This window comes from Carya illinoinensis, chromosome 7, assembly GCF_018687715.1.
Source record: "Carya illinoinensis cultivar Pawnee chromosome 7, C.illinoinensisPawnee_v1, whole genome shotgun sequence".
In the NCBI taxonomy this organism is placed as follows: Eukaryota; Viridiplantae; Streptophyta; class Magnoliopsida; order Fagales; family Juglandaceae; genus Carya; species Carya illinoinensis.
The window spans coordinates 30,571,311-30,643,399 of NC_056758.1; the positions used below are offsets into that span (position 1 = coordinate 30,571,311).

Sequence of the window (72,089 nt, forward strand, 5' to 3'; positions counted from 1 at the left end):
TCTCAAAATAGAAACTGTTTTTCTTCTTCCAGTTTCTAAGTTTCTAAATTTAAGAAAATCTTTCATCAAAACCTTTAATCATGCAAAAATCCTCAACCAGTAGTCACATATACATGTTAACAATACTCCATAAAAATTTCGGACCAATATCTATCCATTAGCTTGGTCAAAAACTTCAAACTATAACATATTCTCCAGTTTATCTCCCAGAATGACCTTTTTATAGTTTACACAATATTTGACTAACCAAATGATTTTCAAATGGGGAAAATAAGATATCCATGTAAACTACACTAAAAAAGGAACAACTTATATGAAAGAGACTTTATGATAAAACACTTACAAAAATTTCGAAATGGGTGTGCAAAAGACCTCCTAAAAGCTGTCCGAGAGAGAGTGTTTGATATTCTTTCAATGGAAAGTGTAAATGAAGATAATTTCGTTGGGAGAGGTGGCTGAAGATACTTATGGATGAGATATGGAAGAGATGAGGCTGGAGTTGAGAGTTGAGTGTAGTTTTCTCCTACCCAAAATATCTATAAAAGATTATCTCATAATATTCTATCCAATAGTATCTACAAAAAATCAACTTAAGATATTTTTATCTAATAATGTCTATAAAAATCAACTCAAAATATTTTTACCCAATAATATTCATGAAAATTATATCAAAATATTTCTTTTTATCCAATAATATCTACAGTTTTGAACAGACGTTTTGTCCGAAAATATAAAAAAATGTTATTGCGCCATAAGACTTTAAATAACCCTCCGAGTCTAATGGCACAAACCATAATACATCTTGACACTTCTAACTATCTCTAATAATCAAAAACACACTTCTGATACCATAGTAAATAATAACACTAACTATGTAGTTAGACAAAAACCTATACGATTAATGGATTCGTGAAAACTTATGGGGTTTTCACGAGGTTCCTAAAGTTAATAGAAATTTCACACTTGAATTTCTAGCGGGCTGTTACACACATCATTGCGTACATCAGACTACCCACAGCATTAGCATAAGGAACACGGGCCATCTTTTCCTTTTCTATTTGAGTCTTAGGACATAACTCTTTAGATAAGTTCTCGCTTTTTGCCACAGGGGTGTCAATGAGTTTACATTCATTCATTAGGAAACGCTCGAGGACTTTCTTTATGTAAGTCTGTTGGGACAAACACAAAAGTCTTTGAGCGATCTCTGTAGATCTTAACTCCCAGAATGTATTCTGCTTCACCCATATCCTTCATCTCAAAATTGAAGGATAACCACTCTTTTGTGGCGACTATCAACCCTTTATCATTTCCAGCTAGTAGTATGTCGTCAACATATATGACAACATAATGAAACTCTTCTTGGACCTTTTGACATAGACACAATGGTCCTCTGTGATCATCGTAAACCCATTTGAAAGAACGGCTCGATGGAATCTGAGGTACCATTGCCTAGATGATTGTTTTAGGCCATATATTGATCGTTTGAGCTTGCACACTTTGCGCTCTTGACCTTTGACCACAAAACTCGTTGGTTGATCCATATAGATCTCCTCATCTAATTCTCTATTGAGAAATACTGTCTTAACATCCATTTGGTAGAGTTCAAAATCCATATTTGCTACTATAGCTAGAATTAGGTGAATTGAAGCAAACCTCACCACTGGTGAAAAAGTTTCCTCGTAGTCTATACCCTCCTGCTGGGTATATCCTTTCGCCACTAAGCGAGCTTTGTACTTATCTATTGGTCCACCCGACTTGCGTTTGACTTTAAGAATCCATTTGTTCCCAATAGTCTTACGCCCTGTCAGTAGATCAACCAGATCCCAGACCTGGTTTGTCTTCATAGACTCAATTTCATCATTAAGAGCTTTCATCCACTCATCTTTAGTAGAAGATGAGAGAGCCTCATGAATTGTCATAGGCTCATCATCATCATACGGAGCTACCATAAAAACTTCCCCTTCAATCTCAAAATGACGACGAGGAATACTTTCACGTGTGCTTCTACGCGGCTGAGATTGTTGTGATTGATTGACAAGCGATGTGCTCCCACTCGAATTTAAGTCCCTTTTATCATTTGTAGGAGCTTGAAGAATTTCTTCCTCATTCTCAACTAAATTCCTTGGAACACTTTCCTCTTGTTCCACAATCTCATGAAATTCTAAACTCTTACCAACCTCACCTCTACTTGGAAATTCATTTTCAATGAAGTCCACATCTCGTGATTGAATCTCAGTTACACTTCCATCAGTTTGTTCACCTATTAACACATACCCTTTAGAGTGTTCTGAGTACCTTATAAAGATACACTTCTTCCCTCTAGGGCCTAATTTCTCATGCTTATGAGAAAGATCATGAACAAAACCCGTTGAACCCCATGGCCGCAAGTTACTCAAATTAGGTTTCTCGCCGGTCCATAGTTCATATGGTGTGGAAGTTACTGATTTGGAGGGCACTTGGTTAAGAATGTAGGCAGCAGTCAAAAGTGCATCCCCCCAAAAAGAAATTGGTAGGTTTGCTTGCGCCATCATTGACCTAACTATCTCAAGCAGTGTTCGATTTCTCCTTTCTGCCACGCCATTTTGCTGTGACGTACTCGGCATCGTTAACTGTCTTTTGATTCCTTTTTCATCACAGAGCCTTTTAAATTGCTCAGAGAGATATTCTCGTCCTCGGTTAGTTCTTAAAGTTTTTAAACTCTTATCTAATTGATTCTCAACCATTCTTAGATATCGCCTAAAACATTCCAATGCTTCAGACTTATGGGAGATTAAGTAGACATGACCGTAACGTGAAAAATCATCTATAAAAGTGATAAAGTAGACACCTCCGTGTCTTGCCCTCACACTCATTGGACCACAGATGTCTGAGTGGACTAATTGCAGTGGAAAAGATGCCCTAGTGGCTTTTCCAAACGGTTTTCTCTTAGTTTTTCCCATTAGACAATGTTCACACGTGGGCAAGATGACCTTAGCGAGATTGCCTATTAGGCTTTCTCTAACTAATCGAGTTATTCTATCTTGCCCTATATGGCCAAGCCTAACATGCCATGTGTATGAATCCAAATTATCAATTGATGAAGAAAGAAAAGCAATAGATTCATTTATATTAGAATAAACCAAATCCAATATCATAAAACCGTCTTAAAGAAAAGGATTGCCATAAAACACATGGCCCAAATGAAAGGAAACATAATTGTTTTCAAAAATAATCCGAAAACCAAGTTTTAATAGAGTAACAACTGAAAGTAAGTTTCGTCGGATCTTGGGAGCGTATAACACATTGTGGAGGAAAAGAGTGCGGCCACCCCGCAAGTCCAGCTTGTAGATACCAAGTCCCAGTACCTCCACGCTGGCTCCATTCTCCACTTTGATATCACGGCTCACAGTTGGAATCTGGCGATACTCGATAAATCCGACTCTATCTCGCGCTATGTGCTCGGTCACTCCTGAATCAACAGTCCACAAAGGATAGGAGTCAGCAACCATCACATGACTAGTTACATAAGCAATGCGAGAAAAGTCAGAGTGTACCTTCTTCGGCTCAGTGCAGTCACGAGCGAAGTGGCCAATCTTTCCGCAATTGAAGCACTCTAATTTTGACTTGTTTTTCCCACGCTTGCCCCTCTTGGTGCGCTGAGAAGTTCCTGACACTTTTTTAATATGTCCAGCAGCTACTTCATTCTTGGACTTCTTGCGCTTAGGCCTTGATGCCTTGCGCGGACCAGCATTAGCCACATAAGCCGTATGATTGGGCTTAGCAGCCTCTAGGCGCTCAGCCTCCAATTCCAAGTGACGCGAGACATCATCAAAGTCTTTGATATTCTCGTTATGCGTTAGGTTCTGGCTCATATTCTCCCAAGAATTTGGTAGTGATCTTATCACTGCCTGTACTTGCTGTTCATCTGTCAGGTTGTTTCCTGCCGATCTAAGTTTGCGGATCATAGTTGACATAGCCCTAAGATGCTGCTTCATCGTGTGGTCAGAGCGCATCTTATAAGAGTCAAACCTCATGGTTAATCCACGCAACCTAGTGGCTGAAGTTCCACAAAACTTCAACTTCAAAGCCTCTCACATGCTTTGGGCAGTGTCATAGACCTCAAACTCACACATTAGATCATTGTGCATGCTGCTTAACATAATTATGCGCGCGCACCGATTTTTCTTTGCCCATTGGGTATAGGCTTGTTGATCTATTTTGTGTTGTTCTGAGTTCCCTTCCCCGGACATAGTAAGGGTGTGAGATAAGGCCTCCAAGACCTCTTGCTCATCTAAAACATATTGGATCTTGCAATGCCATATGTCATAGTTTTCCTCATCTAATTTCTCCCCTTTGTTTAAGTCGACAACAATATTTTTGGATGCTATTTCACTACAATATGCAAAGAAGGGATATTACTCACACACCTAAGAAATCTTCCGCGTCCTTTCAAATTAGAAAAAGAATAATTTAGACATGTCGCAAGATCGAAAAATCGCTAGGCTTCATAATCATCTCTTGCACCACAACATCCAATTATTAGATTTCTAACTCAATTCCCGCGCAAATTTTTTTTTAAAAAAAGGGAGAATTTATCATCATAAATCTCAACCATACTTCCACTATCTTAAGTAGTCATCTAGGCCTAGTCACATCTAAAGACATAACCTACTAAAACTGCAGTAACCTTTTGGGCCAGTCTACAAGGACAGCTACCCAGACCATGGCAACCTGTTGGGCCAATCTACAAAGACAGCTAGACTACAGCAACCTGTTGGGCCAGTCTACAAAGATGGTTCATATGAGACCATTACAGTCTATTTTTCTTGTTCCATCAGTGCATTTACAGTTCTTACTGGGGCCACTGTAGTCTTTTTGGCTATACAGTGCATTTACAGTTCTTACTGGGGTCACCATGGTCTTTTGGCTATACAGTGCATTTACAGTTCTTACTGGAGTCACTGCAATTCTTTCAGCCTATCATTCACACTGACAATTCTAACTAAGACTACTTAGTGAGATTTTTCTATTTTATCACTAAAAGAAATAAAGACTAATGTCTAAACATTCAAGTTTAACATTCATAGATGATAAAATAATCACATTTCCACATGTTCAATACACACATACATGTTATCACATTTAATTTCAAGATAAAATATCACATGTAATATAACATTATGGAAAAAACAATAGCATGAATATAACCAAATATTCACATGTTATCATATTTAATCTAAAATATTAAACAAAAGATCACATGCAATATATCTAAGCATATATTAATTTATTTATTTTATTTATTTTTTATTATTATAACCAATGGGCCGAATGGCCCAGCCCAACTCCAAATTGGGCTGAAAAAAACCCTTTCAAAACAAATTGGACCGAAAAAGCCCAAGCCCATTGAAAAAAAAAACAAACGAATGCTTCATCTTCTTCCTCCAGCGGTTACTGTTCACATGAACAGTAACTGAAAAACACAGATCGATCCAGCCACCTTTTTGAGGGCTTACCAGCGTTGTTTTTCGTCGGAAACAACCTCCGGAGGAGGCTGGGTGCTGCTGCAGCACCTCACTGGTGCTGGCAGCACCACGGTGGTGCTGGCAGCACCCCTCTAGTGCGCGCAGCACCGAGGTGGTGCTTGCAGCACCACTGGGTGCCTCCACGGTGCACGGTGGGCTCCATGGGTCCTTGCGGCACCGTGGTGCGCGCTGCACCACCATGCTCAGGTGGTGCGCGCTGCACCACCGTGTATGGGTGGTTAGCACTGCACCATTGCAACAGCTCCAGCCAAAAAAAAAAAAAAAAATTTGTTTTGTTAAAAGAAATGCAACACCACATGTACGCAAATCACATAAAAAAAACAATCACAATTTACATGCATATGCCAAAAAGAAACTGGAAGCAATTTAAAAAAGCTCTAATACCAATGTAAGACAGCACAGCGGAAAGTACCTCAGACTTAGCTTGAAGAAATGCTCCACAAGTTTCTCCAGCGCGACAAAAAGACAAGCATTTTCTCTTAATGGTAAAGTGTACTACGTAGTTATAAAACTAGAGTAACACTTAACAAATCTATAGTCTATAAACTATTTCAAAAAAGAACAAATGAGAGAAAGATTTTTACTATTGTGATTGCTGCACCAGAATCAAAAGGAGAGGGGCTATATATAGCCCCCTACACGACTGGCCTTTAAAGGTCAGTCTTCAATACGCTGTAAACGCATGGCTTAAAGCCATGCGTTTACCAGCTATGTAACGCATGGCTTTAACCCATGCGTTATAACGCATGCAATCATAAAGAGGGGTCTGCCCGTGTGGGCGCCCCCTCCATTTAACACTAAGATTCAGATAAAACAAAACTCTACACTTAATAACAGAGAATGGAGAATAAAAACGTAAAGACATTTGTGACATTAAATATCCTAAGGTAATTAAAGTTTTTAAGTAAATGACATAACAAAACATGAAGTTTAGCTTCTGCAAGTAATGCAACGAACAAAAAAGTTCGCTCATGCGAGAAAAAAAAAAAAGAAACCTTTCCACGAAGAAATCTTTCTTCCTAGAATGAAAAGAAACAAAAACCCATTAGCATCAAAATAGGGCCTGAAAAAGAAGTAAAAAAAGGTAATAATAAAGAAATAAATAGCTTTGTTTTCATTCTGATATTTCTCTGATTAAGAAAGGGAATGCTATATTGGTTGGTAGGTTTCCTCGATTGCTTGAATTCTCAGGGTTCACGCATATCTTAGTCTGAACCACGGCATCAATAGGCGATTGGTCCACGGGCAAGTGTCACCACCCAACACCCAAAAATATTTGATGTCACGTACCATGATTGCAGGATCCATTCAACGCCAAGCCAGCCCTGCAGATTTTAAGCAATAGCAAAGAGTCATGACATATGATATCAATGAACTAACAATTAATAATAGCTTATTATAAAAAAATAAAAATTTTATATAGTTATTTTTACATATTTTTTTGTACACTTTATTGATGTGATTGGTTATGTATTAAAAAAATTAATGCAGCCAATCATATCAGTAGAGTGCACAAAGAGTACACAAAAATAATTATATGTAAAATTATTCATAAGAAAAAAATAGATTCAATTCTAAAACTTTGACAGTAGGAGTGAGAACAAACACGATCGATGTTCACCGGATTGCAACCGTCAAAATCCAAACATTGAACCTATGGTAGAAACCAAGCCGAAACTAATCACCGTAAATAAGTTTTGGATTGGCGGTGAGTTGGGCCAGAATTTCGATTTGTGTTCAACCCACTTGGGCTCATTAGGTCAATTATAGCCCAGTTTGGACTATATAGAAAGAACTAAAGGTTTAGCTCTTTGTAGCCTGTGAGCATCTTCATTGACTTGATCAAATAAGAAGAATGGCCAAAATTTGGATAATTTATGCCAAAAAAACCCTACATTTGGTTGGACATATCTAAAATAATTTAAATTTCAACTATAGTATTTGACCAAAGATAAAAAACCATTATTGGTTCATCAAACATTAAAATACTAGTTTTTCACTCGAAACAAAAATACCATTTGGTTAGTAATTACGAAATTTAGATGAGTTTAATCAAATATTTTGTTATTAGCATTAAATGACATTTGAAAATATAATTTCTTTAATATTAATTTAATTAGAATATAATTATTATTAACATTTAATTGGTAGAACTACAAAATGTGATAAAAATAAATTAAAAAAATTATTAAATTAATAATATTTTATTATTATATAAAGAATGAATAGATAATCCAATGTAGTGGATTGAATTTAAATAGAATAGGTAAATGCAAAAAAGTATGATATTGGCTAAATTTTAAAGATGCATTTGGTTAAGCCAATGAGAATGCTCACAAACACCATCTAACCCATATTCCAAAACACAATTTTTGGGAGACCAGGAAAACAAAGGTCTAAATGCACATCTCAATAGTAGTAGCAAAACATCACCAGTCAACCAACGCTTAATCCTCTCCAGCCCTTTTTCTCCGTTTACCAAGCCCTGACCCTAACCCTAACCAATAAACAAAACCAAAGAGATTTAGGACGAGTACCGAGGGTTGTAAATTCGAATTTTTAGGTAATAATGTGTTGGTCTGGTCAGTTTAAACAACTCGAAGCATGGGCCTAATTTAGTGATATGTTCCCCAAATTCCATCTGAATACATTTTCCCTTTTTACCAACAAAAATCCTCCAGCTCAGGAAAATAAAAACACCTGCAAATCATAAGAAACTGACAGATGTAAACCAATTTCCAACCAGATGGTTTTCGGGTATCTTCATCCTATCCAGTAAAACCTACCTAAATGTGCTAATTTCTGACAGAAACTGACTCAAGGTAAGTGACCAACTGCAGCAATCAGCTACACTGTCCTGACTACAACCAGAAATTGTTTCTACTTGTGTTTTACAGCACATTGTAGTAATTAAACTAACATACCGCTTTTGCATTACCCTAGAAAACACAACAACAAGGTCCTCTTCATTAAAATTAGTGGCAATACTAAGTGTTCGACAATCATCTTATCACATGTTACTCATGTCCATATAGTCTATTTTTTAAGGCATCCCATGCTCCAGTTCCAGCAATAGATCGAACAATAATGTACACAAAAGCAATTTGGCCCAACATACAACCAAAACTACGAGTGAAGACCACACATCCGAACCATTAGGTAAGTATCCTATGCGCAAGGGCATGTTAATACAGTCACCTGCTGAATGTGTAGCACAATAGTAGTTAAGATGTTAAGGGTGCATACCTTCAAGAGAAGTTAAATCCGCCAGAAGGAACAGAAAGTTCATTCACTCCAAACCCGAAGCCAGATTGGGCAGCATCACCTGGGGGCAAAGGCTCATCTTCGTCCCCAGTCCAATATGTCTCAAGAATCTTTACTGCCTTCTCATATATTTCATTATTGTCATGAGTCTGCAGGTTTTCAATCTTATCTAACCCATCAGCGTCATCAATCAATTGAGCATAAAAGTTTCCGTCTGTGTTGTTCACATTATTCTCTGCTTCCCCAACCTTTAGAATGTTCTCAAGTGCTTCCAAGCAAACTGTGACAATCCTTGGGTCTGGACAAATCAGGAGATCACACAATGGCTTAATGCACCCCTGGCTCACGAAGTACCTACCAGATATAAATAGAATCAAACGCTCAAATCTCATACAACCATTTAAACGGAACAAAAAAGGATGGCAGGGTAATAAATAATACTTGATTTGATCATGGGTGCCACCAGATGTAGCATTTGAAAGTGCCCAAGCAGCTTCTTTCTTGATCTCAAACTCTGCATTCTGAAGTAGTTGGAGTAGGGGGCCAATGATACCAGCCTCGATTACAGCCTGCAAGTAGTTTAAAACCTTGCCTCAAAACCAAATTTGCAAGTTGCAACAGACTAAAAAGAAAAATTGTCACCGCCGTAATATTAAGATTATTATCAAATCCTTCTTTTGAATCCTTATGCCTATATTCATAATAAAACTATCAATTGATTATCAAACAAAATAAGGATATCAACAATAACAAGACAACACTCTAATTAGTTTATGCATTTGTCACAGATGAATTTACTTGCTCACCTGTATCTGATTTATGTTTCCAGCTGTGATGTTTGAGATGGTCCAGCAAGCTTCCTTCTTGATGCTCTTCTTATAATTTTGCGTCAACAGGTTCAGAAGGCGAGGAAGAGCTTGATGATTTATTATACACTGAAGGAAAAGGTTGATTTATTTAATACCTGCTCAGGATGCAATGAATGGCATTTCCAAAATCCCAAAGACACCATATTTCCTATAATGAATAACGCCCCAACTGATTATTCATGCTGATATAATTACATTCCCAACAAAAACGATGGCTATACAACACCTCTTTCACTAGTCCCAAATAATTGTAGCTGTAACAATCTTTCTCCCAATGGTAAGTCAAAGCAATTGTGAGTTCAAGATCCCTAGGGTGTACATGTAAATTACCACTAAAAAGAAGTGAGAGATCCAATTAACACAAAAGTGATGTGCTGAGTATATGCTCCCACCTTGGGAAAGATAGGGGGGAGAATGTGCCGAGCATATTTCTCTATAGAAGGAAACACAGACAGCTATAAACAACAGTTTTAAAGAACATGTCCAGCAATTCCGATGATATCTTATAACCCAAGATAAAATATACTATTATGTATAAGTTTGACTCGTTTTAATATTTTCACAAAAGACAGTAAAACATCAGAGTGTTTTACAGATCTATTGGCTTGCAACAATACGCAGATTGATATAACGTTAATGCAACTAGTTACCTCATTTACTAGTGATGGATCTCATCCAATTATAAATCAAGAGCACAGAATAATCAAATAAGATTTGAAAGAGAGATGATTAAAGAAAAGGATGGAAAATTTTAGTAGCGCATACCTGAGTTTGCATATCATCTCCAGTGACAATATTTCCAACTGTGCGAAGGGCAGGAATGAGGACCGTTGGAGAGGGATGACTAAAAAAAGAGGATTTTCAAAGCATTACAAATCTATAAAAAAAATAAATAAAAGAGGATTCCAACTCCAAAAAATAAAAATTAATTCAAATAGTCAAATAAAGTCCAACACTCACAGTAGTAGTTCAATGAGTCGGGGGCAGACACCTGCGTCAATAACTGCTTGGATTTTATCATTGGTACCATCTGAAAGATACGACAGTGCCCAGCACGCATCAGTGAGGACTTCTTCATCATTTGAATGTATAAGACGTTCTAGAGCTGGGATAGCAGGCTTTGTCTGCACATTGAGATTCAAAAGCACATCAAGACCAAATATCCTGACAAATAAAAGAAGGAAAAAAAAAAAAAAAAAAAAAAAGATGCATACACACTAATGGCTCAGCTTAAGTGAACAACCTGGTCAAATGAAGGAGGTGGCTTGCCCCGACAGAAGTTTGATAACGTCCACGTCGCATTTCTCAACATAGAAAGTTTTGCAAGATCATTAAACTGTGCCAACAAGGGCATTAAGACGCCATGACTAAGGACAAGATCACGGCATTTAGGTGAGTCACCAGCCACATTTCCTAACGCCCAAACAGCCTACAACCCAAAGGGGAATTATCAGCCACCAAATGATATCTAATTCGGACATAAGGAGTTAGCATAGAAAAGCTTTTTAAAAATCAAAACCAAAATAAAGTAAAACAAATACAAACATAATGCCCATTTGAAATATACACCTGTTCGCGAACATCATCACTCGGGGATCCTAGAAGTTTGATGAATATTGGGATGGCTCCATGATCAATTACAACCCTGGTGTTTTCTGAAGTACCGGAAGCAATGTTTGTGAGGGCCCAAGCTGCCTCAAACTATAGAATACAAAGGACCATCGAAGAAGAAAATTAACAAATTTGAAATGACATATTTATCAGAAATGACCTTACTGCTAAAACAAATAACATGAATGCTACATAATAAACCTGAAGCTGTGAGAACTCATCTCTCCCAAGGAACTCAACAAAGCGGGGAACAACACCAGATTGAATAACTTCGTTAATTGGTGGACTGCGTTCTGATGAAATATTCAAAGTAAGAGACGCAACCAACTAATAAACATCCGAACCACATAACTGGAGGGGCAATTGCAACATAAAATTTTTTACCAATTGACAGCAGCTTTCGAAAATGAGTGGTTGCCTCAAGCTGCAAGTTCTTGTCCTCTGACCAAACGCCAGTAACCATTGCTTGTAGAGTTTCTAACTGCTTTAAATTAACAAACCCAACACATTGGCTCCTTTAGTTTCAACTACTTTAAAAAAATAAAAATTAAAAATTAAATTAAATTAAAAATAAAAATAAAAAAATAAAAAATAAAAAATAAAAACAAGAAGAAGAAGAAGAAGAAGAAGAAGAAGCTAGAGGTGCTGTTATTTAGGTAACAAAATCGTTTCGATTTCAAAGAATCAATTCAGACTTAAGCATCCGTGGCTTCAGTTTCAATTTTATTGAGATGTAGGCGTGAAGAAATCTCCCGCATCGAATAGAAACATCAGACTTAGGTGGTTAATAAAACAATTGAACCAAAACGCGTAAGCCTTAAGGTTTTGGGTTAAGACGGTATCTCCACAATAAACACCTAACATCGGCCGGAGATGCACGCAATTCAACAGAAATTCAACAAACAAACTTGAAACAAGATGATAAAATCGCAAGAAATCGACAAAATGCCTTCACTTATATTCATAACCAAAAAAAAAAGATGGGGAAGAATTGGATACCTCATTTTCGGAGGTGGGAGTGGTGGTGAGAGAGGAAGGAATTTGCTGGGTAGCGAGTCCTTCTCGACGCTTCTTCTGCAAACTCTCTTCTCTTCGGTTCTTTCGAATCTCGACCATGGTGTCCTCCCTCCGACGACGACCTTCCTCAGCGTCCACGGCCACCTTGTACCGGTTCCGGCGGACATCGGTCCTAGCGCTCGGCCTCAGAGACATGGCTCCTTAGCTCTCTGTACTGATAGAATAGGAGATTAGGTTGGACTGAGAAAAACGAAGAGGAGGCGATGAAAGAGTGGAAGGAGAGGGAGGGTGCGAGGGATTTTAATTCAAATGGGATCCAGAGCGGGGGGCAGTAAGCCGTGCGAAACTGGGACTGGATTTGCACGTTATTTACGGAACCGCCACTAATTCGAATTTGAAAGATTGGGGGTGCACCGCACGTGACTGATCTTTTTATTTTTAACGGTATGATTCATGAAGCTTTTTTGTTCTCACAATTGAGTCAATTTTTGGGTCAAAGGCTTGAAAGTTGAGACTTTAAACTTATAACGGAAAACAAAATTTAAAATTGAGATTGGGAATGGCAATAAACCTAAAAAACGCTTAACATTATAGGTCGGAGTGATACAAATACAATGCTAGCACGTAAAAAGTTAAAACCCTAATATATTTTTCTAAATAAGGAACAAATTAGCATAAATTACAAATTCCAAAATACAAAAAATAAAAATGGAAAAAAAATTCTAAAACCAAAGTTACAAAAATCAAAATAAGACAAAAGGGATACTTGAAAAGAAAGATGAGATGAGAATTTTGTAAATAGTAGTAAGATAGTTTTATTACTATTTTTTATTTTTATTCACTACTATTTATATTTTATCATTACTTTTTTACCATTATTTCACTATTATTCACAGATCATCTGAGATTATCCCATTATCCAAATGTAACCTTAATGTTTTATGAGATTTTTGGAAATGAGAATGAAAAAGTTGAATAAAAAATATTATAAAATTAAAATATTGTTAGAATATAATTTTTTAATGAGTAATGCTACAGACAGTCACTTTTACGTACTATCTGCGTACTTTACTGATATGATTAGTTGTATCAATTTTTTTAATACACAACCAATCATCACTTTTCACCTACTTTTCACTACTTTTTACTTCTATTCACTACCATTTAATATTTGATCATTATTTTTTCACCATTGCTTCACTACTATCTACAGACCATCTAAGATCATCTCATTAACCAAATGTAAGTTTAATGTTTTATAAAATTTTAGGAAATGAGAATGAAAAAGTTGAATAAAAAATATTATAAAATTAAAATATTGTTAGAATATAATTTTTTAATGAGTAATGTTACAGACAGTCACTTTTGCATACTATCTGCGTACTCCACTGATGTAATTGGTTGTATCAATTTTTTTAATACACAACCAATCATATCAGTAGAGTGCATAGAAAAATATACAAAAGTGACTGTACATACAATTTTTATTTTTTAATATTATTTATTTTTGGAGATTTGAAAATTTTGAATTTTTTTTGTTTAAAATTTTGAAAAAGTTATAATGATTAGTTTAAAAAAAGTTGCAATGATTAGTTTGAAAGTATTTGTGTTTAAATAATGTTTGGGAATGAAATGAGATGGGATCAAATGAAAACTACTTCTAAACATCTCCTAAGCCTGGCTTGTTTTCACAGACTATCTCATATTATCATTATAATTTTTCTAAATTTCTAAATAAAATACAATAAATAATTCAACATTTTTAAATTTTAAAATAAAAATAATAATAAAAGTAAAATATTCTAACAATATTTTATTTAACTTTTAACTTTCATCTCATCTTATATGTATAACCAAACGAAGCCTAAGGACCAATGTGAGCCTAATTACTCAGCTTCACAAGTGTTGCAACCCCAAGTGCCGTGAGGCTCCACCTAGAGTGTCACATTTCCAAAAGCGTTGTCCTACATAGAATTATCTTATTTGAGAAGCTAAGACCTTTTATTAAGAATAGGGCTATGCAGGCATGGACCCTCGCAACCCAGTCTGCTTAACCAATCTATATGTCCCACAAAGAAAAGGGCTGGCAACTACCCGAGTGTAAATGAGTTCTTAACTTAAAAACACATATATGGGCAGGATATCCCACATACTCAAAATATCACACGCTTGCTCTTATGATTTATACATATAAACCTATATATAAATATACTTTTTTACTCTTATCTCATTTTCTCCTTCAACTCGCCATCCTCTCTTATGTCTCCATTCTCTTCTCTTATATTCTTCTCATTCCTCTCACTATTCACCTGCTATATTTCCTATTCTTTCTTTCATATTCTTATTTCTCTTCTTATTTTCTTCTTCTTTTTCTCCTACTCTCAACCTGCTACTTCTTCTCCACTCATGGCCAAGGCGTTGTCGTGGGTTACGACCAAGCTACGTTATATGAAAATATGATGACGATGGCAGCTATGGATCTGCAAGTTAAAAACCCATGACTATGACTATGGATTTGTGAGCTTTATGACCAACAACCATAGCTGTGGGTCTAAATGTCATGGTCAGCACCTTGGATTTATGTTTATATGCATATATAAGAAAATCTATGCACAAATAAGAGAGTTTATTGTTGGTTATGTGCTATTATTTTGATGAATTTACAATTTTATGTAATTTGTTGTGAAGAATCTCTTGTTGGACAGGGTGATTGGATGGTGGTGATGTCAATTCACTCATTCGATAAGCAAATGCGAAGGGTAAGAGATATGAGCAGGGACAGAGTGTAGGGGTTGATTTAATCATCCTACCCAAGCGAGGACAGGGTGCCAGATGGATAGCTACCTATTTGTATAGGGTGAGTAGAACCCCTAATTAAGATTAATGCTACAAAATATACTTTTGTCTCACATTTATCTCACTATGTACACCGTGACACTTTTACCACATTTTGATCATTTCTTATTTTTTAAAAAAAAAAATCAATAATTGATGGACAATATCATCTCATTATGGTAAGATAATAGTAGGATGATAATATAGCTTAAAGAGTTTTCTTTATATTAATGTTGACATTTATTGTCTACCATCAATATCAACTACAATGTCATAGTTCTATGCGTGTTGACATGCATAATATTAAGCTTTATCATAGATAAAATTGTAAATTTTAATCTAAGCTGGGTTGGCATTGTAACTGGTAGAGAACTAGCTAGTTATTTAGTTATTATTTATACATTTACTTCACTTCACCCATTTTGTATATAAATACTGTACATTTCTATCTGTAAAAGTTCAGTTCAAATACAATAGAATCACATATTCCTTTCTTCAGTTTTCAAGATTTGCCTAAATCGTTTCATGGTATTAGAGTGGATATCTTAGGGTTTCACTTCTATTACCCACTACGAAATGGCTTCCACAACCTTTGTTTCATTGAATGTTGAAGATTCAAGTCCATTTCATTTACAAAATGGAGATTCGCTTGGATTTGTACTGGTATCCAGGGTGCTTATAGTAGACAATTATCACAATTGGTGTATATCAATGGAGATGGCTTTTGAAAGCCCAAAATAAGATGAGGTTCATCAATGGACACGTACCGTTGTAATAGTATGATACTTACATGGATCTTGAATTCGGTGTTTAAGGATATTGGAGAAACTATCATTTACGTGAAAACACCAAGAGAGATGTGGGAAGACTTGTGAAACCAATTTTGTTAAGGAAATAGACCTAGAATCTTCCAATTGTAAAAATAACTTTCTTCTCTAACTCAAGATCAAATCACAATGAGTATTTACTATCAATAATTCAAGTGTTTGTGGGATGAGTTATTAAACTATAATTAAATATCTAATTGCACATGTGGAGCACATAGAAATTGCAGTTGTGGTGTTGCATACATGTTTTTGGAGTATCAACATATCATCATGTTTCTTTGTGGGATTAAATGAGGAATTTTCTCACAGAGATGGCAAATTTTATTAATGGATCCGCTATGATCGATACTAATTTTTTTTTTTTTTTTGTGATTCAAAAAGAGAAACAGAAAGAAATTGGATCTATGATTAGAATTGGGGTAGAATTAGTGACTTTTATGAATAAAAATGTTAAAAATTCAAGATAAAGTCATGAGAAGTTGAGAACTCAAGGTCGAATCTTGGAAGGCATCAATATAGAAAGGAAAAAGTCTTAAGCACTCATTGTGATATGAAAAATCACACAATAGATAAGTGCTATAAACCCTTCAAATTTCAAGCAAAATTTCAACTTAAAGCAAAGGGGAAGAGTTTCATCAGCAAATCAACCATTTGAGATTCATAATTCTATGCTTTTCTCTCAAGAAGAGTATCATCAATTAATTACTTTGATCTGCCCACAACCATCTGATGCACAAAATGCCATTCATCAAACAACCAATGTCTCTAGTCCAAATATGTTACCTACTTTTTCAGGTAAAATTAATTTTTATTACCACGATAATACAATAGAATTCTTTCAAATTTCTCATCCAACAAAATTGAATCTTTATATTCTGTCTCGAGCACTTGGATCATAAATACGGGTGCCATAGACTATATTATACTCAGTCAAATTGTTTACCATAATCACATGAATCCTAAACATATTTGTTAAACTTTCAAATAGAGAAAATGTTACAATCACGCATCTTGGGACTATATAATTATCTAATAGTTTAGTTCTAAATGATGTATTATATATAGGTGTAACAAGTTTCTCGTATAATCTTCTTTCGATTACTAAGCTAACTTCTCATTAGAATTGTTGTTTTATTTTCATACTTAATATTTGTTATATTTAGGGTCTTACCCCATGGAAGATGATTGAGAATGGTAGAAGAACAGTTGGATTATATGTTCTGCAACAACCTTCAGTGAGTGTAGTCAGTAACCCCATTGTATTTCCAAGTGTCAATTATGTACCTGATTTGAATTCTAGACTTTGGCATAATTGGCTAGGTTATCCATCATCATCTAGGTTACATGTTCTTGCTAAATCCATTCCAAATATTGTTCTTCAAAATAAAGTTGTAGATGATAATCATTGTACTGTATGCCCTTTGGAAATACAAAAACGTCTATCCTTTCCAACTCAATCATATAAATCCATTTCTTCCTTTCATTTGGCTCATTGTGATATATGGTTTCAAGTACATCTTAACCATTGTTGATAATCACTCAAGATCAACTTAAGTGTATCTATTGAATTTCAAATCTGAAGTGAAAGCCACCCTTATAGGATTTTATAATCTAATCCTTATATAATTTCCAACAAAAATACAATGTGCAAGGACTTACAATGATTTAGAATTTAATATGAAGGATTTGTTTTCCTATTTTAAGGGCATTATACATCAAACTTCTTGTGTTGAAATCCCTTAACAAAACTCAATTGTTGAGAGAAACATCAATATCTTCTCAATGTGTTAAGATTCCAATCCGATATTCCTTTGAAATTTTGGGATAAGTGTGTTTTAACAACAACTCACATAATCAATCACACTCATTCTCACATTCTAAGTGATAGATCATCACATCAAATTCTTTATGGAAATATTCCTTCATATAGTCATTTAAATATCTTTGGCTGTTTGTGTAATATCTCCACTTTAACACAAAACAAATAAAAAATCTCACAATGAGCAAGAAAATGTGTCTTTGTAGGTTATCCTTTTGGAACCAAGGGATACAAATTATTTGATCTTGATTCTAAAAAAAAATTTGTATGTCGAGATGTTATTATTCATGAAACCATATTTCCATTCAAAATCATATTACTAAATTTTATTCTTCTTTACCATTTGATTTTGTATTGCCTAATCCTATTCCAGATTCCTCTCCTAAGTCTCCTACAGATATTCCTTCTTCCATGTCTCAAAATCCTCTATCAAATTCTTCATTTGCTTCATCAAGTCCAAATGGTCCTTCCCTTCAAGATATCAATCACTTTGCTCCTCTTCAAAAGTCCACAAGATAGCACAAAACTCCTTGTTACTTACAACATTACCATTGCAATCTAGCAGCCTCTACTTCTGCCACATCTTCTACTAGCTCAACATCTTTACAATCAAGTAATAAATACAACATTTTTTATTTTCTGTCTTAGAAAAATTTATCTCCTTCTCTTTGTGCCTTTAGTGTTTCTATCTTATCTAATATAGAACCCAAGTACTACCATCAAGCTGTTATGCACTCTCATTGGAGAAATGCTATATTTACTGAATTACTTGCCTTAGAATCAAATAATACATGGTTTTTTATTGACCTACCGCACAAAATTCCAATTGGATGCAAATAGGTGTATAAAATCAAGTTTAATTCTGATGGATCTATTGAGAAGCATAAAACTAGACTAGTTGCCAATACTTAAAGGGAAGGCCTAGACTATCTAGAAACCTTCTCTCTTGTTGCAAAAATGGCAACAGTTAGTTGATGTTGTTGTTGTTGTTTTTTTTTTTTTTACTACTTTAGCAGCCATTCATAATTGGGATTTGATAGATTTAGATGTTAGCAATACTTTTTTATTTGAAGATTTGGAAGAAACAGTATACATGAAACTTCCTTTTGGGTAACTAAAGAAGGGGGACACAAGAATTTGCAAATTGCAAAAATCTTTGTATGGCTTGAAGCAGACTTCTCAATAGTGGAACTCAAAGTTCATTGCAACTTTTCTGAACTTGGGTTTTAATCAAACCAAATTAGATTATTTTGTTTACAAGAAAGAAAGATGATTCTTTTGTTGAATTATTGGTGTATGTTGATGAAATACTACTAGCCAGCAGTGATTTGGATGTTGCACAGTCCATTAAATCCTCATTGAATGCACATTTCAAGTTAAAGGGCTTAGGTCTTGTCAAGTATTTTCTGTAAATGGATATTGCTCAATCTAAAAAGGGCATTTCCTTATGTCATCGTAAGTATACTTTAGAAATAATTTCAGATGCTGGTTTGTTGGGTTGTAAACCTGTTAATTTTCCAATGGACTCTCACTGCAAGTTATCAAATAATGATGGTAAATTTCTTGAAGGTGTTTTTTGTTACAAAAGACTTATTGTTAAATTACTTTACCTCACTAATTCAAGACCATACATTATATATCCAGTATATTATTCAAGTCAATTGCTTGATTCTCCTAGAGCTCCATGTATGCAAGCAACCCTTAGGATCTTGAAGTATATTAAATTGGCACCAGGGCAGGATCTTTTCTTCTGATTATTGCATATTTCTTGGTGATTCTCTCATATCTTGGAAATTCAAAAAGCAAAAGACAGTGTTAAGGTCTTTTGAAGAAGCTGAATATAGGTCTATGGCATATATTGTTTGTAAATTGACCTGGCTAGAATCCTTAGTTTTGTATATGCATCAACAACATCCTAATGCTTCTTTACTCTTATGTGACAATTAAGCTGTCATCCACATTGCAGCTAACTTTGTGTTAAATGAGATAATAAAACATATTGAGTTGGATTGTCACTTAATTAGAGAGAAAATTCAAGCTGGAGTTCTTCAAACCTTACATGTTTCTTCCTGTCCTCAACTTGTTGATTTGCTTACTAAACTCCTTGAATCTGTTCTTTTTCATTCCCTCTTATCCAAGATTAATGTTAACAATATATACCATTCATCTTGATGGCTATCACAGATAAAATTGTAAATTTTAATATGAGTTGAGTTTGCATTGTAATTGGTAGAGAACTAGTTAAAGGACTAATTAGTTACTTAGTTACCAGTCAGTTACTATTTTTACCTTTATTTCACTTCACTCGTCTGCGTATAAATACCATACATTCCTCTCTGTAAAAGTTCAGATCCAATACAAAAGAATCTCATATTCTTTTCTTCAGTTTTCAAGACTTGTCTAAATTGTTTCACTCTTATGAAATGTAGATGGAAGAAAGAGTCATTTTGACCTTAAAAAAAAAAAATAGTTATTATAGAAATTACATCAATGTCTCATGAATTGAGATTTTAGTGTGGTAGAGATAAATATATGAAGTTAACTTAATATTAAATATTTAATACTATTTGATAAATTCATCGGAACAATTATAAATTAAGTAAAATCTATTTCATGTATATATTTTTCTCAATTTAGAACATAAAATTCGGTTAATATTTATAGGAATCGAATAATCTGGATTCCATTCCACCGTTAATCGACCTTATGAGAACTAACTATATTTACTGCCGGGCCTACAGTTAGTATAAATTTAATTTTTAATATATTTAAATATTTTTAAAAAATAAAAAATACATCAATAAATTAAAAGTCACTTATTTAATTATTAAATAAAAAATTATAAAAATTTAAATATATAAACGGTCAAAATAAAGACAAACTTAAATGACATTCTAACATTTTTCATTATATTATTATTAAATGATTTGCCTTTCTTTAAAAATTTCCTCCATTTTAAGAAGGGAATAATTTCATTCATATCTCTACTGATGAATTACATATTTATTTTTTAAATAATGATAAATATTTTATTTTATTAATATAATTTATTTTTTTAATATAAAATAATTTTTTAAATACATAAAAAATATATAAAAATAACTAAATGTAGATGAGAATATGCTAGAGTCATATATCGTTGACATGAAATAATTTTATTTAAAAAATAATTTAACAGAATTGATGTGTTAATCCTCCGTGGTGCGTATATAAGACAAGACATGAGTCGGCGTTCGTGAACTCAACAAGTAGAAACAGAGCAATGGAGGAGAAACTATCAACTGTGGCGAAGAGTTTTACTTCATCACCCATTCAAGAACTCTCACATCTTGCTCAACGATGCAGCGCCATCAACCTCGCAGAAGGCTTCCCAGATTTCCCTGCACCTGCTCATATAAAAACCGCAGCCGTTTCGGCCATTAATTCCGATTTCAACCAGTACAGGTTGGTGTCCAACGCTGCAACGTCTTCATTATCAACTACCATTAGTTTCTTCAGGAAATTAAGATAATTTTGTTGATACCTCATTTGGGCTTGACATTTAATTCGCATTACCTTGTTTCTCCTGAATTTAATAAGCCGTGCACATTTTTTTGTCATTCACTACAATTGTACCCACCTTACTAAATTTCTAAGTGGTGGTGACAGTATAGAATTTATAGAAATTTTTATAGGATTTTTGAATTTTCGAATGCCGTACGAAGCTGAAAATCAATATGGGATGCCTACTCCCAAATCCAAGGGAACGTATTAGCTCTGCTTATGTTATTAATTACTTTGTTAGGCAAATCTAAGGCAATGTTTGGTTAGTCAGAATTTTTTTAAAAAATTTTCCTTTTAATATTCTCTGCATTTTTTTCTTTTTAAAAAAAATCAAAGTTCTCAAATATTCTCTGCATTTCTTAGAACCAAACATGGCCTTATTTGTTTTTAGAGCATAGAAGGGTTTCAATAATGACAGTAGGCATATGGCTACCAGCACATAAATTACACTTGTTTCTCTTGGTGTTTTGGTATCTTTTGAAATTAATGGAGATTAATGTGGCAACGTAAGGCACGTGCAAGGACTATGTGACCACTTGGCAATAATGGCAAAGAAAATGCATGGTTTAGATGTGAACCCTCTTACTGATATAGCCATTTGCTGTGGCCAAACAGAGGCATTTGCAGCAGCAGTGTTTGCAAGTAAGCTCTTTTTGTCTCTCATTAATTCATACTAATATTTTAATTGCATTTTTAGCTTTTCGTACTCGAGAGTAATTCTGTTTTCTGCTATATATGGACAGTAATTGATCGAGGTGATGAAGTTGTCCTTTTTGACCCTTCATATGAGACATACGAAGGATGTATTACCATGGCTGGAGGAATCCCAGTATGCTTCTTATTGTCGATAATTTCCAGTTCTCAATCAGTAGTTATTTATTGGGGGAAATTGAAATGGCAGGTATTTGTGGCACTTGACCCTCCTCATTGGACCTTAGATCCAAACAAACTCCTGCAGTCTGTCACTAGGAGAACAAAGGCTATAGTATTGAACAGGTTAGTGAATTCCGTTGAGGGAAAAAGAAAATTGAGTTTTGGTAACAAAACGTGCTTGCTCTGGGAAGCCATTTTCCAAAAGTCAGATTATGTTTGTAATCAATGGAAATGCTTATTAAAAAAAATTATAATCAATGGAAATATAGATTAAGTTAGAAATTTAGAATGCATCCTTTTGTTTTATAAATTAAAAAAGAAGAAGAAAAAACTAATATGATGATTTGTTTTTAGGTTAGTCTCTTGGCCATTATTTTTCCATGGGTGTATCCGTTAGACTCACCTAATATCTTCCACCTATGATTTCTGTAGGACAAGCGTTTGAGTTGTTTGAGTGGACACGTATCTGTTAGACTCACCTAATATCTTTCCACCTAGGATTGCTGTAGGAAAAGTGTTTGAGTGGACAACTCCAAACAATTTGGCCCATTTGACACAAGATCTGGAAATTTTTTTGACAAGTACAAGGTCTGCAAATTTTATTTGTTATTACTATATTCTCTCTGTTGATGAGGAAATTAACACTGCAGAGTTGGGTCATGACATGTATATTCTTTCAAAGAAAAATTGTTGTGAAATATTGATGATTTCAAACTACAAAGGAAATGGTCTAAAAGCAATAGAGTTTTTTTTCATAAAAGAAATGTGTCAAGTCGTTCCCTCATCAATCTTTGCAATCTATCCTCATAATCAAAAATGATATTTTGATTATTTATCACAGTATAACCAAAGTACTGGTTTTTCTAGATTATGACATAGATATGTACTAATGCAAAGTTTCACAGTCCTCAGAATCCAACTGGAAAAGTTTTCAGCAAAGATGAACTTGAAACTATTGCTGGAGTATGCCGCACATGGAATTGCCTAGCGATAACAGATGAAGTATGACAATCTTTTGCCTATCAGACTTAACAATGATTGGATAGGTAGATAATTATCACGTGGCATTACATATACTCTCATGGTCTTTTAATGTATAAAATACAGTTCAATTTTTCTAAGCTAATTGTCTCATTTTATAGTTGATTACTGGACTTTTTTGGGGGAGGAGGGGTGAAGAATGTGTCATGCTGTTTCTAACCTTAGTAACAAGATGTAAGGAACAGAATATTCTAAGAGCAGAGACTCCTTACCATAGAACTGGATCGCGCCATAACTTTTGATTTTGTGTTGACTGTTACATTTGGATTGGTGTGATGTGATTGTGGCTGAAAACTGCTGGGATTTATCCCCAATTCTCTTCCCTGCACCATTTGGTTGTGGGTGTGATGTTAAATAGTTGTAAAAGACTTGGCTGTATTTTCCCTAAAGTTATTTGGTTTTTTCTTGGATTGGCAGCTCAGGGTCCAATAGAAACAATAATGAGGTACTATTGCTGAATATTTTAAATTTTTTAACTTAATAGCAAGATGTTTTTCCAGTCATATGAAAGATAGCAGTGAGAGGAAGCAGAACATGAGTAGCTATTAAATGGGAACTTAGAAATGTTAAGATATCACCTCTCATGATGGTGTTGGGAGCTGTTCTGACACAGAGACGATTCTAAATAAAGGAGGGACGAAATTTAACGTGGTTCGGCAATTGCCTACGTCCACAGCTGCTGTAATTTCACTATGAAAGTAATTTTTACAGAAAAAATTCTCTCTGCTCACCCACTCTCTTCCTCTCTTCTTTCTCTTCCACACTCTGTCTGCACACACGCAGCACACACTCTCTGTTTTCTTTCTACACTTCTCTGCTGCACCCTTAAGCTCTCCTATTTATAGGAGAGCAGATCACTACATTGCAGCAATTTGCTGCATGATGCTTGGGGAGGTGCCTAACAATACAAAAGAGCAAACGGTGCAACGGTGCATTCGGTGTCTTTCGGTGCACTGTTCACTGTTTTTGTCTCCACCTGCAACAATCTCCTACTTGGAGACAAATGAGTCTACATATCTTCATAGCAACTATCACAGCAACTTCAAGTCATGCCTTTAAGTACGAAGTCCAACTGAAGCTATACACAGCTTCAGTTTGTCAGCAGTAACTACTTTTGTGAACATGTCTGCTGGGTTCTCTGTTCCTCGAATCTTCTCAAGTATTAGCTGTCCACTATCGAGAAGAGATCGGATAAAATGGTATCGCAACTGTATGTGTTTTGTTCTGGAATGAAAGGCTGGATTCTTTGCAAGAAAAATAGCACTCTGACTATCACTATGCAGAATGCCTTTTTCATTCTTCTTTCCCAATTCCTCCAAGAATGACTGCAACCAAACCATTTTCTTCCCTACTTCAGTTATAGCAACGTATTCCACTTCTGTAGTTGAGAGAGCAACAATCTTCTGTAACTTAGAAGCCCACGATACAGCTGTATCACCCAGCGTATACACAAATCCAGTAGTACTTTTTCTGCTGTCAACGTCACCTGCTAAATCAGCATCTACATATCCCTGTAGTTTTAAACCTGCTTTTGTAAAGCATAGTGACGTATCTGAAGAGCCTTGTAGATATCTTAAAATCCACTTGACTGCTTCCCAATGCTGCTTTCCTGGATTACTCATGTACCTGCTCACAGCTCCCACTGCTTGTGCAATATCTGGCCTTGTACAGACCATGGCGTACATAAGACTACCAATAGCAGATGCATAGGGTATTCTGTTCATGTATTCTTGCTCTTCCTTCGTCTTTGGCGACTGATCCTTAGTTAGTCGAAAGTGACTAGCTAAGGGTGTGCTCACTGGTTTCGCCTTGTCCATGTTAAACCTTCTAAGCACCTTCTTTACATACTCCTCCTGCAAGAGCTTGAGAGTATTATTAGACCTGTCTCTAATAATTCTCATACCAAGGATTTGTTTTGCAGCACCCAAATCCTTCATCTCAAACCGCTTTGACAACTGCTTATTCAGTTCATTGATTTCCTCGATGCTTGACCCTGCAACGAGCATATCATCCACATACAACAGTAGGATAATATAAGAGTTGTCAAAGTTCTTCATATAGCAACAATGGTCAGCCTGCAGTCTTGTAAATCCATTACTGCACATGAAGTTGTCAAACTTCCGGTACTATTGTCGTGGAGCTTGTTTTAGGCCATACAAGCTCTTCTTTAGTTTGCAAACTAGATTCTCTTTTCCCTTCACTGAGAATCCTTGTGGCTGGTGCATATAGATGTCTTCCTCCAAATCACCATGAAGGAATGCAGTTTTCACATCTAACTGCTCAAGATGTAAATTCTCTGCAGCCACAATTGCCAATACTAGCCTGATCGTTGTCAATTTTACAACTAGAGAGAAAATGTTTGTGTAGTCGACACCTTCCTTTTGTTGAAACCCCTTCACGACCATTCTGGCATTGTAGTGCTTGCTACCATTGTGCTCTTCCTTAATTCTGTACACCCATTTATTGTGCAAAGCCTTCTTGTCTTTTGGAAGCTTAGTTAGCTCCCATGTCTGATTTGACATCAGTGACTCCATCTCATCTTGCATGGCTTTCTCCCACTTGATCGAATTTTCAATTCGTAGAGTTTCATCATAACTTTCCGGTTCACCACTATCTGTTAGCAAGATGTAGTATAGAGATGGTGAGAACCGCTGTGGTGGCCTAATTGTTCTTGAAGATCTTCGAATAACAGTGAGTGGTGTACGTTGTTCGATCTGTGTATCATCATTTTCTTGATCCTCGTTCTGATCAGTGTTGACTCGAGTAACATCAAAGTCAACAACCTCAGGTTTCTTTGGTTGTTCCTCAGATTCAGCTTGTGACTTAGCTTTGTACAGAATCTGCTCATTAAATATCACATTTCTACTTCTGATGATTTTGCGATTTTTATCATCCCAAAATCGATAGCCAAATTCTTCATCACCATAACCGATGAAAAAATATTTTCTAGATTTGGCTTCTAACTTGTTACGATCAGTAGAATCTATGTGAACATATGATAAACAGCCAAAAACTTTCAAATGGGAAAGATTTACCTTCTTTCCGCTCCAGACTTCCTCTGGTAGATCGAACTTTAAGGGAACTGAAGGTTCCCGATTAATCAAATAGGCTGCAGTGTTAATTGCATCAGCCCAAAAACATTCAGGCAATCCTGAATTCAGCCTCATGCTTCTGGCACGTTCATTGAGAGTTCTGTTCATGCGTTCAGCTACGCCATTTTGCTGCGGTGTCCCGGGAATAGTCTTCTGAAATCTAATCCCATTTGCAGCACAGAATTCTTTGAACCCTCCGTCGATGTACTCTCCTCCATTGTCTGACCTCAGACATTTTAACTTCAAGCCTGTTTCATTTTCAACCATGGCTCTCCACTTCTTGAAAGTATCAAATGTGTCAGATTTATTTTTCAAAAAATAAACCCATACTTTCCTGCTTGAGTTATCAATAAAGGAAATATAGTACCGCGATCCTCCAAGAGAAGCGACTGGGGATGGCCCCCATAAATCTGTGTGCACCAACTCCAACTTTGTAGATTTTGGAGTTCTATCATTTTTCAGGAAACTAACATTTTTCTGTTTCCCAAAAATGCAACCTTCACACATGTCGAAATCAGTTGATTCCAACTTTGGTAACTTCCCCTTGGATAATAGTACTTTCATTCCTTTTTCACTCATGTGACCAAGCCTTTGATGCCATAGATTGACATTTGCATCAGCAATTGCAATAGTATCTCTAATGCTTGAAGTCATGTATAGAGTACCTGTTTTTGTGCCTCGAGCTACTACCATAGCTCCTTTTGTTATCTTCCACGTGCCACCGGTAAATAGTACCGAATGCCCATCAGCATCAAGTTGTCCTACAGAAATCAGGTTCCTCATGAGCTTGGGAACATGTCGCACCTTCTGTAGCAACCATGCACTTCCATTGGGCAGATTGATTGGTACATCTCCCATGCCTTCGATTTCCAACGCTTCACCATCTGCTAAGTACACCTTCCCGAAATCACCAGTGACATAATTCTGCATGATTTCTCGATGTGCTGTAGTGTGGAACGAGGCTTCTGAATCTAACACCCAAGATTCAATTTGGTTGTCGACTGAAAGGAGTAAGGCATCTTGGAGATCTTCTGTTGTGGCATTAACAGAGTCATGCCCATTCTTCTTCTTAGCTTCCTTACAATTATTTTTGAAGTGGCCAATCTTGCCACAATTCCAGCACTGTACTTGTTTTCCGGACCTTGATTTACTTCTACCTCTTCGGGACTTCGATCTGCCCCGATTTGAACTTCTACTAGCTCCTCTACCTCTCGTCTCGAGGTTTAAGGTAGAACTGGAAGTTGATGCTTCTCCTGTATCTCTTCTGCGAACTTCCTCGCTAAGAATATGGTCCCAGATATCTTGATACTTCATCTTTGTTTTGCCATGAGAATTGCTAACAGCTGTTCTCATGGCCTCCCAGCTCTTTGGCAATTGAGCTAGAGCAATCAGTGCACGTACTTCATCACCAAATTCAATCCCCACTGAAGCTAATTGATTGATGATGGTGTTGAACTCATTCAGATGCTGAATAACTGGAGTTCCTTCTGCCATTCTCAAGTAGAATAGCTTGTACATCAAATGCACTTTATTATTGGCTGATGGCTGCTCGTACATGTCCGATAGAGCTTTCATCAAATCCGCCGTGGTCTTCTCCTTTCCCACATTGTGTGCAACTGATCTTGACAGTGTTAGTCGAATGATTCCCAACACTTGTCTATCAAGGAAACCCCAATCTTCATTGCTCATGTCATCTGGCTTTCTTCCTAGGAGTGGAAGATGTAGTTTCTTCCCATAGAGATAATCCTCTATCTGCATTCTCCAGTAGGCAAAGTCTGTACCGTCAAATTTCTCGATACCAACACCTTTAGCTTCTTCTCCAGCCATAACTTTACAAATGAGTTCAAATTCAAACAAACAAAGATCACCGTTGCGTCCGAAACACTCGAATTAACTGGAAACGAGTCCGGAATGATCCAAATAGTTTGTCAGCACTATTTGATCGTCGCGATGGAACTCCAACTGGCGTGATCTAGCCCAAAATGATCTGCAACACGTGGATGGTTCAGATCCAATGTACTGATGCCGAATCTCAAAATTTCGACCGTATGGATGAGTCCGGAATGATCCAAATAGTTGGAAAGCACTATTTGATCGTCGAAATCGGACTCCGAATGGCTTAGATCTAGCCAAAAACAGATCTGAAAAATGGACGGTTCTGATCTGTCTGGCGCGTGAGATACACGCGCTGCACAGTGCGCTTGGGCAACGCGTGGGCGCGTGTAATACACGCGCTAAAGTACTGTGGCGCGTGGGGGAGAGTGAGGCGCGTGTGACACACGCGCCGAACCTCTCTAGGGCGCGTGACGGCGCGTGGGCGCATGTCCTTCACGCGTCTTCAACTTCTGGAGCGCGTGACGGCGTGTGGGCGCGTGTGGTGCACGCGTCTTCAACCTCCGGAGCGCGTGGGGGAGCGTGGGTTGCAGCAGATGCACGCGCCGATCTTCTAGGGGCGCGTGTAGGCTCGTCCGACCTCCGTTTTCGATTCCGTTTGTGGCAACGGATTCGTCTCGACGTGAGGAACACCGTGGAGTTGTCAAAAAATGATTTTGAACAACTTGAATTTTCGGACAGCTCGAACCAGTGCTCTGATACCAGTTGTTGGGAGCTGTTCTGACACAGAGACGATCCTAAATAAAGGAGGGACGAAATTTAACCTGGTTCGGCAATTGCCTACGTCCACAGCTGCTGTAATTTCACTATGAAAGTAATTTTTACAGAAAAAATTCTCTCTGCTCACCCACTCTCTTCCTCTCTTCTTTCTCTTCCACACTCTGTCTGCACACACGCAGCACACACTCTCTGTTTTCTTTCTACACTTCTCTGCTGCACCCTTAAGCTCTCCTATTTATAGGAGAGCAGATCACTATATTGCAGCAATTTGCTGCATGATGCTTGGGGAGGTGCCTAACAATACAAAAGAGCAAACGGTGCAACGGTGCATTCGGTGTCTTTCGGTGCACTGTTCACTGTTTTTGTCTCCACCTGCAACAGATGGCTTGTCATTGTTGCCTGTCTATGCCAATGTCACACTCAACCAGCCATAATAGTTAATTTGAACTGTAATTTTTCCCTTTTGGGTTAGTTTCTTTTTTTCCAGCAAATTAAAATCTCCATTCATTATTCGCTTTAAATATGTACTAGCATGCTTTTTGGCAGAAATTTCTGAAAAACAGGAAAGATGATGCACTCTATCTAATATCTAAAAAGAATACCTTATTTCTGTTTTGATGACTTTGCAGGTATATGAACACATAACATTTGAAAATGAGAAGCACATATCCCTTGCCTCATTTTCAGGAATGCAAGAGCGGACTATTATTACATCTTCCTTGTCTAAAACTTTTAGCGTCACAGGTTAAAGCTGGCATCCCAAAAGCTTGTAATATAGATTTCCTTGGGCTGGAAAATGCAATCTAAATCTTCTTCATTCTTTTTGTTTTGTTTTTTTTTTTTTTGGTTTTTTTTTTGTTATATTTTTACTCATTGTTCTTGGCTGCTCTTATAGTTGCCAAATGTTCCATTTCTGCTTGGTGCTGAGTTGTTGCACTAGCTGGTTGCTCTTCAGAATCACTTTGTTCCACTGTTGGTATGTTGCTTTCAGGTTGGAGGGTTGGATGGGCAATTGCTCCAGCTTTCATTGCCTCTGCAATCAGAAACATTCATGTTAAAATCACAGATTCTGCTCCAGCACCTTTTCAGGAAGCTGCCTTGACTGCTTTGAGAAGCCCATCCGAATACTTTGAATCATTGAGAAGAGTAGGAGAAGCATTTTTTTTTTTTTTTTTTACTCTAGTATTGTGAAGTTCACAGCCTTTGCTCATTTATACCATGTAACTGAAATGTGACATTGTTTCTGATAATATCTCTGCTGTGCTCAGGATTATGAATCCAAAAGAGATTACATTGTCAAGTTGCTTGCTGGGATTGGCTTTAAGATTGAGTTTAAGCCTCAGGGTTCAATCTTTTTGTTTGCAGAGATTCCTGAAAGTTGCCTGCTCTCGGATGTGAGTTCTTTTTCACTTTGGTTGTGTAATCATCTTCAAAAATTACAACATTGGCTTACTTTCCTTCTTTTTGTTTGCTCAAGGTTCCATTTAGCCCATTATAAGCAGTAAATTAAGTTTCCTTACTTTATTTATTCTTCCCAATTGAATAAGCGACGAATTTATTCCTTTCAGGTAGAATATGTTAAAGAACTGATAAAGCAGGCAGGGGTGGTGGCCGTTCCAGGTCGTGGATTTTTTCATACAAATTTATCCATGAAGAAAATTTCTCAGGAAGATTTTAGCTACCAGGAGAGATACATCAGATTTGCTTTCTGTAAGAGTGACACTACTTTAGCTGCTGCTGCGCAAAAACTTGGTAAGCTTTCAGATGCTACAGGGCGTCTCAAACTACATCATTCTGATACATAGGATGCTTTTGGTGATTTTGATTGAGGCAATATAAACTTGGATAAATTTTAACATCTTGTACTGGATATTGGTTTTCGGCAAAAGCATCACCTATTTGTTTTTCAATAACCTTTAAAAGGTAAAAACCAGAAAGGTTTGCTCACCCTCATAATGAAATGCAAAATAGTACGCAATAGCATCCTTATTCAGAGAGGGTGCTAATCATAAGCCAGACAATCTACTTGAACATCTGGTATCCATATTGATGGATGCCGCAGTTGAAGTGAAGCCAGTAGAGTAATTGTACAGACTCCAGAGCATGCTGTTCTTGTCATGCCAGCAGACCGTTCAGCAGACAAAGCCACAAGGTGCTGAACAAGTCCTGCAAGGCGGGTCGGCTGTGTCATTGTAGCAGGAACAAAGATTATGGAAACCAACAATTCTTGTCCGGCTGCCACCATGACTTCTGGGTTCGGTTTGGCCACTGAAAATTTTGAGATGAGAATTTTGAGTTTAAAATATTATATTTTAATATTATTATTATATTGAGATTTAAAAAAGTTAAATTAAAATTTAAAAAAATTAAATTATTTATTATATTTTGTATGAAAATTTAAAAAAATTATAATAATGAGATGAGAATTCTAACTTGCCAAACCAAACCTTAATATTTGAAGTTATAACTGTCCTCCATTTAAATTCTACTCTACAAGTTACAACCATAAGCAATGCACCAATGCCTACGACAGCTCATATTGAGGTCCGTGACCGAAGAATGTAACCGATCTGAATCTTGCTAATACTATATCCTCCACTTGAATATTAGTATTTTAATTCTGAAAAATAATACACATGTAATTATTTTCATAATTTTTTGCACTTCTTTATTCTAAATGAGAGGTATTTTTATAAAATAATTTATAAAAATAACGAGAATCTCAATTTAAAATATGATTGTATAAACGAATTGTAAAAATGACTGTAATATATGATTGTTACTCTACATAAATTATAAATACATGGAAGGAAAACTATACGTTACGAGAAAAGGGAAAAATAAACGATATTATTTAATAATTATTTATATAAAGTGAATAGATAACAAAATAATAATAATAATAATAATAATAATAATAATAATAATAATAATAATAAAGAAATACTACACTCACGTGCGAGCATCATTACTGGTAAACAATACTCACGAGTTACGACTTCAGAGCTCTGTCGATGGAGCCTGGGAGACTCGGAGAAAATAGGTACGCGCTTATAGACATGGCAGACGAACAACGCGAACCTCTTCTCCACGAAGACGTCATCATCCCGTGCTCGTCGTCCGACGGCCCAGATGCATCTACTCCCAGTCCCGCCAATTCCAATCAACGGCTCGCCTCTCTCGACGTCTTCCGTGGCCTCACCGTCGCGGTAAGTACACGCAGTACTTCTTACTATTTCTGTCAATTTGATATGATTTCGTTCGGATGGAATATTTTTTGAGTTTCTAAGTTCTCTGAAAAATACGCTGCGCGTTTACAGATAGCTTAATTATATAAAATTGATAGATTCAGGTTACTTCAAAAATAGTAAGTGAACTAGTTGGCTAAGGAATATGTCTGATTTCGAATTGGGTTTTTAGCATAAAGTGACCTCGATACTAAGAATTATTTTAGTAGTAAATAGTTTAAATTTTACTTGTAAAACTCATTGTAGTATGATGAATCACGGGAAATTTAATACAGCGGCAGTAAATGTAGCGGTCCAGTTTGTATAATAAGAACTCAAACTGCAAAGTTGTCCTGGAAATATAGAGCATGTTAATACTATTTTTTTTTTTTTAATGTTTAATGCAGTTAATGATTTTAGTTGACGATGCTGGAGGAGCATTCCCTTCCATAAATCACTCTCCATGGTTTGGTGTGACGCTTGCGGATTTCGTGATGCCATTTTTCCTCTTTGGTGTTGGAGTCTCAATCGGTCTAGCATTCAAGGTATAAGAGGATTCCGTATGGTCATGGTTACTTCGACCTGATGATATTTTTCCCCCGCATGGTCTATGTTTTATTTAACTTTTTGAACCTATCATCGCCCTTTGACTACAGGTGTTTTAGTTTGCACGTGTGTTAATCTACCTGATGATATTTTTCCCCCGCATGGTCTATGTTTTATTCAACTTTTTGAACCTATCATCCCCCTTTGACTACAGGTGTTTTAGTTTGCACGTGTGTTAATTTTCATAATTATTTTCTTATATTCTTTTGGGGAAGAGTTGTGTACTTGAAACTATTACTGTTTTGACTATCGATATGCACAATTAACACAAGCTGGCAAGATGTAGCTTAAAAGACAACTTCTGCACTCTAAATTCTTATATCTGACGTCAAGAACCAAATGTTTTGAAAAGATGTGTAATTTGTCTCTCATCATTATCTATGGCGGTACCCTTGCAGAACATTTCTAGCAAAACAACTGCTATGAAGAAAGTCATGCTAAGAACAATTAAACTCTTTCTCTTGGGGCTGTTTTTGCAAGGTACGTTCCTTTCCTACCTTTTGAGGTCTCCAGCTAGGCCTAGATTTAAAATGTTGGAATGTCAACTTAACCCAGAAGCTTAAGCATATGACTTTTGCTCAAGTTATTATATAAGCTACTATGTATGCTGATTAGTACTTGATGTAAGACTAAACCATTCACGATCACATTTGTATACTCTGGCACTAAGTAGGTACTGTGAGATTAGACTCGACAAAACTCATAATCTCAGTCTATTTCAATGGTATAATTAAGAAGCTGTGAACCCAAATTCTCAATGACCTAATGTAATAGATTACTGAAGGACTACCAGGTTATATGTACTTTTACTTACCCAAACATACGATGAATAAAGATTTATTCTCTATTTCTTGATGGAATATTCTCCTAGGTGGGTATTTCCATGGTCGTAACCATTTAACATTTGGAGTTGATGTGGACAAGATACGTTGGCTGGGTGTTTTACAGGTAACATTCTTCAGTTATCAGGTATATTAGTTTAATTGTTCTCTGCATGGTTGATTCATTAATAAGGGTTCAAACATCTACCAAGCATTGTTTCCTTGTAGCTCATCTGCTTTGGTCTTATTGTTTTTGTGTTGCGCCACTTGATACTTAGCAGTTGGGATAAATAATACTTTGTGAAACTCTGTTCTGCCCTTGACAGATTACTGACACCTGCTGTCTTCTGAATGCCTCCACAGTGCTGATCTAGATTTGGGCATGGTTTGTTCTGGCATGTTTGCAAGCCAAATGTGAAAAATGAAAAAGTTGAGATTTAAAGTCTTGGGAAAGGTTTTACTCGACTGGTCTCTCCATTATTACGGGGACTTATAACATTGCCTCAGTGTTACGAGTGCTTCCAGGCACACTATTACCTGCATAGCTTTCTGCAAACATGTGATAAATCATATAGTTGATCTTGTATTCTGCATTATTTTCCATAAATCATAAATCGCTTCCTAGATCCAGAGCTTTGAATTTGTTTTTTCAATGACCATAACCAAGGTTCCACAGTTTGAGTCAGGTGCTGTGCTAGGTGTTATCCACGATATGCCAATCTTAGCAAAGTGTTTATATATATATATATAAATCTTTATGTCACATTTCTAACTTACATTAATCAGAAGCAAGGCGAGGATGCCAACTGAAAGCACCGATCCACCTTTTGATACTACAATTTTCAAAAGAACCTTGCTACTGTTCCCAGTACAGCTCCTCCTCCTTGATACTATGTTGCAATGCTTCTTGTACAATATTAACTACGAGACATATAGGTTTTACAAAAATAGCTGGAAAACTTGCTGTTGTTGATCATATAGTCCAGACTTCTTAATATATGGGGTTGATAATGTTGGTCTGTAACAAGAGAGCACTTAAATAGGTGCAACTGTATGCTGGGAAATTCTAAGTTGCGCGTCGAATTATTTGCTATGTGGTGTCTTCCTTCAAGAGTTGGTAATATGGCTCCTTATTACATGTACATTTCGTACGGCATGCTACAAGTCAATTAGTTAATGAGAGGCCATTAAACTGGTATGCAGTTGATCATGTACAGTTATTCAGGAATTTTGACCATTGTAATGTTTGTCTGTTCCCGGAGCAGAAGCTTGATGTACTTATGTATTATCTCTCACACTAAATTGAGTATAATGTCATGTTTACACGATTAATCCAGAAGAAGTAGTTATACTCAATATCTCAATTGTTCTTTTAGAGCTGATAAATTCATGACTGATGAAAGTCTGGTTACGCTGGTCTAGTTTTACAGGTTTTCTTAGCCTATTCTAGTTAGCTTGTATTTAGGTGTTTTCTCTTGTATACTTCCTGTGTACTTGGGTTATGCCTATTTACTTGTCAATAAAATCTCTTATTACAAAAAAAAAAAACCTTTACAAGTTAGACTTTTTAAGCTAACACGCATATTGAAAATGTGATAATCTTATTTGCAGAGGATATCAATTGGATATCTGTTGGCTTCAATGTCGGAGATCTGGCTAGTTAACAGGATCACGGTTGAGTCACCAGCGGCTTTTGTGAGGAAATACTACATTCAGTGGTTAGTTCAAATAGAACACATAATTTCACCGATAGTCATGTTTTTTCATGTGCAAGGCACTGTCGAGATTTATTGAACTGACTCTACAAACACTTTAAGAGGGTGCTTATTTACTGACTTCTAATATACCGATAGGTTTGGACTAAAGAATTGTAGATGGAAACAGGAGGGTTAAACTTAGGAGAGTTTTTAAAATTGTGACAAGGGCAGTGCTATGGAGGTGCCCAGGATGGGTGGATACCTGAAGAAAAGTCTTAGGGAACATGTGTTGAAGTGGAAAAGCAATTCAAAACTTAAACAGGACTGCAATTGAGGTGGTAGTCGTCAACTGGTACTACTGAACAACATGAGAACACAAGTCATGGGGTTTGAGGAGATGAAAGTTCAATACCAAACGGATCCATATTTTTATGATGAAACACAATAAATGATCTAACAGGAAATGACCTACATACTCTCATGTCAAAAAGATATTTTTAATTTGGTTATATATGTTTTAGGCTTCTTCAGTGACAAGATTTTCACAAAATAATATGTTTCTTGTCTTGCATTTGATATTTCAAGTGCTAGTTTTTGGTTAACCATGCAGGATATTTGCTGTCTTGCTATGCTCAATTTACATGTGCTTGCTATATGGCCTCTATGTACCAAACTGGGAATTTGAAGCTTCGAGCATGAATTATTCTGCTTATGCATCTGGTTCTCAAATTGTGAGTTGAACCATACAATTTTTTGAAGTTCTCATTGGCAATCTTGATTGGTTGTTAGCATTAATTATTGGATGCATTTTTCTATGGATAAAACATTTCTTTATAGGCTTCCATCCACTTTTATGTATTTGCATGAGCCTTTTGGCTTACATGTTGATACTCTTTCACACAAGTGAGTCTTTTTTTTTTTTTTTTCAATTTATTTATAATCTTAATAAGCTGTGAGTTTGAGATGTTCATTTGAACCCCTCCCCCGCTCCCTGCCTCTTCCTTCCTGCTTTATGTGTTGGACATTTTATCATTGCTGTTATATTTTCTTCTTTTATTTTTGACATTGGGAGAGGGGGACGATTCAGCTTTTGTTCACATCTTGTCTCTTGCTTCTCATTCCTAAAACATAACAACGAATCCAATCGAAATGCTATGATTACGTGTAACGCCCCAATAGAAAGCCCAAACCACATGGCCTATACTCCAAAAGGATTAGTCAATGATATAATTGGAGCCCTATTGGAACCTTATAAAGAGCAAGAACTTCTCATTCCCAAGCAATGTGGGATCCCATATACCACCTACCTTCAATCTTATCATATGAGAGTATCACAATTATTTATAACGCCCCAATAGAAGGCCCAAAATACATGGCCTATACTCCAAAAGGACTAGTCAATGATACAATTGGAGCCCCATTGGAACCTTATAAAGACCAAAAACTTCTCTTTCCCAAGCAATGTGGGATCCCATACACCACCTACCTTCAATCTTATCATATGGGAGTATCACACTACGCTAATTGTCATTGCTATCAGATGAACTATTATATCCTCCAAGATTCATTTGCTCTTGTTTTCCTTTTGGCTGGAAATTTTATTCTCCAATTTGCAATAAGAGAGTGTGATATCAAGTAGAAATGCCACAGAAGAGCCGGCAGCTTTGACTGTGCTGTTGAATCTGAAGGTGATACTTCAGCAGTTCTTCAGGCCTTATTCATCAAATGCTATGTTTTTTCTTAGCAGGAATGAGATCTATGCTGTGAGGACATGTAACTGGTGATATAATGGAATGATAACATAATAAATGGAAACCATATTTTTACAGAATAGGTAAAGGAAATACATATGCTATCTTATGGAGACAATGTTCTCTACCATGCTTCCCACATGTTTGCAGATAAGCTGATGGTTAATTTTTTCTGTGTTTCTTCTCTTCCTTTACATTGAATGGAACTTTTTGTTTTGGTTATTCTTGAGTAGAACTAATTTGAAAAATACATTGCTCAATAGGTTCATTGTGAGGTGAGGGGCAGTCTTGAGCCTTCTTGTAATGCAGTTGGCTTGATTGATCGAATTCTTATTGGTGAACGTCATCTTTATCAACGTCCTGTGTATAGAAGAACGAAGGTTATTAGATTAGTTCATTAGTGATAACTGCTTCCTTGAACTCCCTATCAGTACTTTCTAGTCTTTGATCATGCAATGAATCTTAAATCTTAATCTATGTTGTCCTCTCAGGAATGCAGTGTTAATTCTCCTGACTATGGACCTCTGCCTCCAAATTCACCTGGCTGGTGCCTTGCACCGTTTGATCCAGAGGGCATCTTAAGGTTGGATGACTGCTTTTCTTCTCTCTGTTTCCCTTGTCCTTTTTATTGCTACTGTTCACTAGTGCAATATTGTCATTGATATGCATAGGAGAAAGCACTTAGATGCATAGTTTATATCTAAATGCTCATTAACAACTTTCTCTGTTCCAATTTTCTGAGCACGGAATGCACTGAAGACATAATAGGGTCATTGATTATCATCCCCATTGATAGGTTCTCGTACCAAGTTGCTCATTTGTTTTGTTGTACAAATTTTCAGTTCATTAATGGCAGCTATCACATGTTTTGTGGGATTGCAGTTTGGGCACATACTTTTACATTTTAAGGTACAATGATTGTTGTTGCTTCTTGACATGTATGCATATGTAAAATAAGACACTTTTTATTCACATTTTTCTCAGCATAAGGTGGTACTTTGATGGCTTTTATTTAACAATATAGTGATCTTTTTGCTGCAGTGCCACATGCAGAGGGTATTTTTGTGGACTATGTTATCGCTTCCTCTACTAATTGCAGGATATGTTTTGGAGTTTCTAGGTATATTGTTGTTACAACGATCTGTTTCACATCTTTTAGCTTTTTAGGAATTTATTTCTTTTCCTCCAACTAATGGCTGTAAGGTATATCAGGTGTTCCTTTCTGTAAACCACTCTATACGTTGAGCTATATGTGCATCACAGCAGGCGCATCAGGCTTGTTCCTAACCAGTATCTTTTACATAGTGAGTTTGTGCTTATGGATAGTATTTCCTGCTTAATAACCTAGTATGCCCATGAATCATGATATAAAATTGGCCCAAGTTTATTTTACTATGACATCCCAGAAAACAAAAATGTTTGCATGTTTAATTGAACCATATCTCCCTCTCTGAGAATTAAACTCTTTCAAATACAGGTTGATGTCAAACTTTACAGAAAGCCTACAATGTTACTAGAATGGATGGGGATGAATGCTCTCATTGTATACGCTGTGGCTGCTTGTGACCTTTTTCCGGCTGCTCTGCAAGGTTTCTATTGGCGCTCACCTAAAAACAACCTGGTAAATTTTGTAAGACAAACATTTACCTGTGCCAGTAAGTTTAGACAAGGCCTAAGTATTTATTGAACCGGAAAAAGAATCCCCCCACCACACCCCACTCCACTCCACCGTCTGTCATCGTGTTACATTAACGTAAACATTTTTATTTTTTTATTTTTAATTTTTTATGTTCTTACTTGTGAAGTTGGTTTGTATGACCTGCTAGATGTGTAAATGTGGACAAACAATATTACTGAAGTTTCTTCATTAGCAGTGAAGTGTCATTTAGTAAATCTTAGTAGATAAATGGGGGCCTTGTGCAAACATAATTGATTTATAGGTTGATTTGGCACATTATCTGGTTGATAGACTAATAGTTTGAACTGAATGTGGCATTTAGGTGGATGGCACGGAATTGTTAATGCAGGCCATGCTTCATTCCAGAAAGTGGGGTACCTTGGCGTTTGTACTACTGGAAATTTTATTTTGGGGCCTCGTTGCAGGTTTCCTCCACATGAAAGGCGTATATGTAAAACTGTAAAGGAATAGCGTATATATATTGTAACCCCCTGTGAATGACAATTTTTTCCATTCTACATCAGCGTTTCGAATTTTTCTAGCATCGTCTTGTTTCGGCTTTGGTGTCAGTCGACTGACCACAAGCTGAAGTTCCTAACTATTTATTAAACACTCAGCAATTGTAGCAGATATAGGTGGCTGCCACTCTTTCCGGGAGTGTCACGAAGGAAGAGTCCGTTCAAACATTCCACACACACAATGTGTATAAGGGTAATGATTATGCAATCTGTGAAATTGCTTTGTTAAAAAGAAGAAATGAAAAAGTATGAAAAGAAAAATATTCTATTTTTAGCAAGATTCATTCTTTTTTATTATTAATTTTTTTTTTAAATTTTTATAAAGGATTTGTGCAAGGTTTGTACATTTTAGATTTGTACTTAAGATTACTTAAGTGTGTAAAGATATTTGAAATTATTAGTACTTCCGAATTATGGATCAAATGGTAGGTTATCCTATCATTAAAGGTTGACGTTTAAATTACTTAAATAAATATTAATTTGTAATGATACAATCTCTTAATAAGATAAGAGTGTCAGAATCTATATTTCAGCACAAGCACAAAAATAATTCTATAATTAACGTAATTGAATGTAGTATATTGGATTGTAAAACTATTTTTATTATAAAGTAGATTTAATATATCAAATAAAATTATGTCAATATGTGAGTTTATATTTATGAATTTTTTTTTGTTTTTTTTTTTTTTTGTGGCAGTTGCACTTTATTTCGAGTCAATAATAATTAAAAGAGTAAAAATTTTATGTGCAGTCATTTTTACATACTCTTTTTGCAGTTCAGTGATATGATTGATTATGTATTAAAAAAAATTAATCTAATCAATCATATCAGTAGAGTGCGTAGAGAGTCTGTAAAAATGATTATATGTAGCATAAAGAGATAGCTTCATGATGAGAAGAACTGTTTGGATAAGAAAGGGACATGAATGAAAGAAAAACTAAGGAGAGAACAACATAGGATACATATAGTAATGTTAGATACAAGTTTTAAATAGATAAGTTTCATATAAACATTTTATAAAAAAATAAGTCTCACTAATAAAGAATAATTTTTTACACTTTTTTAAAGTAAAGTCTACTTTTTTTTTTAATAAAAACTTTGTACGGAGTTTGTCACTTGTATAAATCATTCCTCCTCACAGTTATCAAAAGGAGCCGAAGATAAACATCAGGTTGTGTTTTCTTCCGACAAATTACAACCCTTTATAGCTGGACCGAGAGCAACTTTATTGACCTGTTTCCTGTGTAGATGTGCTCCATGGAACAGATTTACCGATACATTTACAAGAAGACTGAGCAAGACTGAAATCCATGCGAGTGTTAAAAAACCACAACCCCTCTTAAGGCCGAATACCCCCAAAGAAAGACAATTTTTTTACTCAAATATTTTTTACAATGTGGAGAAAGAAAGGCACGATATGTAGACTCCATATATTTAGATATTGTCAAAGGGTAATGTAGATCCTAGTATTGACGCAAGAAATTGTAGGAAATTATGATCCGAAAATCACCTACTCCTCTCTGTGACTCTATGTTTGAAAGTTCTCTGTTTACACGGTGCGTATGTGGGGAGCTCCTCCCCTTCAACATTACCAGTGCTACTGTGGATCAACACCGCATTTTTTTGGGTCTGCGTGGTTCTCTCCCTGTGAGTTTCTTGATGTTGTTGGGACAGCTTGGAAGGGTCATGACAATGCCCTCCAGAAAAGAAAGGTAGAAAAAAGAAGAGGGAGGTGCATTCTTCCCTATCCTTGGGGGAATCCACTTTGTGTCTAAAAAGGTTACTGTGACAGAGATAAGACTGAATATTGTTCCAATATTTATGTCGTTTTAACAGAGGAAAATAGCAAAGAAAAGTTCGGGACAGCAGCTTTCGGTATCCATTGTGGGAAGCACAAATTTTAGTTAGTCCAAAAGTTAAGAGATCGTTCATATTGAGACTCATTTAGTCCTTATCTCATACCAGTTTCTAGTATGTTTACCATGATAACTTTGTCAAAAAGACGAAGATTTTGGTAATTTCACTAATGGGTGTGATAGAGATGAAGAAAAAGATTTTAAACTCTTAAGTGGCAAGGGAAAAATCAGGGGTTAGGCTCTAATATATTTGAAGGGTAAAAGTCATAATTGTGTACATCAATTTAGCTGGAAAGAGGGGGGTGCATTCTTGCCTATCTTACATCAATTTGGCTGCGTTTGGATGTTGAGTTGAACTCTTTATGAATAGTATTGAATTGAGTAAGTAGAGTGAATTATATGAACTCTTTATGAATATTATTGAATTGAGTAAGTGGAGTAAATTATGTGAGACCCATCTAAAATAAGTTTAAATGTATTTGAATGTTAAGATGAGTTTAGCATTATTTATGAGAAATTGAAAAAAGGTTATAAGTTCCATGTATAAAGATGTGTTGAGTTGAAAAAAGTTGTGAGTCTCATGTGTAATGAGTTTTGGAGTTTAGACAAGTTTAGTAATTTGAGAATTGAGTATTTGGATATTAGACTCAGTTTAAAATTAGACTGAACTGAATTGATCTCAGTTGAGTCTTGCAACCAAACGGGGCATAAATCATATCATTTTGTATATCGGTTTTCAAACTGCCAGATATGATCATCGGCCATAAAAGAGCTACTTTAGGAACTCCAATCAATAGAGAATATTGGCTACTAGTGATTGGAAATCCCCACTGTTTCTGATAAAATGATAATCCCTCCCTGATAAAGGAATCGAATCTTCATGTTTAACCTCTGCTTACACAATATTAAGGGTCGTTATTCTTGCCTTCGCAAAAAGGACAAGTGGTAATAATCTAAATATCGACTAAAATAAATCAAAGGTGTCCATAACAGAACAAATCAATGGATTTTCTACTTTGGTATATTTGATTTCTTCCTATCAAAGACACATATAACTTCTAAGTTGGTGAAAAAGCTAATGAGTCGTCTCTTTCGGCTGTATACAACTTTAAGTACTGAAGGTTCCCTTGGTCTGATTTAAATTTCAGTCTCAAACTCAGAACATTCATACCCACCCAATCAATTTTCTTTTCAAGACTATATAAAGCTAGCCACATGCCATGTCTACATTGCTTCTTGCATTGCCTTCTCCCTCCCTCCCAAAGGCTCCTTCCAATCATTAGGTTGAAAGTAAGACAGAAATAATGGCTACAGAGAAGGAAAATGCTGAGATTTCAAATACCAAGAGTAGCAGCATCGGAGACAGTTCAACTGAACAATCAGCAAACAGAAAACGACCAGCAACAATATTCTACTTTGGAAAAGCACTTGCACACAGAGCACTTCATGGTCCGAGCAGCCGCCGCACCAGCAGCAGAAATGTTAGAACCACTGATATTAGGACATTACCAAGTAGGCTAAGCAAAGTATCATTGGCAGATGACCAGAGTACAGTAGGAAAGTAGAACTATGCTTTCTGTTTGAGGTGTACTGGATTGAATGTACTGGTTGTTCAGAATTAGATGTATAATAGTCACTTCCTTATGTTCAATGCAATCTTGTGTGAAATTGACTTTTATTCTGGGACTTTGTCTTTATTGCTACAATATCTACAAACTAACACAGCATATAGTCTTCAACTCTTACATTCTGTTCTGCACGAACTTGGTCTCTTTGTTACAATGCACACGTTGACAGTTCTCTTCTTACATATGGAAAACAACAAAATCCTCTTTATCTATTTACAGTGCTTTATAAATGGCACTCGTTCCAAACACTCCCAAATCCCTAAAGAGACTTGGAGGTTTGGGGGTAGAGATGAGAATTTTGAGTTTAAGATGAAAGTTTAAAAGATTATTTTTTAGTATTATAATTGTTTTGGGATTTGAAAAAATTGAATTGTTTATTATATTTTATGTGAAAATCTAAGAAAGTTATAATGATGAGATGAGAATTTTGAATTTGAGTTGAGAATTCTCAAGCCCCAAACCTTTAGCATTGGAAAGTGAAACATAAGCCCACCAGCTCATTTTACAAATGCAGAAAATGGAATCAACAAGGCTGATCATTTATTGAGTTGAGAAAAAGATTGAAAAAATCAAGTACACAATGAGTAGAGTTGTCTAAGCTCTAGAGACTTAAAAATTCAAGAATTATTGATCTCAATAATCAACTAGAATGGCAAAGGAACTCCACGAATTACAGTTGATCAAATCTTCAACACAAGGCAAAGATGGACCATTCAAAACTACTCTTTCCAGATAAAATGGATGTCCCCAACCTGCTCCACAAAGTTACCAGGAAGAGATTGAGCACTCGAAACTGTTGCAGATGACATCAGTATCTATCAACTCATGAGATAGGAGTGTTATCATCAATCCAGCAGAAAATGAACGTGTTAAAGTATCGAATGGCCCAAATCATACTTCCTTAAGCCGCACATTTTGGCTAGTCAATATTGTTTCTGGGGCCTTTCCATTCATAAAATCCATGAACGTTCGTCATGCACAAATAGACGGAAAAGATAGTTCTTTAGTCATGTTAGGGATCTCAGGGGGTCACGTTCCTTGCAAAAGTTATTTTTATTTCTGCTTTTATACATGGTTGTTTACCCTATGCATCTTTACCTCGGTTTTTGTAACAGTAACAGACACAATAATGTTCTCTCAAGAAAATGATGAAATTGTACACCAAAAGGCAAAAGAGGAGAAGTTTTATTTTTCCACTTTGATTCTTAATTTTCCAAGGCTACATTAAAAAGAATTTATCCAAGTAACATACATGCAGCATGTCAAAATATGATATTCATGAATTTCCACTTTCTAGTTAGATTTCAAGAGATGCAGTTTCTATTCAATACAAAATTGTTACGATTTTCTATTCAATCGAGTTTGATTTGATATTATTTCTAACATGATTTATATGTTGTGCCTCCGGCCTGTCTGAAAATCACACAAAACAATTTTAAAGTGGTTCAGCAAATTGCTTACGTCCACTGGAGCCTCTTTTATAGAATTTATACGAGATTTACAAAACACTCTAAAAATTCTATTTCTCTCTCTCACGTTTCTCTTTCTCTCTTCACCCACTGTATTTATCATCAGAGTTCTCTCCTATTTATAGGAGAAGAGCAGCCCACCTGTTGCAGCTTCTTCTGACTTGGGAGAGGGTGGGTGGCCCAACTATGGTAGGTGGTGGTGGGTGAGCATGAGTTGGTGGCTGCAAACCCAAACTCATTTCACACTCACACTTACACTTGGTTGATTTCAACACTATATACTAGTTCCCAAACCCCAACTTGCTTTTGCTCCCTCCCTAGCTTCATTCTGTCAATGTCAGAATCTGATCTCTAAACAGTTCCAAAACAGATTACGATTTTCTTAACGATAAGGTTCATTCACATACCAATGTTATTTATTATCTTTCCTACATTTATGAGGCTGTGATGTGCAGAGATAAAACGCACAAGCTGATAATGAGTTTGGTTTTATAACTTATTGGACCACAAAAGCTACGCAGTAAAAACTTGGAAGTACGTGGCCCACAAAGATATGGGGTTTTAACTTTTCAGGTTTTCTTATGATCCAGACAATAGTCATGCACAAGAGAGAGAGAGAACAAAACCTCCCCAAGGCCAATGGGGCTGGAATATGTGCGTAGATCGAGAGTGTTAGGCTAAAATGTATGCATTGAGCTGGACATCTGGCGTGGGTTCAAAAGATCCAATTTTTGCACCTCATACTTGCTAACTATGAAATCCCTTCGTTGAAACTGGACCTCTCTCAGCTTCGACATCAAATTGTTGGACCCAGATGATATTTTGATGCCTCTCTGCCAGACTCTGTGTCTGGTTTTCATAATAAACTAGATAAAATCTCACCCACATGATATCTTGATGACCCGAGAATGTACATTGTTATTCCTAAATTATGTCATCTTCAGTGAAAAATTATTACATACTTCTGCTAGCTATGTATGATCGTGACACTTTCATCTTAATATAAACTGTCATGTTATTAAATTATTTTTTAAGCACTAATTTTTAATAACATGATATCTTGAAATAGAATAGGAATACCATATATATGTTCTTCAGAACTATTTAATAATTACTGATCATTTTCATCTGTGCTGTTTTATCCACCTTTCTCTTCCTTTGGCTTGGAACTCATCTCCTTCCTCCATTTTCTTTCCTCTCCATATCCATCATTTTTAACAGCTTGTTGCAGGTAATCTGCGTTGTTCAACTCTAGTATTAGATCGCCACCCTTGATCCACCAAAACTTATCACGAATCCGGCAAAAAGTCTTGCATATGCAACCCAAGTGCCACCATCAGCACTTGAAATGTTATTTCAACAAGGTTTCTCGCCTCTATCTATTTTATTTACATTAATATGCTCGATCAACAACTTTATTTACATGCTGATCATATCCCTTTTGTTTGAGACAATTTGAAGTGAGATTCATTGTCGCGCGCCCGCAAATCACCATCACTTCAATGACTCTTATTTATCATACTCCATGACCACCGATATCATTTTTTTTTCCGTCTCCTCAACATGACATGAATATCCGCGCCACACACAACCTTAGAAGCGTGTAATTTCACGTGCAACGAGTATTGATTCTTTGGCTGTCTCTTTATCTCTAGTAAGAACCATATTCAACACGTTCTCCCAAATCCAAAGTTATGGAGATGGAGACTCCCTCAACCATATATATATATTGGCTCAAAGCAATTGCTAGTCACTGATCTACTGTGGCCACTCATGTATCATGCCACGGTGGTTATTCATGTAGAGATTTTTAAAAAAATCTCTAACTGGATTCCCAACACAAACTAATCTCAAGATGGTTCCTCTATTGGCCATTATTTATATATGGCATTAATCTATTTATTGGCTAAGAAAATATAGGATCGAGACCACTTTGTCAGTCCTATTTTTCTTTTTTATATGTCTTTTTAATATTATTATGCCTATTCAGCCCTTCAGTCTCCTAATCAATTCCCACCTTGTATACCTTAGATTAATTAATGTTCATATAATAAAAACCTAATTGTCGATAAAAAAAAACAACCAGAGTTTGCTTTTCAAACCATAACCGATCAGATCGGAAGACATCATACATATATATATGTTGTCTTTAAATTAATGTTGCAGCTGCTAGGTTCATAAAAATTCTCATGTGCTGTTTTTATGTTGGAATACGTAAATATATGAGCATGAAAGACCAAATCTCAGTACTCTTAGGTAGTGATTATCACTGGTTTAATATATAATATATATATACAAAGCCCGAACTAACAACTTTTTAACATATTATATGATCAATGCAGGCATCTTTATCGGTACACGTACCAATTTCGTTTGATTATACAATTTACATGAACGAGATGTTTTGTTAAAAATTAAATAAAATATTATTATAATATATTTTTTTAATATTATTTTTATTTTAAATTCAAAAAAATTAAATTATTTATTACATTTTGTGTAAAAATTTAAAAAAATTATAATAATTATATAAAATAAGATAAAATAATTTCATTTTATGTAACCAAACCAAAACCTTACCACCTTCTTAGATAATTGTCAATGCTATATAACTAGGGTAGTGCTACTCTCACCATTGAAAGCTCTCGCTGGGGGCTTTCGATTATATAAATTAAATTATATTTTTTATATGTATTTTTTAAATATATATTTAAAAAAATTTATAATATCATTAAAAAATATATCTTTAATCACAAAGTTTAAAAAAAAAAAATCCCACGCTTAGATTGACATTATTCATACAATTAATTAAGTAGTCAAAATATCATCGTGATTGTGAAAAGTCACAACTCACAATAAGGAAAACGTTAAGGCCACTGCTGGCTTCTATTTTTTTTTCCTCTTAATGATTAATTTTTTTTTAATATTATTATAATTTTTTTATATTTTTTTAAAATATTAAAAAATATTAAAAATATTTAAAAATAATAATTTTTTTTTTTTTTTACTTAACGGGAGCCACCATCTTTGCCTGTAGCACCATCCCTCACAATAAATACTTTTCCTCCTTCAGATTATACAAAGGCTTCATTGGAAGACCCCCAGTACCATTTGTCTTCGACCGCCCAACTGTACTTCTGAATGATGGCACGCAGTTACGAGTTACGAACAGGCATATGCTCCCTTGAGAATACTAAAAACATCATCATTCAGAAAGCGAAGGCACGAGGCTCTAGCTAGCAAGCTAGATTAATCTATATATATAGTAGTGTACGGTGTACAAGTACCAATGTCATGACATGAATTAATGTGGGGTGATCAGTACTGGGTCATTGCTGGAAATAATTTACAAGTTACTCAGAACAAAAACAAACAAAAAACCTGAAAAATTATAAGAACGACGACCAATGAGATCAGATTGCATATTGTACTCTAGATAACAATGTCGTGAGTTTGATATCTTGGTTTATAATATTCCTGCAATCTCTTCTATCCTTAACACAGGTGGCATGCATGGATAGGCGTCATCTGACGACATCTCTTGATCACAAAATCTGAAAATCTCAAAAGTATTGATCACGATCATATATATTTAATCGCAAAGAGCGTTGAGCTAGTGACAAGATGTGCGCGCGCACCAACTTGATCAACAAGCTAATAGTAGTGTTTGTATATATAGTTGACCTGCGTACAACGGATCATGAGCAGAAATCCATAGCCATTCAAAATGGTGTTAATTATGCTGCGTCATTTATATGTGTTAACATCAGAGGCATAAGTCCCTTCCTGATAAGGACAGGGTAGCAAGGGAATCTTCGAGGATTCTACAATTTGAAGATGTTGTGTACCATTGGTAATCATAATTTTACAGAAAGTATCTGCTAGTCACAGCGGCAATAATGTCATCTTTTCTCATCTCAATAAACGTTTCATGAGAACTAATCACGCGCGTTTCGAGATTAATGATGGGTGATTGAAATATATATTGCTCGGACAGTACTGCTACGGGAAGGATAATTCAAGCGAAGGAGTAAACGGATAAGTGCAAGTTTTTTTTTTTTTTTTATATAATTATTTTTTGTAAATTGTTTTAAACGTAAAGAAATTATATACAAATAAATTTATAATTTAACGTAGTTTCACATAATATATTAGATTTATTTTATATTAAAAATAATTTTATAATTTGATATATTACATTAAATCACATTAATTTATAAATTTATTTTTATATAATTTTTTTGTAGTTAAAATATTTTTCTTTTCAATATTACTCATGCCACTTCCCATATTATATAAGATGCTGTTACCCATATTAATAAAGATTAAGTTGTTTTTCTTTTCATTTTTACATATAATTTGACATAACTTTATTATTAATTTTACATATAAAATTATTAAAAATAATTTTATAATTTAACGTACTGCATCAAATCACATCAGTTTATGAATTTATTTTTATATAATTTTTTTATAGTTAAAATATTTTTCTTTTCAATATTACTCATGCCACTTCCCATATTATATAGGATGCTGTTACCCATATTAATAAAGATTAAGTTGTTTTTCTTTTCATTTTTACATATAATTTGACATAACTTTATTATTAATTTTACATATAAAATTATTAAAAATAATTTTATAATTTAACGTACTGCATCAAATCACATCAGTTTATAAATTTATTTTTATATAATTTTTTTTAAGTTAAAGTATTTCTCTTTTCAATCTTACTCATGCCACTTCCCATATTATATAGGATCCTGTTACCTGTATCGATAAAGATTAAGTTTTTTATCTTTTTTATTTGATATATAATTTGACGTAACTTTATTATTAACTTTACATATAAAATTATTAAAATTAATTTTATAATTTGACGTACTATATCAAATCACATCAATTTATAAATTTATTTTTATATAATTTTTTTCTAGTTAAAATATTTCTCTTTTCAATATTGCTCATGCCACTTCTCATATTATATAGGATCCTGTTATTCGTATCAATAAAGATTAAGTTCTTTTTTTTTTTTACATATTTTTTTAGACAATTTTATTCTAAATATATATTTAAAAAAAAAATCAATTCTCAACTATGGGTACTACCCGCACTATACGTTATGGGGTAGCCCCCTCTCCGCACCTCATCCCGCATGGTGCTGGGGTGGGGTTTTCCCATCCGCCCCCCGCCCCTACATCCCGGGGGCAGGGTACTCGCTCCGCTAGGCGGGTGAGGGACGGATACCCGTCCCACTCCGCTTAATTTCTATTTTAAAAATAAATTACATTTCACTATGTTTAAAAATTATTTATAGATCTAAAAACGATCAAAATATATTTTTAGATTCAAATTGTAAATTTAAATTTTATAAATATGACTATAATTTAAAAATTATATAGTTTTTAAATTTGTTAATGTATATTTTGTGTAAGTTGTAATATAGTAGTTTTAAACTATATAGTTTTTAAATTTACTAATATATACTTTATAAATAAATCTAATAAATTGTAATATATATATATTTATATATATAATTTGTAAAATATAAATATATATTTATATTTATGTATTTGTATATATATAAACATTGATGTTTTTATATTATATATAGATATAGGCGGGAGTGGGGTGCGGAAATGTGGGGTGAAATTGGACCCTCCTCGCCCCTGCCCCCGTTAGAAGGACTAGATACAGAGCGATGTTGCCCATCCCACCATACAGAAACGGGACGGGATAGGAGGGTGTAGCGCCCACCCCTATTCTCAGCCATTAATTTTTTTTAAAAAAATAAATAAATATAGATCAAATTGGGGTTCAATTCATCAGTCTTCCAACATTTACCTATTATATATAAGATAAGTTTTTCGAAGATCGAAGATCTATAGAACTGATCGATTACTACTAAATATATATATTTTTAATATTAAAAAAAATAAAACAAAAAAATAAAGAAACAAAAGACACTGCAAATGCATGGGTTCAGTAGACCTAACATTTCTCTATATATAGATCAGCTAGCTAGGTTGTTTCGTTCGAATTGAGCCACCTCATGTCAGTGAACAAGAAGTGATGGAAATGACAGTATCCAGCGGAGGATAAGATTCTAGTCCTCTTGAATCCCAGGAAGTACCCCAAAATATCACTCAAAAGTCCAGACTAGCTCTTGTGATCTGGTCTAATTTCTAAGTAGCCGTATTGTATTATATACATATATATATATATGTATGTATATATATATATGCAGTGCTACTCCTATCACGCTTTCGGTAGTGGTTTTATTTTTATATATATTTTTAATATATTTAAATATTTTTTAAAAAATAAAAAATTTATAATATTATTAAAATATACTTACTTAATCATTAATCATTAAGTAAAAAAATAATAATAAAAAATAAAAAAATCACATTGATAACTTTTAACTGTAGAAACCATATGTAAGACTAGCATTTTTCATATATATATGTATATATATAAGGCATTTATATCTTTGGCAATTGGCATCATGCGATTCATGCCTTCATGCCATGCATCGTACAATATTAAAGTGCATGTATCCGACACATTTGCACCAGCTTCTGATTGTTTTGGCGGATAGGGGGAACCAAGATCTGGAACTCAGGATTGCAAATCCTGGGGACAGAGCACATTATGATTTATGGGTTGCGCTTTTGAGTGAAAGGTTCATCAAGCGCAAACACCCGATGGTAGTACAATATCAAGCTATAGCTAGGGCACATATGCAACTATAAGCTAACAAAGGTGCACTAGGGACACCCATTACATGACTTAATTCCATGCATGGAGCTGCGATGGAAAAGGGCACAAGTCACTGTCTGAACCGGAAGTTCCCCAGTACAGAAGCTTTCTTTCAATCGATGGAGCTTTTTCTGAAACTGAAGCTAAAGTAAAAGAACACAATAAAGATAAGAATAGGCCAAAACCCACAAAAAAAAAAGAAAAAGAAAATAAAAAAGAAAATAAAAAACACTCTTAAAGTGGGTCAACTTGAGTACTTTAAGGTCCCGATCGATATCCTAGAAAACATCGATCCACAGTGAATAGATGACATACTTCAGGCCGTCTGGGCAATACATTTAGCGACGACGATCGATAATCTCTGTCAAAAACAAATGTAGTTGAAATGCGTGTTAGTGGCAATATGGTTATCATGATCATGATACCCTCGCAGGGCCAATTATGAATTAGCTACTCAATGGTTTTTGTCCGACTGCCGGACTCCAAACAATGCTGGATGGGAAAAACGTACGATTGGACACCATTAATAAAGAGTGGTGGGGTCAGAGCTTTGCCAGTTTCAGTGTACAAGAATTTCCCAAAGTCGTCTAAATTATTTTATGGAAAGCTAGCATTGCTGGCGGAAGTAAGAGTGCACATGGGCACAGCCCTAGAAGTGTCCCCCCATTCAGTGGCGAAGCCAGCGTTGTCTTCCGCACCCAATTATACCGAAAAGTACTACTTTTAAAATTTTCTTTCGTCTACTTAAATAAATGTTAAGAATTTATTATTACTTTTAATTGCAGTAATTAAAAAAGTTTTAGATCGATCAATCAACGAACTTTTATAATTGTCTCCCATAAAAATTAGAATTATTTAATTATTTAATTTTCAAATTGATGCGTAGATTTTACGAGAACGTTACTTGTACGATCAGGTTCTCTGAACACATACAAATTCAGACTGCCTATTAATATGTTCTTCTCTCTTGGCCTAGCTAGCTCTTAAATAGCCAATCTTCAGTAATTAACGTCCAAATGATGCCCTACATATATAAATACTTAGTAAAAAAAAATACCTACCTACATAAATATATATATTCCCTTACTGGTAATTGGTCAGAATAAAGGAAAGTTTAATGTCAACTAATCAAAGCTTAACATACATAATTCTTTTCTGCTCATCATGTTATATATATTTTCAATAGCTACGATTTTTTTTTTGTAGTAATGAAAGCGACAACAAAGAAAATTAAGCCAGCCTTGATAACGATTAAGGAAATGACTTGGAAAGATTTAGTGCCTTTGATATGAAGGAAAAATGAGATCTAGTACTGTGGAAAGAAAACGATATTGATAATGTAGACATTCTTTCTTATCTATGGTTGAATACAAAAGTGAAAGAAATGAAAGGGATGATCACTTCCATCCTCCATTCAAAACCAACACTTTTTATCCCTTCTCAAAGTATAAGGAAAAAGGAGAAACCATGTCCCAGCTCGTTGGTGATGCAACGTTTAGGTGGACTATTGTGTTACGTGTCAATCTCTCATAGATCCTGCATGATTCGACGACTTCGATTAGGTCTTAGACCTCTCATCCAAGTTTTTTATATATATATGCGCATATATATTGTTCCTTGCGAAGAGTGGTCTAAGTAAAACCCTCAACTCGAATTGGATCATATTGTTTATGCCCACGCAAGTTAGATCGATGTTGAAGGTCCCAGGACATGGTGTTAAGTTTCCAGCTAATTATATGGACACAAGTACTACTTGGTCACTATGTTCAAAAGTGTTTGTATTTAAGTTTTTGTTTGGCTATACATGCAGTTAAGATAGATGTGATGTTTTGTTAAAATTTGAATAAAATATATATAATTTTTTAATATTAATTTTATTTTAAGAGTTAAAAAATATAATTATTTATTATATTTTATATAAAAATTTATAAAAATTATATAAAATAAGAAGAGATAATTTAAGTTTGACTGTCCAAACCAGCCCTAAGTCTTCAATATGGGTGTGGTTGCTTGTGATCTCTTCATATACACAAATTAAAAGTGTTAGCCGAGTGCATTTAAGTCGGCCATCAAGAAGATTAGGTTAGTCATTTGTGTCTTTCCTCAGACAAAGAAGTTGGTTGATACAAAGGGTAACGTTAGATGCTATCGAATATGCAGGTTTGGCGTAATTTTATTTAAAAAAGTGAAATATTTTAATATTAAAAAAATAATATTTTTATGTAAATTTTAAATTTATCTATTTTTTTAAATATATAAAATTTATACACAATTAAATATATTTAATATTACTCTTTATATTAATGCCTCCTAACCCTAAAAAACAAGTTCAAACAAAGAATACTCATAAATAAAAGTCGAAATACTTAAAATAACATAATAAAAAAGCAATAGTCTTTTCTCTCCATTATCTCTATTTTCATATCTTTCTTTCCTATCGATCAACGATTTACTTCCGTATAGGAACTTATCTCAACGAATAGATTCAAGATCACACTTGGAGCTAAATGATTTTTAGAAAGAGAGAGAGAGAGAGAGAGAGAGAGAGAGAGAGTGTGAATCGATCAAAGTAGAAAGGGCAAGTAATGGGAGGCCCTGTGATCACCGAAACGCACCATGAGGCAAGGGGGCGTCAGCATGTCCATGCACACCTCAGTGGCCGACACCCGATCCCACAGATAAGCTTATCAGCAGCCGACGCGTGATGCCTTGAGATGACAACGATGCTCGGCAAAGTACAAAAAGAAATGATTTATATCCTCCTCATCAGAGGCCTAGACATCGGCCTACCACTACTGACTGCAATCTTCGGATTCTTTTCCAGGTTTATTTCCTTCTTCATCTTTTCCTCGTTCACCTTCACTTTTCCTGCCTTTTCCTCTGGGCCCGTATATATGCCCCTACACTAACTTGCAAGTTGCAATGGTTTGAGATCAGGGCTATAGTTAGGCTGTCATCTCAGATAAAAGAAGTATATTCTTGAAAAGTATGTACAGCAGAATACACGTATAAAAAAAAAAAGAAAAAAGAGAAGTATAATGACCATCTCCAACCGTTCATTTATTACCAGCTTTTACTTCTTCTTTTTTTTTAAAAAAATTATTATTTATTTAAAAATTATTAAATAACTATTAATAAACTTGTATATTTTTTTTAATAATTAAAAATGTTAAAAAAATATTTAAAAGAAAATAAGGAAAAAAGTAAAAATTTTAAATATATTATATAAAGTAATAAACGGATGATAGAAAATAGTAACTTATCCTTATAAAAAAAAAATAATAACAACATCTATATGTGAAGATAATTAAATTAATAAACAACATATATTAATTATCTCATATTTTAAATAATTATATAAATAAAAATAATTTCAAATATAAATATCAATGATGGAAATGACAAAACTAATGATAGAATAATGCTTTACTAAATTAAATATATCAACTAATTGAGATTTTTAACACCTCCTGCTTGAATCTGATAGCTGTCGAAATGATCAGCCCTTTTCCATCTGCTTCTTGCTTTTATATATATATATATATATATATTAAGTTACGACGGATAAAAATTAATGGAAACAGGTGGCTTGACAAATGAAAAGGGTACGTACTTTCCCTTGAAACTAAAAAAAAACCAATATAAAAAAAATAAAAATTGAACCATTTTAGTGAACCTAAAGGTAAAAATATTATATAAGATATTAAACCCATACAAAAGGAGAAAACAAAACAAAATAGAAGGCTGTACGTGTTGAAAATTTAGACTTTTCAAATTCATCTTCTTAAGATCTATCTTTTACAAGCATAATAAAAAAAATAGATAAATAATAACAATACAAAAAATTTACGTAGAAACTTTAAAATAAGAGAAAAACTACTAGACTCAAAAAAGAAAATCCACTATATAAAAAATTGTTACAATCACAAAATTTCTCTCATCATCCCAAACACACATACAAAGCTTTTCCCACTAGCAAAATTTTAACTCACACATCTTTTCATTTTACAAAAATAGATAACAGAAGAATTTAACTAGAGTAAAAAATTACTAGTTAAGTATTTGACTGATACACTTTAACTAAAAGGCTAAGTCTCTTATTTATAAGCACGAGGATTTGCTCCTTCATTATTTCCCACCGGTGTGGGACTAAACAAAGGAGCACAAAAATCAATAATTTCCATCTTGCGATTTTGACTGGTCCCACAGCCAAACTCTACCTCAATGAAGATTTTCATAACTTCTGCTATTATGCTTTACCATAAAAGCATACACACTCAGAATAAACCAATTCCAAGTATTTCACTTTGGCCTATGTCGAAAACAATCTTGCTGAAAATTATGGTATAACTTCTAGGTTTGGTTTTCCTGAAAGTTCATTAGCCATCGACATGAATTTCCACTACACACCCTGCATCAATGCCAAACTAATGCATGTGTGCAAACTTGTGGACCTGTTAACATTAACACATCCTCTATCATGACAACTTTGAAAATTAGCGGCATACCATGAGGATATACATGTCTCTTTTTTCATGAAGAGAGACATAACATTAGCATCAATACCAATATCTCTATTTACTGACTTGGAGCCACTTGCCGAACTCGCTTATTGTATTAGTTGTTTTACCAGTCGCTAGTTTCATTGTTGATTTCAGGGATTGATCTGCCATTTAATGTCTTGTGTAAACCAATTTCTCCATCTCAAATTTGACAAGATTTGAAATCCTACTTCCTGACATTGCTTTGATGAATTTACCGTAGAAATGAATAGTACTTCACCAAGTCATTTCCCAGGAAAGATTAGAGGGTCACAATAGATACACTTAAAATTTTCAATCTCCTAGACAGAATGTACTTAGACTGTACATATCCACACTACCACACCAAAACTCCACCCCACAAAAAAGAACCTAGTGACTCTGATACGAATTGTTGAAAATTTGGACTTCCCAAATTCATCCTCCTAGGATCTACCTTTTGCAGGCATAACAAGAAAAATAGAGAAATAATAACAACACAAAAAATTTACGTGGAAACTCTAAAATAGGAGAAAAACCACTAGACCCAGAAAAGAAAATTTACTATGTGAAAAATTATTGCAACCACACAATTTCTCTCCTCACTCCAAACACACCCACAAAGCTTTTTCTACTAGCAAAACTTTAACTCACACCTCTTTCCATTTTACAAAAATAGATAACAGAGAAATTTAACTAGAGTTAAAAATTACTAACTCAGTATTTGACTGATGCACTTTAATTAAGAGGTTAAGCTTCCTATTTATAAGCATAAGGATTTGCTCATTTATTATTTCCTACCGATATAGGACTAACAAAGGAGCACAAAAGTCAACAGTATGTATCTGCTACTTAATTTCACAGCAAAGTACGGATAATGTAATTAGTCTTACGAACAACTTTATAATTAACCAACACGTACGGTACATATTGATTTGAGAACATATATATCCTAGATCATCTAATATCTGTGCATTGACTAGGTTATTGTGATATTAAGGAGCTAGCTAGGGAAACAGCACCGAATCATTGTTAAAAGACATCATGGGACGAACGAGCTGTGTAATAATATTAGATGCTAGCTGGAACAAATTATCTGCTAATTATAATCTGAAACAAGCGCATGCATGCAGCAGCAACCTTTTAGATTAAAATTACATGCATGCGCGCAGTGGACAATGACCTAAGTTTTCCGTTCTTCTCGGGCGCGCGGGCTGTTTTTAATAAAATGAAATTTCACCATCATCCGTCGTCAGGATCTGCTTAGCTCCACGTGAATGTAAAAGATATATATTGTGTATATATATATATATATATATTTATACTAGCAACTAGCGATTGGCCAATGCATGTACAGTAGAATCCAAGGGAAGGACCGAGTCACCGACCATGCAGTGTAGCGCGACAGAAAAGCTTGCACAAGTCTACAACTTATCATCAAACTTTTGTGACAACCTGCGGGGGGAAAAAAGGGAGTTCAGAGAGAATCTCAGAGCACATGTATTACCTCTCTGTACTGTTCATTGCTAACGATAAGGCTAAAAGCTAGGTAATTCGACTTTTTTTCTTTTTTTTTTTTAAGATATATAAATTCTGAGGTATAAATCCGTTCTCTATATATAAATATGAAAAATTTTTCTTATTATCCTCACACTTCACACATTACACTTATTTTAATTTTAATTTTATTTTTTTATAATAAATATATAGTGTTTGGATGATAAATTAAATAATTCAATTAGTTTAATAAGGATGAAATGAAATAAAAAATAAAAAAATAAAAAATAATATTTTAATATATAAAATGTGTAGTATAAAATGACGTGTCATTCCTCTATAAATATACGGGGCATTTCCCTTTCCTTTAACATGCATGTCAGATTGTGAACTCTCTCTGTTTGCATGGCAGCTGAAAGCTCGAGTACTCCAGCAGGCAAATTGAAATCCACTAATACTATGTCCGATGAAAACCCCACTTCGACACTGAAACTATTCGGCTTTCCATTAACGCAACACAAAGAACTAGCAGTCAAGAGAGAACATTTCGGAGATCTAGAACACACCAAATACATGTGTCAATTTTGCCGTCGAGCTTTTGCTAACTCCCAAGCATTAGGTGGCCACCAAAATGCACACAAGCGAGAGCGTCAAAGAGTGAGGCGTTCCCGATTTCAGAGTGGACAGTTTGTAGCAGCTGCTGCACCAATTCTAAGCTCGCACGCCGTGAGATCATCAACAGTACCGTCCATTCATTCAAGAAGACTCGTTCGCAATCCTGCTGCTACAGCTAGCTTCGACTCAGGGTTACAGCAGGCACATCCAAATTTTTATCTATCACGGCAGCCTTTGAATATTTCATCATTTCCTTCTCGTTTCTTCGTGACAACCCCTGTGCAGATTTCTGCTAATTCGCTTTCGTTTGCTGAATTCTCAGGTAAGTTGCCAGAAGGGGAGGTAGGTGTTGATCTTCATCTAAAGTTGTCTCCTTCTGGTAATTAAAGATAGCTAGATTATATGGACCGTATTGCATGTATGAGTGGAACCTGATCATCTCTTTTCGAAATAGTCTTTTTTAAATTTGCATTTGAAGTTCCCATTTGAAGTTGTAAGGTTGGCAAACAAGAGCTTATAAATTCCAATAAGAAAACGGCCATTTACTTTTCCTTCTTCCTTGCTATTAATTAATATGGGGTGTGCTTTAATGAGCAAATGCAGATCAATGCGTTGATCAGGGGAATCGATCATCAACGAGATCGACAATTGGAATACATAGCATCTGAGACTATATATACGTAAAAGTATATATAGAATGGTCGATAAATGTTGAGTGGACTTTCAGCAATAAAAACGATGCATTCATTTCCTAACTTTACGTGTAACAGACAACTTATCTGGAAAACCTAGTATTTATAACACAATGATAAACAGTTTATCTCAATGGATCATCAGTTTCCAATAACATCTCACAACATAGTTTTAACTCAAATGTTCTAGTCCAATTTTAGTCCTGTTTTAATCCCTTGAATTTGGTGTGTTTTGATTTCCACCCTACATACAGTACTCCAGATATACGTGGTACTGCAACGTGATAAACGGATCTGAAAACATGCCAATTGTCTAAGTTTGGCTAGATCGGCTACTGTTCAATGAATTTATTGATGTTGATCATAATTAAGCCATGAAAATAGAATATTATAATTAATGAGAGTACCATATGAACTTGACGAGATTCAGTGAGATTTCGCCTTTTTTGTTGATCAGTAGGAGCCACTATATTTAGTACGTACTCGTGAAAATTCAGTGACGATGAGCTGCTCATTATATAGGCTTCTATGTGTGGCCGGAGGGGGAGATCGGGGACACTAGATTTGCGCTCGCAGGCCGCAAGGTAGACGTTCCACAACGATCGATGATCATGTAAAACGTCTATGATGCCCAAAATAATTTTTCTTTGCTAATTAGTAATTGCTACCATGCATCCATCTTAATTATTTGGGCAATAAAGCAAACCTAAAAAGGCCAAGAAAAATTCATGCATCAAATTACTATATATCGGATTAAAAAACATGACTAACCAACCTAGCCAATTACATGATACGATGAGAGGTTGGATTTCAACCAAAGAAGATAAGCTTCTAGACTAGAGCTGGATATATGTCTATACTAAATTAAAGAGAGAAGTGGCCCCCGAAAGAAGAAGAGGGGGGGGGGGGGGGGGGGTTGTTAGGTGGGGCTTAGTGTCAATTGCCCTTGATCAATATGCTAATTATAAATTGTTATGATTCAACTTGGCATATATACATGTGATGCTATTGAATTTCCTCCGCACGACATGTGCACAGACCTATAAACAATTGACACTTCTCATAAAAAAAAGAAAGAAAGAAAGAAAGAAAGGAAAGCAACATGGTGGATAATTATTTAACTAAATGAAAATGTTCGCTTAAACTCAGAATCCATGGACGTAGAAATTAACAATGAAAATGTTAATCCGTGAATACCCGTTTATTTTATTTTTTATCAAACTCAACTTACTGATGGCAGCTGAACGGAATGCGTTGATACATTGTTACCAAAAAGTTGAGTGAATCAGACAGTACTACTACTGGTACTTGAGTTAAACTGAAGAGTAGACAAACTCGAAACGCTCAAAAAGCCCATAGCCGTGCGCCCTTAAATATTTTAAGGTGAGGCAAATTGCAAACACGGGGAAAAAAAGTAATGTTCAATATATTGCGATTTTTGCACTATGAAAAATAGAACATAAATCAAAATTGCATGTTTAGCATGAAATGCTGAAGAGGGAGCATGGTAGAGAACGTTAGGGAATCAAAATCTTCAGGTTGATCCGTGGTCCATGAAACTTGAAATGGCGATAATTTCCCAAATCAAATCCATATCTTTTTGCATTGGGAAAATTGTACTAACCATTTTTTTCTCTCTCGGATCAAGTGCAAAGAATTGGCCGTGACCATAAAGCGGTTAACTTGGCACCCAAAAAGAAAAGAAAACATAGGAATAGACAAAAAGGAGGCTATGTAATTTGTCCAGCAAAAGATCCGGGAAACCGAGGTGTCCACAGAAAAAAAACATCATGACTTTTACAGCTAACAGCAAGTCCAAGTGCTTTCTTTCTTTAATCCAAGCAAGTACCCTCGAGCTCTGCGACCACTGGAATCCACAAATAAATAACATTCTGAATTTTCGGTTTTCTCCTCCATACATTTACTGTTTTCCAAGCATACCCCTTACTCCTCGAAACCCTAACTTCGCCTGCGACCCCATTAAAAACCCTAGTGCCTCCGCATTTCTCTCCTCCATCTTGCATGACCCAAGCTCCGATTGCCCAGAATGGATAGTTTCGGGTCGGATTATCGTTACGTTGGAGGTGACCGGAGGCTCGAGGTGGTGAGTGGAAAGGGGTTTGGTTCCAACCAGGTCTACGATAATCGGCCTGGCTCGTCGGATCTGCCACCGGTTCCGCGCAGAGTGACTCGGGCAAGTCAGCCGGCGTCGAAGCCGTGGGGCTTCAATGACCCCGAAAGGAAGAGGAAGAAGAGGATCGCCATGTATAAGGTTTATACGGTAGAAGGGAAGGTCAAGGCTTCGTTGAGGAAAGGGCTACGTTGGGTCAAGAACAAGTGCTCTCAGATCGTCCATGGCGATGGGTAATAAATTCTATTAAACGATCGAACGGCGTAGATTATGCCACGTGTTACCAGACCCATCGTCTGGTGGTCCCGGATTCTGATGTGGCATGATCTAGAGGGATCCTCCTTTATTCTGTCATTTTTTTTTTTAATTTTTAAGTTCAATCTATATAACATTCTTCTTCTTTTCTTCTTTTATTTTTCGCCATGGGCTTATATTAAATAAATAATATTATAACCAGTCGACAGGTAAGTTTTATACATTCCTTTAAAACAAAAAAATCTATCATTTAAAAAATAATTTTTTTTTTTTAATCTCAACTTATTTTTTTAAAAAAATACTCTACACTTACACATTTTAAAACTGTAATTAAATTCAGATAAAAAATAGTGGCATCTGGCTCGTTGGATGTGTTTAATAGAAAAGTATTTTATTTCATGTGGATAATTATGTAAAGGATTTTTAGATAGGAAATTATTATATTAGAATAGCACATGGCTTCTGTATGCACAAGTAATGCAAAAGAGAGGGGGAAAATGGGCAAAAGCGCACAACCGTCCAACCAAGGAGCTGTGTGTTGTGTATATGCATCATAGCTAAAGCCCACACTGACACGGCAACAAGGAATTGTGTCCAAGTTCCAACTCCTTTTGTTTTGGATTAATCATGGAGTAGTTGAACTGATATCATATAACTAATATTTTTCATTTCCTTGATTTGAATTTAGAGATAAAATGAGAAGAGTTGATATAGTTTTAGATAAAAGATAAAAGTTAGGGATACTATCCGCACCAGAGCCGCCTCCCCCGCTCAGAGGACTAGATGCGAGGCGGGGGCGATGTTGCCCGCCCTGCCATGTGAGGGCGGGGCGAACGGGGGAGGGGTAGCAGGGCCCCTGTTGCCCATCCCTGATAAAAGTTAAATAAAATATTATTATTATTTTAAAATTTGAAAAAATTGAATTGTTTATCATATTTTATGTGAAAATTTAAAAAAATTGTAATGATAAGATAGATGAGATGAGAGGAGATAAGTTGAGTTGAGACCAGTTCCCAATCCAAACTAGTGAAACTGGGACAGCCTCGCATGTAATACAATTTTGTATTTTCATTACCAGTGAAGTTGGTGATTGTGACCTAATGCATCAATATATATATAATATATATATATAGATATATATCAATTAATAATTATATGTTATGAAATTAAAAGAGAAATGATATTACAAGAGAAAGAAGATATTGCAAGAGAAATGGTTGTTATTTAATGCACAAATATGATCATATACAAGTGAATGATACATATATATATATATATATATATATATATATATATAAGAGTACAAATGAGTAGGTATAACTTAAGTCTTAATTGATTGTCTAAGATAGGTCTTAATTGATGGTTAAAGATGGTCATACAAATAAGTTTATAACACTTCCCCTTTGGATGACCATACATAAAGAATATGTCTCGTTAAAACTTTGCCAAGGAAAAACCCAGTGGGAAAAAATCAATGGCGAAAGAAAAAAAGTACAATATTCATGTATATCTCTAAGTGCTTTAAAATTGCTTCATTAAAACTTTGCAAAAGAAACTCTGTGGGATAAAACCTTAATGAAGGAAAAAGAGTACAACCAGCACAAGTCTTCAAGACATTACTCTCCCTGAAAAGTGCATGATAAAATGTTTTCAAGTCTCCGCATTCCAATGTTCTGTACAATCTTCTTAAATATTGTAATTAGTAATGATTTAGTAAATAAATATATCATATTATCACTTGATCGTATTTGCTTGACATTAATTTTGCATTTCTCCTCATGAATTGCAATAATCTTTCTATGTGGATCTGAAAGATAATCTGCATCCGCATATCCGACTAATTGTGGACTTGATCCATATTAATAAAATAATCACATATCAATCGTACCTCAGAGGTAACAAATGACATGTTTAATATCATTTCAATATCTTCGAGTTGGTGTGAAACTATATCTTATAGGTAAATTAACTGAAAATGCAATATCAGACCGAGTGCAATTTGTAAGATACATAAGGGCTTCAATTGCATTGAGATAAGGTACTTCGGGACTAAGAATTTCTTCATCGTCTTCACAAGGATGAAATGAATCTTTTTGCTCATCAAATTATCGAGTAACCATTGAAGTACTCAGGGAATGAGTTTTGTCCATATAAAAATATTTCAAGACTTTATAGTGAAAGGTCTTTGCGTTGATACATCTCAATATTGTGTACCAACTCTTTAAATGATGCAGTTGGTAATGTTTTGGTAAACAAATTCGCCATATTGATTCAAGTTCTTTTTAACATTAAATTCACTACTCTTATAGAATTGTGATTTTTTGGAATTCTTATAAATAATATAGTTAGTGGAGAAGTCATCAAAATTAAACCGTTAATCTCCATATTCAATAAAATCGGTGGCCACCTTTTTAGACTAGACAAGCACCTCAAGCTTTTTTAACATTTCTGGAGTTGTCAAGCGCCGCATGACTATGATGCTACATCTCTTATCCTTTGTAGAGATATGCTTCACGAGAGACACTGTGAAGCAATAGAGATGCTTTATCCTTCTTTTTATTCACATGAGGATATTGCTCTTATGATAGGAGCAGAGATTCAATTATCTGGAAGGAGTTATTCTGATGTCATTTCAGAATCAAGATTTCTTAGTTCTCAATATTCTGCCTTTGTTACGACAATGTCTCGGAGGTTATTAGCTAAGTGAATGAGGTCAACCAATTCAATAACCAAATATCTTAATTGTGTTCGAAGCTCTCTGCGAAGAGTCGTAAGAACAAGAAACTGAAGGAGGAGAATAAGGCGCTAAAATAGTATGCCCGTGATCTTCAGAATCAGCAGCAACGGATATTTGAAGAAGTCTAAATGTTTAGAGAATAAGGACAAACTACATTTAATCTCCCCGTGAATATCTGAAAATGTCTAACTTCAAATAGAGTAGGGGCAAGCTGCTTTTAATTTCACGGCCTAGTAAATAACTATAGGATATCTGTGTTTAGCGTATCTTCTATCAATATATATACTTTTGTCTTGTTGTTATAATTTTCTCTATAAAAGAAATATTCAGCTCATCTTCATTCGCATCCCATCTTCTTCACTTTTCTGTAATTAGTTTGTATTCTTACTCTGCAATCTCTTTCTGCATTCTTATTCTGCAATGACCCATCAATCTTATCGTGATTAATATATAAGGTATTCTATACCGTGTTCACCAGTTGTTTCTGCTTCTACTGTAGGAGCTATAATGCAAGACAATAATGATCTGATTAATAAGTCAGATGATGATGTTATTTATGAGCTTGTAAGCCTCGGTACCCGATACTTACCAACCATTATCGCATTCTCTTAACGACTACAATCCAAAACTTGTGAGGTTGACAAACTCAACAAGAAAATTTCTATCCTTCAGCGATTTCTTCTGAAATCAAACATGAAGATAGGAGAAATAAAGTAAGAGAATAGGAATTTAAAATCGTTACTTGACTCTTCTTTTCGATTGCCTACTCCTTTAGACAAAGATGTCATGTAATTTTTTGAAGAGCAAGATCGTTTAAAGAATGAGGCGAAGTGTGACGCCCCCAAATTCCGTTTGGAATCGGATGGACATTTGAAGCGTCGAGACATGCAACACAAGGTTACCTGCCCCCGTTCATGACATATAAGATGCAATATTCCTAACATGCATATAACAATATGCAATATTCGCAGCGGATAAATTTTTTCTTTAGCAATACTATGCACCAAATTGAAAATATCCCAAATGCTTAAAACATACTTCAAACATAAAAATCCATTGAACAATTAGGATCACAACATTAGTCCAAAATGGTTATGATCCAAAAAGTACTAGATATGTAACTCAATCGTACAAGTAGTAATTTACGTTAATTACTATATTAACATTTATGTCGCACCATCGCTTAGTCAACTGTGTCTAGTTGATCAGTTCCTGATTCTCCTTCAGGTCCTGTAACAAGATCTACCATTCGGGGGGAATGGTAGTTGGGACTACCAAAGTGAGATTTGATTACAAATCTCAGTAAGTTAACAAAAAAACTTCCACACAAGCTAATAATGCATGGATGACAGTAAAAACATAAATGCATAATCAAATTCATAAGTAATTAAAGCATAACTTGGCGTACAACATAGCATAATTGACATAACTTAAATTGAAACATGAACTGAACTTGACTTGACATGAACTTGATCTGAAACTTGACTTAGTATGAACTTGCTTTGAAACTTGAATTAACATGAAAAATACATACTCCACAGTTGTTGTGGCCCCATGTATTCTACGCAAACTTATTCTTTAACTGCTTAAATACATACTCCACAGTTGTTGTGGCCCCATGTATTCTACGTGTCACAATTGATGTGTCTCACGTAGTGTATGCGCCACAATTGCTGTGACCCCATACATAAGTAATCAAGATGAAACGTGACTGGAATACGAAATGACTGAAGCTCTGACGTAACATAATGTGATTTGAACATAACTTGAAATACATGACCAACTTGAGATAGAAACATTTCGTAACATGGCATAACATATAATAGATAACATATTTAACATGACATACTTGCAACAGTAAATATTACATGACTTGACATACATGTAATAGATGACATGCTTAGCATGATGTACTTGTAAGGTACAGTAATACATGACAGAATATATTATGTAACAGATAAAAATTGATGACAAAATAAATTCTGTATAATAGACAATTGCGTGATAATTTGGCATGGCATGACATATATGATAACACACATACATATACTGCAGTTCCTTTACTTAGCACACATACACAATAGACTGCTAGTAAGTTAAAAGCTAACTTACCTCGATTTTCGCATTTCTTATAAAACTTCAAGTGCGACCACGAGGAACTGTAATTAGTGATTCTAAAAATTAGAACTAAATCACTAATAATTTGAAATATGGAAAATACTAACTTAAAGAGTAAAATTTTCATTTTACTCTCTACATGTGGGAAAATGACCGTTTTACCCGTAACTTAAGGATTTTGCATACTAACTTCAAAAGTTTCCAATATTTACATTCCTCATGTAAATTTTGTCCTAAACTTAAATATCAACTCAGAAAAATTTAAAACAAAACACAACTATGAATAACACACTATGGCCGAAACATCCATAAGCCATTTCCCTTGATTTTTGTTGCAATTCCTTCCAATTTCAAAACTCATGCTTAAACCAAAATTTTGCAACAAACATCTTCCAATCTTAAGTTCAAAACCATACTTAAAACATCCATTTAGAAAAAGCTAATAATTAACACCAAACTGTTTTGTAAAAAGATCCAAGCACTTGAATTACAAGTTTTGACCTTAAATCAAAACATTTCCAAGAATTTCAAAAATCAAATCTTACTTCTAACATATTCATAATATCATCTTAACATCAACCATGCTTTAAATCATCAAACTAAAGTCACCAAAATCACAAAATAACATTTGGAGTTTTTGGTTTTACACTTAGTCCAAAAACAGAAACTTTTTCCTCAACTAGTTTTGATAAATCTCTTGATCTATGACTTATAAATATATGATCTTCAAACCAAACCATCACATGGTTTAAAAAGATGTCCTAAAACATATATAAGCTTCTAATTCAAGATCACATGGTTAGAAATTAACCAAAACATAAATTTAGCCAAGAATATCCACACTTTGGTTTATTTGAATATCTCTTTGCATAAAATTTCATATCTTTGAAACTAACATAAAATATCTTCAAAATAATAATATAACATGTATATAAGATACTTAGGATCCTCAAATAAAATTATTAAAGTCATTAGAATAGGTTTAGACCAACAAAGAGTTAAACTTTCTCAAAACAGAAACTGTTTTTCTTCTTCCAGTTTCTAAGTTTCTAAATCTAAGAAAATCTTTCATCAAAACCTTTAATCATGTAAAAATCCTCAACCAATAGTCACATATACATGTTAACAATACTCCATAAAAATTTCGGACCAATATCTATCCATTAGCTTGGTCAAAAACTCCAAACTATAACATATTCTCCAGTTTATCTCCCAGAGTGACCTTTCTATAGTTTACACAATATTTGACTGACCAAATGATATTCAAATGGGACAAATAAGATATCCATGTAAACTAGACTAAAAAAAGAACAACTTATATGAATGAGATTTTATGATAAAACACTTACAAAAGCTTCGAAATGGGTGTGCAAAAGACCTTCTAAAAGCTGTCCGAGAGAGAGTGTTTGATATTCTTTCAATGGAAAGTGTAAATGAAGATAATTTCGTGGGGAGAAGTGGCTGGAAATACTTATGGATGAGATATGGAAGAGATGAGGCTGGAGTTGAGTGTAGTTTTCTCCTACCCAAAATATCTATAAAAGATTATCTCATAATATTCTATCCAATAGTATCTACAAAAAAATAACTTAAAATATTTTTATCTAATAATATCTATAAAAATCAATTCAAAATATTTTTACCCAATAATATTCATGAAAATTACCTCAAGATATTTCTTTTTATCCAATAATATCTACAGTTTTGAACAGACGTTTTGTCCGAAAATATGAAAAAATGTTATTGCGCCATAAGACTTTAAATAACCCTCCGAGTCTAATGGCACAAACCATAATACATTTTGACACTTCTAACTATCTCCAATAATCAAAAACACACTTCTGATACCATAGTAAATAATAACACTAACTATGTAGTTAGACAAAAACCTATACGATTAATGGATTCGTGAAAACTTATGGGGTTTTCACGAGGTTCCTAAACTTAATAGAAATTTTACAATTGAATTTCTAGCGGGCTGTTACACGAAGAGTCTCAAATTTCTGTAATTTTGTTTCGAGATAATAAAATAATATTTCACAAATATTTATATTGTGTTTCTATCTTCTGGTAGATATTCTAATGTTTCATTTTATTTCTCCTTTAATAATGCACATTTATTACAAAACCATAATATGAATCTGAAATACTAATTGCATTTAAGAGATGGTATTTTAAAACTAATAATTTCATTCATCTCCCCCTCAAAGCCGAAATGGTTTCTAATTTATATTTCAAATATGTGCATTTTTCATGAGCTATTCTGAAGTCTCTATGACATTTAAATTATCTAAATAAACTGCAATAAAAACTAATCTAGATACTGAAAATATATGGAAAATAGCTTATTCCACGTGCGTTTGGATTGTTTTAGATCATATAAAGATTTTTAAAACTTGATAGAATAAATACTTCAGGACTATATGCTTCATACATTTCATATTTAGTGATCCATATAAATATGTAGTTAATTATGTATACCCAAACTCTTGGTAGCTATCAAGCTAATAAAAACCTCAAGATAATTTCATTCACTTCAAAAACATATCAATATTATTTCTGCGAGAAACCGACTCGTGATTTATTTATCACATTTTCATTTCCTTTATACAAATACTCACTGATATTCAACAAGCATCACCTCTTAAGTGTTTGGACTACAAGTCCATATGTATCACATTTTACTAGTGATATCAATTCTGCAGGAATTGTTTTTTTCTATTTTGGCCAATATTTTTACGTCAGTATTTTTCGACGGTTCTTGGCTCACTTTCTTCATTACTTCTGGTAATGCGAAGTGCCATCTTATATGAAAATACGTTGTCGACAACGGTTTTATTTCTATCTAGAATATAACAAATACTCATGAAATATATCGAGATCTTATTATTTTCAGGTACCTGTCCCTATTCAAGGGAAGACATTTTAAGAAAAATCACTTCACGAGGTACTCTTCAAGAGGATTATACTCTTCATGAGTTTTTATTATGAGAGAATTTTGTTCAAAAAGTTTGGATGGATCTTATTGCTTGTTTTGTGGGTACGACCTCTTCAGGAGCATCAATTTCTTTTCTTTGTACTTTTCTCTTTTGGGATGCTTTATATTTTGTATCAATATGTCTTCCACGCTTTTAGACATGTCTTATGTTCATTAGACTGCTAAATTTCTTAATTGTCATACGAGAACTTCAATCATCGCTAAAATTTTAACAGATAAAATATAAGACATCTTTATCTTATTGCATCCATAAATTAATTATCATCTGAACTTCTAGTTCACCTATGATAATTAAAATAACATTGAATTATTTCATTTTATTTGTTTCAAGCAAATTTTTCTTTCTGTTCATGGTGGGAAGACTTTATAGTAAAAGAATCTTCTGGTTCTTTTAAAGACGTCCATATGAAAATTATTTGACTTATCGTAATTGATTTCGGATGATCAAGTTAATAATGAAAAATATACAAATATTTTGAATCATATCACTTTTGATGCATCATAATATTTGATTCAAGAGTTATATAATATCATCTTAAAGAGAAAGCTGGTAGTATTTCCAATACGAGCTCCTGACTCGAAATCATAGAAGTACTATAAAGGTATTCATTACCACGTCCAAACTCTTAGTTTCTTTGAAACAATGCACCATTCTCTTCTAAGAATGATATAAATCCAATACCATTCGTTTTAAGAAATGATATGAAAATAGTAGGACGTAACTAATAATTTCTTAACAAAAACTCATTATTTTGTTTAGCTACTAGAATACCAGATATACATTTAGATATATTGTGAACTTTTATACTCGATATTTCTTTTTAAGGAGCGCATTCGAGACATTCATTTTAAACATATATTCTTTAATGTCTTTTCTCTACATAGTTTCAATTATTTAACTTCATGTGCATTAATCATAATGAGCTTTTGATACACGTATCATTCATTTAAACTATCTCACAGAATCAATAGATCTTTTATTATGAGATATTCAATAAAATTATTGGTTTAGAGCGATCATTCAGGGATGCTCAATTTTTATTCCAAGAAAACTTTTATCATCAATAATTCATAACAAGTATAAAAAATAAATAAAATTTGTATATAAACTATGTGAATAAACATAGAATTTTATCAAATAATAATAAGGAATATAATATTTAATATTCACTTTGAGGATTGCAAATAATATATTGAAAAAGTTACTTGAAATAGAATACTACTAGTTTCAGAATCAACAAAATCTCGTCCTGATAACGTGTTATGAAACTAAAAAATAAATGATATTGCAAGAGAAATAGGATATTGTAAGAGAAATAATTGTTATTCAATGCAAAAATATGATCATATACTAGGGGTGAAAACCGACATATCGGTTTCGGTTTTGGACAAAAACCGAGACCGAACCGATATGTCGAAACATCTGAAAATCTCGACCGAAACCGGCCGGAGAAGGGGAGGAAACCGTCGTCCTCGGTCTCGGCGTAACTCCGGTCGGTTCGTCGGCGTCGTCGATGGCTGTGTGCGCCGTGAGAGAGAGCGAGAGACCACGGTGACTGCGTGGCTGGCGAGAGAGAGAGATACGAAGAAGAAGAAGAAGAAGACGAAGGGAGAGAGAAAGAGAGAGAGAGAGGAGCGGCGGCTGGTGAGAGAGAGAGATACGAAGAAGAAGAAGACGAAGGGAAGAGAGAGAGAGAGAGAGAGAGAGGAGCGGCGGCTGGTGAGAGAGAGAGATACGAAGAAGAAGAAGAAGAAGAAGACGAAGGGAAGAGGAACGGCGCTGTGTTAACCCTAGGGTTAAACGGCGCCGTTCCTTTTATTATTTTTTTTAACTATTGAGTCCTAAAACGACGCCGTTTCACTTAAGTTTAAGTTAAACGGCGCCGTTCCATAGGTGATGTTTTTAATGCACAGGATTTAAACGGCGCCGTTCCACTTAAATGAGTGAAACGGCGCCGTTTAGATAAGTAATATTTTCAAAAAAAATATAAATAATATAGTCGGCCGGTTCAGCGGTTTTTCCCTGGGCGAACCGCGAACCGAACCGGCCGACGTCGGTTTGGCTTAAATCCTACCGCCGGCCGACCGGTTCTCTGACGGTTTCGGCCGGTTCCGTGCGGCGGCGACCGGTCTGATCGGTTCCGACCGGTTTGTCGGTTTTTCTGTACAGCCCTATCATATACAAGTGAATGATACCCATATATATATAAGTATAAAGGAGTAGGTATAATTTTATTTTTAATTGATGGCTAAAGATAGATCTTAATTGATGGTTTAATGGTCTTAATTAATAGCTAAAAATTGATATTATTGATGATTAAATAATCTTAATTGATAGTTAAAGATGGTCATACAAATAAGTTTATAACCTTATAAAGATATTTAATTATTCACTTTTCTATCGTTGAAGGTTCTAACCTTGGTAACGGGATACACGTATAAGGTCGGATAACTCGGCTAATATAGACAAGTGCCTAAATTGCATTGATATCCAAATATGGATTTGGGTATAGCCAGATCTAGATCCGGATGAACAATCTTACTAATCTTAATGTCCGTCGTTGTGTTCGAACTGATCTATTGTAGGTAGCCGTCTTATCCAACCCACAATAAATTATATATGTTACTTTCATAATAAGGTGCTGTCGTCATTTTACAGCTAAATAGTAGGTGATCACAAGAATCAAGCTCTAAGCAATCAGTACTTCTAGATATTGGTTTCAATCTGATCCTATATATGAAATTACGCTTAATAAAGAATCTCTCTCTCTCTGTCTCTCTCTCTCTCTCTGTATATATATAATATATATACATATTATACCATATAATTAGTGAAGCACAAAGCTGCTCTTTTTCTACGTATATATATACTAAGCCACGCCATTTCTTTCTCTTAATCATTTAAATCAAACTAAAAGAGTAAAATTTAAAAGTTCATATATAATAAAATCATTCATTATCACAATATTTTATCTTCTTTCATTTATATGTATTTCATTAAAATTAGTAATAAGAAAAATCATGTTTAAGAGGAATAGAATTAAATTAAAAATAGAAAAAATGTCCGGCGCATAGCGTTTGTTCGATTAGTTATTAATTACTTTAATTTTCAAACTTCACACTTACAGGAGGAGGAAGCTAAGCTTAAATTCAATCTTCTTCAGCCTATATAAATTATTTCTTCATAAAAGAATTAATTAATGAATATCATTGCTATTTAACCAATATAGCATGGTTCATTAATCTTCATGCACTTTAATTTACAGCTGAATAGTTATGATAATGAGAATTAATGATTAATTTGTACAAATCTTAATAGACAAGCTGTAAGCTTTTTGTGAAAAAGTGGACTCATTATAAAAGAGTATATATTTTTTTTAAAGGGATTCATATTTTTATAAAAGATATGTACGAGACTTGTATAGCATTACGATGCATGCATCATCATGTACAATATCTTTAATTTGTCCATGTTTGTTTTCTAACTCATTATTGTACGTTTGGTTGAGGAAGCTGGCTTTTCTCACTAATATTCCAGCTACTTTAATTAGAGTGATAATTAATTTGTTTTATGGATGTGGAG

At 34.7% G+C, this 72,089-nt stretch overlaps 4 protein-coding genes and 1 long non-coding RNA gene across 7 annotated transcripts; 3 read left to right on the forward strand and 2 right to left on the reverse strand.

Moving 5' to 3' along the window:
* Nucleotides 1-3,085: 3,085 nt before the first annotated feature.
* Nucleotides 3,086-3,681, reverse strand: LOC122314742. Its single transcript, XR_006243867.1, has 2 exons — nucleotides 3,534-3,681; nucleotides 3,086-3,448 (listed from the first exon to the last, which is right to left on the reverse strand). It is a non-coding gene; the product is annotated as an uncharacterized LOC122314742 (long non-coding RNA).
* A 2,685-nt stretch (nucleotides 3,682-6,366) lies between these two features.
* Nucleotides 6,367-12,575, reverse strand: LOC122314669 (importin subunit alpha-like). Of its 2 annotated transcripts, none has more exons than XM_043130163.1 (11): nucleotides 12,269-12,575; nucleotides 11,654-11,750; nucleotides 11,471-11,562; nucleotides 11,228-11,359; nucleotides 10,902-11,087; nucleotides 10,619-10,782; nucleotides 10,424-10,502; nucleotides 9,596-9,724; nucleotides 9,231-9,358; nucleotides 8,772-9,143; nucleotides 6,367-6,850 (listed from the first exon to the last, which is right to left on the reverse strand). In XM_043130163.1, the coding sequence occupies exons 1-10, from the start codon at nucleotides 12,479-12,481 to the stop codon at nucleotides 8,774-8,776; spliced, it is 1,590 nt and encodes a 529-aa protein (XP_042986097.1). In that variant the 5' UTR covers nucleotides 12,482-12,575; the 3' UTR covers nucleotides 6,367-6,850; nucleotides 8,772-8,773. The 2 variants fall into 2 exon arrangements, with proteins under 2 accessions (XP_042986097.1, XP_042986096.1); XM_043130162.1 differs by having other exon boundaries at nucleotides 11,654-11,753.
* An 8,414-nt stretch (nucleotides 12,576-20,989) lies between these two features.
* Nucleotides 20,990-30,839, forward strand: LOC122316060 (probable N-succinyldiaminopimelate aminotransferase DapC). Its single transcript, XM_043132549.1, has 9 exons — nucleotides 20,990-21,211; nucleotides 21,822-21,952; nucleotides 22,054-22,139; nucleotides 22,212-22,306; nucleotides 23,089-23,185; nucleotides 29,559-29,673; nucleotides 29,921-30,075; nucleotides 30,198-30,323; nucleotides 30,498-30,839. The coding sequence occupies exons 1-9, from the start codon at nucleotides 21,030-21,032 to the stop codon at nucleotides 30,732-30,734; spliced, it is 1,224 nt and encodes a 407-aa protein (XP_042988483.1). The 5' UTR covers nucleotides 20,990-21,029; the 3' UTR covers nucleotides 30,735-30,839.
* Nucleotides 30,840-31,880: 1,041 nt separating this feature from the next.
* Nucleotides 31,881-39,232, forward strand: LOC122316059 (heparan-alpha-glucosaminide N-acetyltransferase-like). Of its 2 annotated transcripts, XM_043132547.1 has the most exons (13): nucleotides 31,881-32,138; nucleotides 32,564-32,701; nucleotides 33,161-33,242; nucleotides 33,634-33,710; nucleotides 35,195-35,301; nucleotides 35,891-36,011; nucleotides 37,295-37,411; nucleotides 37,523-37,614; nucleotides 37,874-37,940; nucleotides 38,073-38,151; nucleotides 38,244-38,335; nucleotides 38,509-38,652; nucleotides 39,032-39,232. In XM_043132547.1, the coding sequence occupies exons 1-13, from the start codon at nucleotides 31,944-31,946 to the stop codon at nucleotides 39,170-39,172; spliced, it is 1,452 nt and encodes a 483-aa protein (XP_042988481.1). In that variant the 5' UTR covers nucleotides 31,881-31,943; the 3' UTR covers nucleotides 39,173-39,232. The 2 variants fall into 2 exon arrangements, with proteins under 2 accessions (XP_042988481.1, XP_042988482.1); XM_043132548.1 differs by lacking the exon at nucleotides 39,032-39,232 and having other exon boundaries at nucleotides 38,244-38,306; nucleotides 38,509-38,643.
* Nucleotides 39,233-57,321: 18,089 nt separating this feature from the next.
* Nucleotides 57,322-58,126, forward strand: LOC122316880 (zinc finger protein 6-like). The gene has a single exon (XM_043133710.1). It carries the CDS (start codon nucleotides 57,366-57,368, stop codon nucleotides 57,960-57,962), a length of 597 nt encoding a protein of 198 aa, XP_042989644.1. The 5' UTR covers nucleotides 57,322-57,365; the 3' UTR covers nucleotides 57,963-58,126.
* Nucleotides 58,127-72,089: the final 13,963 nt, after the last annotated feature.

Excerpts from the sequence above, each read along its gene's own strand:
- LOC122316059 (XM_043132547.1), top strand. The coding sequence starts at position 31,944 with ATGGAGCCTGGGAGACTCGGAGAAAATAGGTACGCGCTTATAGACATG. Across the intron at positions 32,139-32,563 it reads TCCGTGGCCTCACCGTCGCG|TTAATGATTTTAGTTGACGA; the intron begins GTAAGTACACGC and ends TGTTTAATGCAG. Across the intron at positions 32,702-33,160 it reads CAATCGGTCTAGCATTCAAG|AACATTTCTAGCAAAACAAC; the intron begins GTATAAGAGGAT and ends GTACCCTTGCAG.
- LOC122316880 (XM_043133710.1), top strand. The coding sequence starts at position 57,366 with ATGGCAGCTGAAAGCTCGAGTACTCCAGCAGGCAAATTGAAATCCACT.
- LOC122314669 (XM_043130162.1), bottom strand. The coding sequence starts at position 12,481 with ATGTCTCTGAGGCCGAGCGCTAGGACCGATGTCCGCCGGAACCGGTAC. Across the intron at positions 11,360-11,470 it reads ATGAGTTCTCACAGCTTCAG|TTTGAGGCAGCTTGGGCCCT; the intron begins GTTTATTATGTA and ends TGTATTCTATAG. Across the intron at positions 11,088-11,227 it reads GTGATGATGTTCGCGAACAG|GCTGTTTGGGCGTTAGGAAA; the intron begins GTGTATATTTCA and ends TTTGGGTTGTAG.
- LOC122316060 (XM_043132549.1), top strand. The coding sequence starts at position 21,030 with ATGGAGGAGAAACTATCAACTGTGGCGAAGAGTTTTACTTCATCACCC. Across the intron at positions 21,953-22,053 it reads TGCAGCAGCAGTGTTTGCAA|TAATTGATCGAGGTGATGAA; the intron begins GTAAGCTCTTTT and ends ATATATGGACAG. Across the intron at positions 30,076-30,197 it reads ACTTTGAATCATTGAGAAGA|GATTATGAATCCAAAAGAGA; the intron begins GTAGGAGAAGCA and ends TGCTGTGCTCAG.